This window comes from Podarcis tiliguerta (genome assembly GCF_965153285.1).
Source record: "Podarcis tiliguerta genome assembly, chromosome: 2".
Classification (NCBI taxonomy): Eukaryota; Metazoa; Chordata; class Lepidosauria; order Squamata; family Lacertidae; genus Podarcis; species Podarcis tiliguerta.
The window spans coordinates 48755318-48827406 of NC_139535.1; the positions used below are offsets into that span (position 1 = coordinate 48755318).

General features: G+C 40.4%; 1 protein-coding gene across 4 annotated transcripts; it reads left to right on the forward strand.

Annotated features, from left to right (window-relative positions):
* The first annotated feature begins 443 nt into the window (after positions 1 to 443).
* RFT1 (RFT1 glycolipid translocator homolog) lies at positions 444 to 26165 on the forward strand. 4 transcript variants are annotated; one of them, XM_083429180.1, is made up of 13 exons: positions 446 to 714; positions 3030 to 3115; positions 4026 to 4142; positions 5223 to 5412; positions 5939 to 6040; positions 7239 to 7373; positions 10397 to 10475; positions 12282 to 12332; positions 13145 to 13275; positions 15075 to 15219; positions 17425 to 17530; positions 21805 to 22054; positions 22714 to 26165. In XM_083429180.1, the coding sequence occupies exons 1-13, from the start codon at positions 652 to 654 to the stop codon at positions 22879 to 22881; spliced, it is 1623 nt and encodes a 540-aa protein (XP_083285306.1). In that variant the 5' UTR covers positions 446 to 651; the 3' UTR covers positions 22882 to 26165. The 4 variants fall into 4 exon arrangements, with proteins under 4 accessions (XP_083285307.1, XP_083285306.1, XP_083285308.1 ...); XM_083429182.1 differs by having other exon boundaries at positions 460 to 714; positions 3030 to 3110; XM_083429183.1 differs by lacking the exon at positions 3030 to 3115 and having other exon boundaries at positions 460 to 714.
* The last annotated feature ends 45924 nt before the right edge of the window (positions 26166 to 72089 follow it).

The window sequence follows — 72089 nt, forward strand, 5'->3', positions numbered from 1 at the left end:
GGGTGCAAGGCTATTCAAAGAAATCCCTGCTCCTTAACCCGGCTGCACCTGCACTTGTGTGTTTGATAAGGAAATATAAGACGAGCAGGCAACTGGCAAACAACTTGACCCCCGCCCCGAAACTGTGGTGAGGCAGAGAAAGGCTGCCCAGCCGACCTCCCGTGCCAGAAAGCACCGGCACAGCGTGGAGAGCGAGGGAGAGGCGCTACTGCAGGCGACACACGGGCTTTTTGCGCGCCAAGAGCCTTCAGAAAGATGGGGCGTGGACGGGGGGGGGGGCTCATTTCCAGCTTTGCCAGCGTGGCTCCTCGCATTCCCCAGCTATGGCAGACGAGCAGCATGCAGAGCATTCCTGCCTCACTCCATCCCGGCTCGTCGTAGCTGCAACCAAGCCGAGCGGCCGCCTCTTTCTCGTCCTCCCCTTTTGGGCTGACGCGCTCGGAGCGCGACGGGGAGGAGCCATGTTGGGCTTCGCCCTCCGACTAGGAAGCGGCGCTCACCGGGTAGCAGGACAGGGAGAGAGGAAGAGGAAGGGAGGAAAGGAGGCTGGCGGGGCCGCGGGGAGCGCCTTCCCCTTATGCACGCGCCAGCTGAGGCGGCGGCGGAGGGCTTGTCTGTGGCAGGGAGGAGACGGAGGCGGCAAAGTCAAAGATGGGCTCTGAGGACGTGCTTCGGCAGACCAGCCGGCTGGCCTCTTCCAGCGCCCTCTTGCAGGTATCCGTCGGCGGCAGAGGACGGAGGCGAGGCGGTGCTCGCTCAGCCCTAGCCTCGTCCCTTTCCCCGGCTTCTCTTCGGTGACTCGTTTTCAGAAACGCCCTCTCCACCCAGTCATGGATGCCTCTTCCCGCAGTTTGAATTGCTTGCCTCCTCTCTGCAAGAGGTTTGCGCAACGGACTCGCTGGCCACCCCTGTGGCTTGGTTGCGTTTGGTTTGCTTGCTTGCTTTTGCGCCCTGTCACCTGTTTCCAGCTCCAAACTATTAGATGTGCGTGTGTGAGAGAGACATCCACATATCTTTATTCCCTCGCAGAAATGACCCTTCGCTGGCGATGACACATTACCTTGCTCAGTGGGTAGACTCAGCTGTTGTTGGACCTCAGCTCCCATCATCCCGGACCGCTGGCGCAGCTAGCTAGGGATGATGGGAGTTGTAGTGCAACAACAGCTGGGTCCTTCAGTTTGAGAAACACTCTGGTAGAGCCTGAGACTCTTAATCTCATGGTCGTGGGTTTGAGTCCCACATTGGGAAGAGGGCTCCTGTCTGGGGGTTGGACTAGAAGTCCCTTGTATGATCCTGCATAGGATCCACACATTTGCTTTCCATTTTGCATTTGTGGTCGTGGAAGAAATGAGGCATGAATTTTTTGGAGCCGCACCCAATGGGCGTATCTCCTCAGACAGTATTGTCTCTGTACGGCATTGCCATACTGATCACACAAGGGTGTTTTTCACCATATGTGAACAGGACTATTGGCTTCCCAATAGTCTATTGGACTGTTGGTGTCCCTGTACAAGTACACACATGTATAGTATGGACATGCTCTATACATGGGGTTTGTGCAGCCTCCTTCACATGTATTTTGGAGCATCTTTCACAAAAGTGCCTTCTCTAGGGATAAGTAGTATTTGTAAAATGTTCTTGGGCATCAATTTCCCAGCAATGCCCACTATTTGTTGTTAGAATAAATTCAGAAAGCTGTGAGTTCATGCGATTCAGTTAACTGCTTCAAATAATTTGTGACTTGTGGCAGAATATGTGCATAGGAGAGAGCTGTTAATCAACAACACAAAATTGTGTAATTTTATGGCTTTTCCTTATACAGTGGTACCTTGGGTTAAGTAATTAATTCGTTCTGGAGGTCTGTACTTAACCTGAAACTGTTCTTAACCTGAAGCACCACTTTAGCTAATGGGGCCTCCTGCTGCTGCCGCCGTGCCACTGGAGCACAATTTCTGTTCTCATCCTGAAGCAAAGTTCTTAACCCAAGGTACTATTTCTGGGTTTGCAGAGTCTGCAACCTGAAGCGTATGTAATCCGAGGTACCACTGTATTCATGTTTGCGTTGTTTGCTTTCTGTATGTCTCAGCATCAATAAACAGATTATTTATTTAGTGTTTGGTTCCTTGTGTCTGAGTAAGACCTAGGTTAAAATTCCCACTAGGCCAATAACGCTCACAGAGTGACCTTGACCTCTCAGCCAGACCTACCTTAGAGGGTTGTTATGATGTTAATAATGAGAGCCACGTACATCACTTTGAACTCCTTGAATGAAAGTTGGGTTATGAGTGCAATAATAAAGTGACTTCCATTTCAGGAATGCGGGTTTTAGAAGCCTCAAGTCACAACCATATATATGCACACGGTGGAGACCATTACCCCCAGGACTAATGGCATCAGGTAGATTTTCACTGGGATTGCTGCTGGACAGGGAAGGAACAAATTTCTCCCTATACTCTTCAGTCCTGAGGAAAATCTGTTCTTTCCTCACCTGCTCTAAATTAAAATCAAACCAACCCTGATGTGCTTTCAAGGGATGTTCTAAGTGTCCTGCCTAGCTTGGTACTGAGAGGAACATGCATAGAATTTTTGTAGTTGTGTAGTCTACATGGCTGTCCTCCCATGCTCAAAATTATTATACAAGAGAAAAGGTGCCTATGTTTTCCTAAGTTTGAGTTATGCTGCTGGTTATACTCTAGGTTGGAATGTGGGAAGACAGGGCCAAGTTCACACAAAATGCTAAATCATGATTTAAAGTTGCAGATCATGTGGCTGGGAGGACGAATTTTGATTTTAGTTTGGTTTTGAAGAATCTTCGCTTAGTGTTACCTATGAACCAGAGCTTCAGTGGGCCTAGTATAAATCTATCATATTGCAGCCTTAGTGTGAATGGCTGAGGTAAAATTTGTATTCAAGACTTCCAGTTTACATAATTAGTAAGTTGCTCCTTGAATCTGATTTTGTTTACATGAGTTGAAAGCTGGTGTAAATTTATTTCCTGTTTCACTCTATTTTTATTATTTTTTTTACAGATACTGTTCCGCCTCATTACATTTGGGTTAAATGCTTTTACCCTACGATATGTTTCAAAGGAAATCATTGGCATTGTGAATGTAAGGTAATAAATAGTAATCTGTTTCTTTTAAGGTATGAGTGATTCATGATTCCAAATTACGGCAGTTTGTCTCACTATATTCTGTTCTATTTGATTTCTTTTTAAACCTGGGCAGTGACAAAGTAAATTACTCCACTTAACTTTTTGCTTGGCAGGGATGCTGCAAAGAGACATTTTGAATGGTTTAGTTGAATTAATGTCTGCTGTGTTGTCTAAATGCAAATTTGAATTTGTGATTTGGTTTCTTGGACAAATGAATTTCCATCCTCTAGTATGCAAATCTATAGTACTATTGAGAGTGCTGTGTTTATGCAGTAGTTTATGACTTGGGTGGAGATTCAGTAATTTCTAGTCTTTCTTGAAATATGATGTGTGGTGTGTACCTCTCTGATTTTTATTATATTCTCATGGTGTTCTTCTGGGGCGGGCATTCCAATTCCACCAAATGTTAGTTTTGAAACGTACAGTATATCTATTTTTATTGAAAATCTCATCTGTCTTCTGGACTGCAAAGTTCTCTGGTTTTTCTTTTCTTTTCGCTAGCAGTGAATTGAAATATTGAAGTTGCTTGCATGCTGTACTATTCTTATGTTGTTGCTGCTGTTTTATCTTGATGGTACTGTTATAACAAAGCCAATAACAATTTGAACATATAAAAAATAATTGATACAAAATATACTGCTGAAACATTTGTCTGTCTGAGGCAGCAGTATAGTTTTGCATTTGGTGATATGTTACTGTAACTGTTGGCATTCTCTGCCCCCAACCACTTATAAGGGGCAAACAAAATTTGGATTGGTTGGTTAACCCAATCTTCTGTGCTGTTTATTATTGGAATTATTGGAAGTTTTTGTCTCGTTGACAGTTAACCTTGTACTGAAATTACTCATTTTCCTTTTTAAAAAACATTTAGGCTGATGCTGCTTTATTCTACAGTTGTTTTCTTAGCCAGAGAGGCATTCCGAAGAGCTTGTCTGAGTGGAAGTACAAGGAGAAACTGGACCAAAACATTTAATCTTTTGTGGACAATGTATGTTTAAGTAAGACATTGGAATCCTCAAATTAATTACTCTCATTAGCTCACTCAGTTAACCCTTCCCCCATTTCTCCTCTTATGTCTAAGGACATAGTAAAAACAAAAAACTACCATCCTAATTTATTCTGGCAAGGGTTTCACCTGTCATCCTGGAGTTCATACTTGCATTTTCAAAGATTCAAAGCAGATGTTCCACTTGCTGTAGCAAGCTTTATTCTACAGCAGGCAGTGGATATAGGATACATTGGCTCATTTGGCTTCCTACATTTTAAGGGAACAGGTAGGATGCCTGGAATGACAGGTGACCATCCTCGTTTCAGTTTGTAGCACTTCTGATAATCTCAGAAAGGTTAAATCCTTTCGAAGTGCCTGTTTAATTTATTTGAGTTTTACATGTACTTTTGAAAAGGTAGGGCAGCCTCTTGCTTTCATACCATGAATGAATCAAAGAGTGAGCACTTTAGTTTTTTGGTTTAGTTAAGGTAGAAAATGGAATACTTACCAGTAAATAACTCAGTGCCTATCTAAACTGCAAATGAAATATTTGAGCTTATCTGCTGTGCTGCATTTCTGGGGATTTAACTCTTGTTTCATGAGAATCCAATGCATATATTAACTACCATGTCTACATGAAGCAGAGCTGGGGCTTGATGTAGCTTCTAAGTCTGTGTGCAAAAAGCTGCCCTAGATCAATGGAGTGGTTGGGGGTTTGTCAAATGGAAAAGTGTAGATTTCTTGAGGAATTGGGCATTTGTATCGGAAAGTTTTTAATGTTTTATGGTGTTTTTATGTTTGTTGGAAGCCGCCCAGAGTGGCTGGGGCAACCCAGCCAGATGGGCGGCGTATAAATAATAAGATGGCTGATGAATTTCCCATGCATTCTAAGGGGTAGTATAAGTAACTTAGAAGTAGCCTATAAATACAGATGTACAGAAAACAGATGAACATATTTTTGATGTTGATTTTATTTGGACTGCTGGCTTTCAAAACATAGAACAGCTCATTTATAAAAACTGCAGAGAAAAGGACAACATGTGATACTGTCTAAAGGACTCATCTTTTCAACTTTCATAGAGTCCCCTTGGGCGTGTGTTGGTCTATATTCCTGGGCTGGGTCTGGCTAGATATACTTGAAGTTCCTGATGAAAATGCTGTTCCTTACTACAACTTTGGAGTGGTTGCCTTTGGTCTTTCCGCTGTGATTGAACTTCTAGGTGAACCTTTTTGGGTTTTAGCCCAAGTACACTTATTTGTAAGGCTAAAGGTTAGTAAAATGTATGCAGCATTGTTCTTGTTTGGGTTTTTATTAATGTGACACACACACACACACACATATGGACTGATGAATGAAGCAGTGAATCGTTTTTTTAAAAAAAGCTGTTTAGTGTTTGTTTTTAAAAAAGAGCTAGTTTCACTCTAAATTTGGAGAGCATGATGTACAACAATAAAACATTTTTTTCATTGTCTTATATTAGGTATTGATTTAGGAGCTGATATAAATAATTTGTCTGACTTGCACACAATGCTAAACCATGGTTTATTTAACCATGGTTTAGTGTTGTATTCAAACCTTGCTCAGCAGCTTAAGTATGGCTTGTACATGTCATACTAAACTTCACCTCTTATGAACATAGGCTTAATTGCAGAGACTATTTGTCACTATTCACAATTAAACATTCTTAAAGATGTTTGAAATCCTGATCACAAGATTTTTGAAGCCAACACATGTAAGAATTACCATTAGGAACATGGTATCTATGTCTAACATGCTTTTTGTATATTCTTTGTAGGTAATTGCTGAAAGTCTCTCAATCATTTGCAAATGCTTTTTGACAGTTATTTTAGTAGTTACGTATCCTCACTGGGGGCTTTACATCTTTTCTTTGGCCCAGGTACGATTTCTGCCATTTTTACTATTGTCTCTTTGATCTGATATAATAATTTTAGTTGAAGAAATTAACATTATTTTTGCTATAGCTTCCATGCTTTGGTTCCTTCAGTTTTTCATGGAATGGATAAAAGCAATGTTGCAGTTCACACTACTAGTACCTCTATCCCAATATTAGGCTAGCTTAAGATAACGTCAGATCAGGGGCATAGTCATACACAAATGAACTTTTATTCAACAAATGTTTACTTAAAATCGACCCATTATACATGGTTCGTAAGGCTGTAGCATAGATCAGTTTAAAGTCAGTTGTATTTCAGTTAAGCATATAAAGAAAATATTATTTTGGACTGTTAGGCTGCAACGCTTTACTTGCATACTTTGGCGTAAGCCCCAGTGAACTGAGTAGACATATATAGAATTGTGTTGTTAATTTAGGAGGGAAAAAACTATAAGAAGCTGACCTTTTTCTGGTCAATATAAGTCCCCCACAAAAACTGGTGTGGAAAGGATCAGGAATGAACTTGTAATAGAACTCATGAAAACCCTGGCTCTAATTTTTGAGAATTTTCTTAATTGTATTAATTTGGATTAATGGTAAGGATAAAAATGCAAGAAGTAACTACAGAGCCTGGATAGCTCAGCTGGTTAGAGCATGGTGCTGATTATGCCAAGGTCGCAGGTTCGATCTCCGTATGGGACAGCTGCATATTCTTGCAATGCAGGGATTTGAACTAGCTGATACTCAGGGTCCTGTCCAACTCTACAATTCTTTGATTCTATGAATTGCAATACATAAACTGAGCATCAAAATACCAGATTGTTCATTGAGCATCTTTGTGATAACAGTCAACAGCATGTTAAGCTCCTCTACAACTGCTTGTATCTCAGTGCTTTGATTTAGGACTGCATGTCCTTAAAGGCCTTGTGAGAACTGCACAATCACCTGTGTTCTGTTGATGAGGTTTCTGCAGTCTGAAAAAGGCCCACTGCAGTTGCAGTTTAGGCAGTCCCCACATGGAGGCGCTGGTTCATGCAAACAGTGCCAGTGCTGTGAGGCCTTAAGCCTGGGAGCTGCCATCATGTCTGAACTGGAGCTGAGTACTTGGCAATTGAATTTTACTGGTATTTATTTTGTTGCTGAAGTGGAAATGCTGCAATAAATGGTATGCTGTGTAGCTAATGAGATTTTGTTCTTGCAGCTTCTATATACCAGCGTTCTGGTTTTGTGCTATATAATGTATTTCATGATGTTTCTGGGTTCTCCTGAAGCAACCAAAAAATCATTTCCAGTTACTCGTATGATATCTATTTTACCTAATTTTGGACAAGATGAGGTACGTAAAACAGCTTTATGTTAAAAACCAACTATTCATAATTTTGACACAAGAAAAAATGATGATCATGTACAGCCATTGTCCCAAGTTAATTCTTATAGTGAATCTCATTATAGGTGGCTTGCTTAGTGGCCATCAAATCAGTGCCATGCTGCCATTTTCAAAGTCTCTTTAACAGCATTTCCCCTGTTAAATTTTATTGCCTAGAAAAAATAATCCATGCTTTCATTCATACAACAAATACTTTTCTAAAATTTCATACCTCAAATGGTCTATATACAGACTTTGCTGACTGACTTTCATTTAGAAGCTATTATTCCGGTATTGCTTGCTGGTTGCCATCAATTTGTTTTTGATTGATTTTATGGTGAAAAGTTTTTAGAATGTTGGATTGTTTTGATTGTTGTTAGCCGCCCTGATCCCAGCTTTGGCTGGGGAGGGCGGGGTATAAATAAAATTTATTATTATTATTATTATTATTATTATTATTATTATTATTATTATTATTATTATATTTCTATTTCCAATAGAGTAGCCTCTCTTCACCAGCTACTCACAATTTCCCATATATAATTTAACAAAACCATGTGTGGATTTTTATGAACAGCATATCCCAATATTCTTGCATTACATTTATAAGTCTCTACATAATTTATATTAGTGTGTGGTCCTCTTTTTAGCATAGCATAGCTTTTAAATATATGTATTTATATTTCCAAATTTCCAAATTTCTCTAGATATTAAAGTTCCATGTAATTGTCGTTTTTAAAACGTTTTCTTAGAATGTTAGATATAGTGGCTATTTTGATTTTCCTACATCTTTTGCTATATCTTGCTGCCATTTTACCACAGGTAGTGTAATTTCTTCTGACAAATTCCATAATAATACATTATTTCTGTGAGTCAAAGCAGAAATGTTTAAAAGAAGCCAACACTCTGGATGAAATAAGGTTTTTCTATATACACATTTTTACTCCATTACGTTAAGCCAAAATATTATCTCAAAAGGAGCTTTACAAACCTTTATGCTTAAATTAATATTTCAGCTATAAAAATACAGTATCATCCACAGTATTTTGATTATATGTGCCAGATACATTTATAAAAGGCGACCTGCATGAATTGAAGATGCTGACTCGTCTGGTGCACAATACATTCAATAAATTGTGGAGCAGAGATTAAATTCAATATAGTTAAGAAATCCATGCATGAAAAGAAATAAAGGTCCCGTTTTTCAGCCTCTGTATCATTGAATATATTAAGGTGAAAACAGACCTTCTAACTTTAATGGAACTTGACATTGCTCGGTTTGCATAAAGTTTGTAAAACTACTCTGAAATATTTCAGAGAGGAAAGGGCTGAGGTGGAATGAACTACTGTAAACTAGCCTTATTAAGTAAGAATACAGTTTCAGCTACTCTAATATTAGATTTAAAATTTTCCTCCATAGAATTCCTATTTACATAACCAAAGTATTACATTTAAATCTCCAGAGACTATTCTTGTCTCATAGCGCAGTAGACATATTCGACCCTCTTTTGTCTATAGCTGATCCTAGCTAAATCTTCCTTAGTGGGGATGGTATTGCAGGGAAGTGAAAGAAAATATTAACAGTGTATTGTGATAAAAAGCAGCACACTTGACTTTTATGAAAAAGCATAAATTATATTAAATGGCAGTGAAGTATAGCTGCTTTGGTTGCTTTGTTAGGAGTTTTGAAAAACAGCTTACATACTTGTGAAGGAAACTAACAGAGCAGTAGCCATAACATTAGAAGGAATTTCCATATTCTGTACGGAATTATTTATAATGAGTATTTATAAGAATACATTTCTGAGACCAAGCTGCCTGGATTACTTTACTAGCAAAATATTAATTGCAGTTCAGAATAAGAGAAGGAGAGTACAGGATTACATAGCATATTAGATTGTATTCTTGAATTATATATTTGATTAGTTATAAGATTAATTGTACCTAACCAGATCTATAATATAATGCAGCAGAAAGTTTACCAGTCAAAACTCTAAATAGCAACAATTTGCCTTTTTTCTTTCTGCAAAGAATATTTCTAATAATTGCATGCTTCTCTCTTTCATGTACTTACTCAATTACAGTTGATATAATAAAATGCAAGCTTCATCAAAACTGTTTTTCAGAGTAAAGCTTAATGGTCACAAAAATATTGAGAGTGATCAAATACCAACAAGCAATTATCATTTCGAAAAGCATACTTGGCTAGAAACCACTTCGAGCAGACTTTAATATCAATATTTTTTTGCTTCCTGCCATGGCATCAAGGTATAATTAGGCAACTGAAATAATTTAAATACCTTTCACTTCAAAAGGCCTTGTCTTACAAATGTCTGTCTGCTTTGCTTATCAGAAAGCTGAAGCTTGCTGTTCTGAGATATGTGTGTGAGGAGTATGTAACTGTTCCTATCTACAAAGTCAAGTGATTTTTTAGTTTGAATTCTTGGTGCAAAAATGTATGCTGTGTCTGATTTGGATGATGGAGCGCTGGTATTGGAGCTGAACCAACCATGGCTTTGAGGCGGTTAGCTATCGCCTGCCCTAATTGTGCAGGGAATTTTGTGGCAGCCTGGAGGGCCACAGTGTAACAACTTGTGGGCTACAGGAAACTTGTACAGCCCTGAGCAGAGAACCAAAAGGTTATTGGGTTTGTAATTCTGAGTAGCCACCTCCAGTCAGAGTTCTCACGGATGATAGTATTGTATGAACTGATGCTCCATGGATGCAGTTCTGCTGCAGTTGCCGTGATGTAGCATCTCCCAAAGTGCTGTGATTGTAGAAATCATGATGGGAGTTTATACGTGAAGCCATTTCAACATAATCCTTGCACCTAGAATATGTCTCAGGGTGCCATGTCAAGGTTGTTCACCTGTGCAAACCAGCAATAGATAGTATTACGTGCATGTTGTACACAGTCAACGGTCATATTGATGTCGTAGGAGTATTAATTCCTTCAATACTTCACAGTTATTTTATATCTATTTAACTTTCAGGAATTTGTTAACTGGGAAGAGGCTAAATTGACATGGAGTTTCTTTAAGCAATCATTCTTGAAGCAAGTTTTAACAGAGGGTAAGTATGATAGCCTCTTCCGCATCCATTTAGCCCCTTTCTGCAAACACCTACCCCCAATATTTTGCGGTTTCCAGAATTGTTTGTTTTATAGCTTGGGCTTAGACAGCTAGGAGAAATGTGTTTGTTGTTGAAAGATACCAATTTGGTTTTGCATATTCATTGGAATGTGAAAGTTGTAGATAAAATATTTAGGAAGGCATATACTTACTTCGGGTTTTCTCCTTAGTCCTTCATGCTGTGGTTTCATTGTTAAATATTCCAATGTGCACTGAATGCTTAGTGGAATTGTGTCACTATGGTGAAATGATGACATAGTATGTATATAATATTGCTTTATTCATCTGGACCAACAATTGTACAATTGGCACTTGTAACCTTCAGTAAAAGTTTATTAGCACCTCATAATCATTATTGGACTTGGCTCCGAGCTGATGTTGAAACAATAATTGATCAGATGTCTCTAACAAAAACTGTCTCCCCCTCCCTTTCCCCTCTCAAGTATCTATCACCTGAGATACTTCTCAGATCATTCCTAGGGTTCTAGTTCCACAGCTTCAGAAGTTTTGTCATAGTAAAGTCGTTACATTATTCACTTTGCTTAGATCTTATTTTTCAACTTCTTTTATTTTCTTACCTTGTTACATTTACAAATATCTACTGCTCCAAAATGCAGGGCTGTAACAAATGCAGGTGGGGATGGAACTGCTGAGAAGCAGATTTTGGCAAAGCATTAGAAAAAGTCTTCTAATGGGAAGAGCTCTTTGACAGGGGAACCCACTGCCTTAGGAGGTGGTGAACTCTCCTATACTGGAGATAATTAAGCAGAAACTAGATAGTTATCTTTCAAGGATGCTGCAGTTGCATCCTCCTGAAAAATCCTTTTAAAACAATTCTCCACCAATTAATAAGAGAAGGAACCACATTTGAAAATTATATTTAAAAGGTTTAGTAAAGTAGATTTGAAAAAGAAAAAAACACCAAAGAAAAGGGAGATAAATCCTTATGGATAGAACACAGGCTTTTTGCTGCAGGTATTTATCTTCTGAGATGGTCAAGGTGTGTTTTATTAGCATCCGTCCTTTCATTCTATATTTTGCAGCCTTCTCAAGTGCCTGTACTTCCTAAAGTTCATTTGATTTCCACAGCTGGGCTTCCTTTTAAGAGCAAGCAGGTGGGCAGACTGCCTACTGTGTGCCTGAAAACTGTTTATTTGTTTTTAAAGTGATGCCTTTTTTACTTCTAAAGAAATAATCAGATATATATATATATATATATATATATATATATATATATATTAAGATTAGAGGAAGCTCTTCCATTTAAGACAAAATCGGGAAGTGTACTGATGTCTGCAGCCAACTTCCCCAGCTTCACAAGTGTCAGTTAAAAGCTATGGGGAAGATATCATGTGGTAACGTCTCCTATGAGATATTTTGGAGTCAGGAAATGGAGGCTGCAGAATCCTGGAGAAATCTGCAGAAATCCTAAAGAAATTCTGAAGTACCTTGAGAACGATGCAGAAAAAAATGGAAGCCTCTTTCGCAGGAGAAAGGAAACTTTTGAGAAATTGGAATACAAGATTCAGCATAGTGCTATCCTGCGCTGCGGATTCTGCATTGAGCAGGCTGGGAGTAAATGACCTCCAAGATGGCTGCCGGCTCTTTGATTTTGTGATATTGAAAGGCAGTCACTGGGTCCGACATCTCTTGTACTCAGGATAAGTTTGAAATTTCTTGTTGTGCAACCGCTTGTAAGTATAATAGAAGGATAAATAAATACTAATATTAAGTATTACTTTCGTAGGTGAACGGTATGTCATGACGTTCCTGAATGTGCTAAATTTTGGAGACCAGGGTAAGCAAGACATTTTTTTACATCGCCTTGGTTCTTGAAATTGGGAGAAGCGTTCTTGGCTTACTTACTGTGGCTTGTTTGCAGCAACCAGCATGCTTTCATGCTCTCCTTTAAACCACAGTTTATTCATGTGAATAAGGCCAGCAAATGGTAATCTGATTCCACATTCATTTAGAAATGTGGTACGTCTGCAGATGAATGGCTATAAAATAAGTGCAAAGGCGGCAGCTTTCTTTTTAATTTGAATATGGAAATGCATTTAATTATGTTTGGAACTTTAAAAGTGATTTACCTCTTCTGCTAGTGCAGGGCTGTCCAACTTCCAAGAAACTGGCAGTGATCTACCCATTGTTGAGCTTTTTTTTTGGAAAAGCTTCATCAAAGTTGTTGAGCTATTTGAGGGGAGGATGAGCCAAAGTGGTTGGATCGACCAAGGGCATCCCGCGATCGACCGGTAGATTGACCTCTTGGACACCCCTGTGCTAGTGGAAGCCAGCACAAGGACTCTTGCTAGTGCAATAGGACCTTCCATCATTCTACCCCATGTACCCTTCACACCACCCTTTCTACCCCCATGTACCCTTCACACCACCAACTCCACTCTGGAGGGCCAGGAGAACCCTCAGAACAATGCATGGGGGGGGGGGCGCGGAAAGAGTGGGGAAATTGTTTTGTTCTACATTTGTAGAAATGTTTCCACTGGAACGGTTGCCTTAGTGCTGCATCCATTTAATTTTCCCCCCTCCTTCTTTTAAACCAAGCAATAATTTTACTATTAAACACTTAATTAGATGTTTCTGTTTGTTTATAAGGAGTGTATGACATAGTGAACAACCTTGGTTCTCTGACGGCTCGATTTATATTTTTGCCAATAGAGGAGAGTTTTTATGTTTACTTTGCTAAGGTTCTGGAACGCGGAAAAGATACCAGGTTTCAAAAACAGGTAAATTAATCTCATTGTTTAGTAGTCTGAAAATGTACATTTAAAGCGAAGGATAAATAACGTTTACTGATTTAAAATAAGTATATGCCAACTTTCACTGGGCATTTTACACAAATAGAATAATTCCTGGGGTTGGAGCCAATGTTGTTGATGGGGAGGAGGCTATTTTCCCCTGCTTGCCCCTTTTCTTCACTTCCAAAACATCCCACACTGTTTTGATGGGTCCTCTCTACCCGATTTGGGGATGTGATGGGGGCTGCAGAGGGAAGCGTGAATATATGGGGGTGACCTTTTGTTTTCTGCTGACAGAAGCCTCCTCTAAACTAAGAAGTTTTCTGTTATCAGGGTACCATTGGATAAAATCCTTTCAAAATACTAGGTTTGACAGATAATTATGGGGGATAAAGTGAGAATAAAAGTTAATTGTGCAGCCATTATCAGAGATAAGTAGATGGTAAGGTTATGGCTGTTGTCTTATTTGTTTCATTTTTTAAGAATGGTTTTTAATATTTTTTTTTTCATAAGTAGCCTTGAGTAAGATGTATCATAGAACGAGTATGCATGTTGAAATAAAGAACTAAATAAAAATAATGGGTTGTATTCAGCGAATATCTACTCACAGTAGAACTGTTGAAATTAAATGTTGGTTGAGTACAAACCAGTAAATTTAAATAATGCCGTGGTCCTGGTGTGTGTATTTGTCAATCTACTGAAATTATATGGTTGGAGGGGTCTATGGTTTAAAAGAAGGACTTCGGGAAACTGAAGAATGTGTATTTGAATGGGGCTTACTGTGGTTAAAGGTAAAAGTAAAGGTACCCCTGCCCGTACGGGCCAATCTTGACAGACTCTAGGGTTGTGCGCCCATCTCACTCAAGAGGCCGGGGGCCAGCGCTGTCCGGAGACACTTCCGGGTCACGTGGCCAGCGTGACATCGCTGCTCTGGTGAGCCAGAGCCGCACACGGAACGCCATTTACCTTCCCGCTAGTAAGCGGTCCCTATTTATCTACTTGCCCCCGGGGGTGCTTTCGAACTGCTAGGTTGGCAGGCGCTGGGACCGAGCAACGGGAGCGCCCCCCGCCGCGGGGATTCGAACTGCCGACCTTTCGATCAGCAAGCCCTAGGCGCTGAGGCTTTTACCCACAGCGCCACCCGCGTCCCCACTTACTGTGGTTAGGAGTGAGCTATTAGTGTCTAAAGAGACGCTGTGCCTATTTTTAGTAGAGAAGCTAAGGTATGCTCATATATCTCACAGGAGGGTATTGTAAATAAAGTATTAGATGAGTTTAGGATCAAATGTTCTCGTTAAGCATAGTTTTAGTTCAGGAACTATATTCTGTATCTATATCATACAGTATGATCCCTTTTTTTATATTGTTATTATTTTCTGCAGAGGTAGAAGTTGCATACTGTTGTGTAATTTACCAGAAGTGTTTAGTGTTCTTGGTTTTCTCTGATGCATTAGAAGCTAGTTTTTGTCAACCTGTTTCCTTTGTCACAGCAGATTCTCAGGCATTTCCTGATCTTCTATTTAATGAAGGGTTTTCTGCAGATTAATTAAGTTTTGTCTGGAACTTGCAGCACATTTGATATATAAATATGGCTACTATTGAATATGTTCATACTTCTAGACACAAATAGTCTACAATTATTATTGAAAATTATTATAATTTGCCTTTAACTAGCCAAGTAAAAATAGTGAATTGTAAAATCTAATTATTCCACATATAAGTTTAACACAGTAATCTGGCATATGTTGTTTTGTTTTGCCTATTAAATGAATGCAATTCTTTTTTAGGATGATATCTCCATGGCAGCAGCTGTATTAGAATCACTGTTGAAACTAGTGCTTCTGATTGGCCTAACTATTACAGTTTTTGGTTATGCATATTCCCAGTTGGCACTGGATCTTTATGGAGGTTCAATGCTCAGTTTGGGATCAGGTAATGTCACATCGCAGCTGCCTTTCTGAAAAGTAGCTTCATAAGCATCAAACATTTTGTGGAAGCCTCCTCAGTTTGCTTTTCATACATGAAAGTACTATATCCACATGGAAGAACTAACACAGAGAATCCGATCCATTCACATTGCATGCCCTATGATGTCTGTTTCAGAAACGGGGCTTCTCCTTGTGTTCGGAAATTTCATTATGTATAGAGCAATATAGGATGGTTGCAGTATGACATTTTGCATGTCACTTTTAGTGCTGAGAGAAACAGGACATCTCTTTTCAGCAGTGTTAATCATTGTATTCTTGAGTACTTAGCCCTCTTGAAGATAGTAATCACTACAATATTGGGATATAAATGTTTAAAAGCTCTAAAAAGAAGATAAGATGGATTCCTCAAAAAATTGATCCAATACTGATTAATAGAGGAACGTTCATTTTATATATTATATTATATGCTGCTTCTCAGCAGAACCGGTCTTAGGTCAGGCTTCCTGGCATGCAGTTTGAGCTTTGTAGTTTTAAAAATTATCAGTAGAACAGTTAACTGGAAATAATCAGCAGCTACATTCATTTATTTATCCAGATAAACATGCATAAGATCAATCTGTATTAGCAAAGCTGCTATATTGTCTTCAAAAAGGCCTTTGAAACTGTGTGGCAGGGTTCCTAGTAAGAATTGTTGTCCTGTTCCAGTTAGGGGCGTGAACTCGCTTCAGAGAAATCGTGAACCCAGACTGAATCAGGCTGCTTTGGAGAGATTTGGTAGCTGTTTGAAGCAAAGCAGAAGCCCTTCAGATTGGTTTTAAGCTAATCAGACTGTTCCTGAACATCCAGGCCTAATTCAGAGGCACACTGGGTCTTTTAAAATTCACACTTTCCCCCCAGCTCCCCATATAAGCAAAATGCCAGGGAGGGAAGGAGGAGGAGCTTTGAGATTGATAGCACTATCAAAAAATAGAGAAGTAAATAAAATTTCTATCTCACCCTTCTTCCCAAAGGAGCAGATCCCATCTTCACTCTTCCAATATCAATTTTAAATGCGACTACTCATCCCCTGTGCATTTCACCAATTTCCCCGTGACATCTCTCCTCTCTCTCTCTCTCTCACACACACGCACACACTCACTCTCTGTTAAGCAAACTCAAAACTTAAAGTTTACTTGCACAAACATCCCTGCACCTATTTTTTCTGATATTTTGTAGGCTTCATCCACTCACAAACTGCTACTGTTTCTGTCAGTTTCATCCTATTCTGTGAATAAAGCAAATAAGCTGTCAGTGCTTATTGATTCTCCCGTTATAGTCAATGGGATGGCATGAAGCTTCACGTTTTCTAAAGTGAAGTTCTGATTCAGCTACAAAGTGAAGAGTGTCCTCCAAAGCAGTCTGAACTGAATTGACTCACTTCTTGAAGTGGCATTGAGATTGAATTTTGTATTTGGTGCATGCCCCTAGTTTCAGTCAGAATTGGGTACAGTGGTATCAGATGGAATATACTTTTTGTGCTTCCATTATTTATTTCAATAAAGTACCCATCTAGAAGTGATAATTCATCATGGTTGAAGTGAAAAGGGAGGAGGCCATGTGCCCATTTGAATTGTGAAACCAGGTGACTGAGTGGAAGGTAACAAAGCAGAAGAAAGGAAGGTCTTCTTCCTCTCTTGAACATATATCAAATTTTGCAGATTCCAAGAGTGATATGGGGATGGGGAAAGACATGAAGGAGCTCTCCAAAGTATTGGGGTAATAAATTACTCCAGTCTCCCTCATATTGGTTGGATAAATGCAACAAAAAAGGGCAACATTTTCTAGACTGGGTCTTAGAACTGCTTGTCATAACCCACCAGAAGAGTGGCAACAACCCTGGACAAAATTCTAAATGTTGTCCGTGACTTAGTACAAAATGTTTTACTGTAGGTGATTTCCGACTAAGTCATGCTCAGAGTATGAAAACAAATGGACCTTCTCAGAGTATTACTAACATTGGATATTGGCCATTGTGCCTTGCTGCTCAAGTAACAGTAGGGATATAGTTTGTTCTGAGCATGATTTTTTTTAAAAAAAAATTACATCAATTGCAAGTTGACAGTCTGATGCTGTTATAATTCATTAATGACATGTTAAATTGCATTAATGCACAGATCTCAGCAATGAGGGGTTTCCTTTTACTAATCTTCTTGTCATAATATTTTCTCAGGGCCAAGTCTCCTGCGTTGCTATAGTTTATATGTCTTGCTGCTTGCTGTTAATGGGGTAACAGAATGTTTTACATTTGCTTCAATGTGTAAAGAAGAAGTGGACAGGTGAGTTTAAAAAGGCCATAGTTCCATACTATTATTTAGCTTTTCTTTGATTTCATGTAACTTTGTATGAGGATATTTTATATAATATACACCTCAGAATAATGTGCCTGATAACTGCTTGCTGTGTCCCATTGCTAGAAAATGTAATGATATGAGGAATAAGCGCTTACATTTGAATATCTTATGTAGTTGGGAATCCTGGGTACCTTCTGAAGGGTGTGGGTTATGATTCTTGAATAGGTATTTCTCTGAAATCGAAATCTGACTAGACTCTCCCATTCTTGCTTAACTGATAGTTCAGACTTGTCCACTGTCATAGGAAATGGGATTTAAAGTGGTGCATTCTATAAAAAGCATTGAAAGAATTCAGTAGGTACTAAAAAAATTCCTATGTTCAAATAATAATATACATTCAAGTATATGTACTTACAGATCTAGAAGTGTGCTTATTATTACAAGAGAGAATGTTGTTGCATTCAGGTCCTGTTTGTAGGTTTGCCATAGTTGGCCACTGTGAGAAACAGAGTGTTGGATTAAATGGGCCTCATCTCTGATCCAGCGGATTCTCCTTACGTACTTAGATTATTATTATTATTTATTGAATTTATATACCGCCCTATACCCAGAGGTCTCGGGGCGGTTCACATAATAAAATCAAAATATAAAACCACAAACCACATAATAAAAATAAAAACAACCAACCCAATTGTAATGATCTCTGGCAGGCAAGCAAGCCCAATAAGAAGTAATGACTCTCTGGCAGTTTTATGTACGTTTATTAACAAAAAGACACATCCAGAACATGGTTTCTTGCCTGCTTGCACTGATGATAGTTGGTCAGTCTGAATCATTGCCCCTCCCACAGCAGGAAGGATGCCAAACTCCCACCTTTCCCCTCTTGCCCTTCTGTTGCCCTCTTATCCAGTCTCCTCTTATCCAGAAAAGGGACTGAGAGGCTGCCCTCTGCACTTTCACTTGACACAGTCTCAGACCTCTGCTTATCTGCTGATTGCCTAGCAGTTCTCTGGCTGCCTTCCAACTCTTCCTCTTCTTGAGAGCTAACAGTGTCTTCCTCTGGAAGGGTAGTCGAACTGCCCTTTCTCGACTGTCAGCCAGTTCTCATCGGCAGTCTGTCCCTCTTAGCTCAATTTCTGAGTCTGACTCTTCTTCTGTGCACTGGTGAGCCACGTTCCTGACACTAATAAAGCCCCACCCCCAAACCCACCACATTTTAAAAGGACATAGGATGTCAATCAAATCAACCAAAGGCCTGGTTAAAAAGGAACATTTTTGCCAGGCACTTAAAGGTGTATAATGAAGGCACCAGGCGAACTTCTCTGGGGAGAGCATTCCACAGATGGAGCCACTGCAGAGTAGGCCCATTCTTGTGTTGCCATCTTCTGGACCTCTTAAGGAGGAGGCACACAAATAAGAGCTTCAGAAGATGATCTCAGGGTCTGGGTAGGTTCATATGGAAAAAGGTGGTCCTTGAGTTAGCTTCTATCTGACACAGCTGCATATTACTGGAGGGCACAGGTAGCTAAGAGCACCTATAAAGCTTGTGACATAGTTTCCTGGAGAGCCAGTGTGGTGTAGTGGTTAAAAGCGGTGGACTCATAATCTGGTGAACTGGGTTCACTTCCCCGCTCCTCCACGTGCAGCTGCTGGGTGACCTTGGGCTAGTCACACTTCTTAAAGTCTCTCAGCCTCACTCACCTCACAGGGTGTTGGTTGTGGGGGAGGAAGGGAAAGGGAGATTGTTAGCCGCTTTGAGACTCACTACCCTGATAAAGCGGGATATCAAATCCAACCTCCTCTTCTTCTTGTGGTTGGCCTCATTGTGAGCCATCTCTTCAGTGCAGCTCTTCAGTGTGTGGATTCTAATGCCATGCTCTACAGATGTCTGTTTGCTTGGGGTACCTTCTGTGTTGCAGTAGCTGAAGGATCTTTTAAGTCCCACCTATCTTTATAGAAATCTCACCTTGCTGAAAACAAATGTTGAGCACCATGCTGTTTTGAGATTTTGAGTTACATATTTAGGGTAATGCAATGTACTTTGCTGGCCACTGTCACTGCAACTGAGAGAGTGAGAGAGAGGTTTTTTTGTTATTTCATTTTAAATTTGCTTTCCCCCCAAGTACAATGCACTTTTAAGGCTGTGGATTTGTAAGATGTGATTAATTGGAAACTACAGCACCAGCAAATGTATCCTCTAGTGAAAGAGAGCATCCTTGAAGATGCTCATTACAGCATTCTAGACGAAGATCAGTACAATGTTGACTTATCCTCATTTATCATTTTCATGAATTAGTTATTAGCTCACATTTCCTTTACATGTGTGTCTTTGTGAACTAATGAAGCCGTCTGACGTAGTACAACTGTGTGTCAAGTAGAGATATGAACTCATTTGGAATAAAGTTTGGGATAATATGCAGGGATCTTGTGTCTTGGGGAAATATTTCTGCAAGTTAAATGTAAATGGAGAAGGGGAAGACGATGTTCTGAACTATCATAGAATTGTAGAATTGACAGGGACCCTGAGGGGCATCTAGTTCCATCCCCTTGCAATGCAGGAATCTGAACTAAAGCATCCCTGACAGATGGTCACCCAACCTCTGCTTACTTTTGTTTTGGGACATCCCAAGATACCATTATAAGCCTGCAACCACAGAGCAGAAAAATAAATATTGAGAGACAGTAATTTTAAGACCCTTGTCCTGCTCTTCAACATAATCAGTGTTACTTTGATACTAGCTGCTCTAGTTATCACATGTGTAATCTCACTGATAAACAATGTTCTCAAGAATTTATGAGCACCTCCTTTTAGAAATAAAACTTTGTAGCTATTTAACTGAAGAAATCTTTAATGCTGAAATGAGAAGAGATACCAAATAACCATTTAAATATACACTTGAGGTGTACATTTTTAGGCTCCAACATATGTATTTATGTGATTAGGAGTTGTTTTAAACTGTTTTTAATATTGGGTTTTTAATGATGTTTGTGGTGAGTGCTGTGGCCTGGACAGATTCCCAGGAACCTGACAGAGTTCCATGGAGGGCCACAGTCAGACTCCTGGCTTAGGGTTCCACAACCTTGTTTTAGAATTAGAAACCCCAGGTTTATGTGCCTATCTTTCCCCTCCCCCTTTCTCTGAGGTAGGCAGGAGGAGATCAGAACTTACTGTTTTTTTTCAGTTAAAAGTAGTTTAATCATGTTTAATCTTAACAATGGTATGTTTACCTGCCATTCACCTGATGTCACATAACGTCAAGTGATTCAGCTTGAAAGGAGTGCACAAGCATGTATTCCCAGTTCTTCCCTTCCAGATATAATGCAGCACTTTTAAAGTTGGCAAGTCTTTCTGTGGCAGCAGGTGCCCAAATTTACCCCTTCTCTGAAAGAACAACTACCAAGTTGGGGAGTGCAGTATTAAAAATATATATATATCAGTGTAAAAACATAATTATATTTAAAAACAGCTTATTGTGTCACTAAAATAAACAAACATGAAGTCCTTTGTAACAATATTAGATTTTTTTTGACTTAGATGTGTTTTGACCATTACTTGTTAATCTACATCTTCAGTGTCACAATAATCACAATTTCATATATAAAAATATTGAAAGTAATATCCTGCCTCTTTGCCCAATATAGTATAATAACATCAATGGTATAACAGTGGTTATATTTGTAAAGTAGACAGAAATGGAATGTTCAAGGTATTATGATTATGAAGAGCAGGCGGAAGAGATTGAATCTCTCTCTTTCTCTCTTACTATGTCTGGGCACTGCTGCTTTTGCTCAGATGGATACGTTGTCTGGTTAAAGAGGCTAGGGGGAAAGTGGACAACTTTTGAATGTCATATTAGTTCAGAAAATAAGCCAATCTATTTCTAATTTGGGGGTGGGGCCGGTGGCAGGTAGCTCAGCTTACTTTCTGAGCCAATGGCTGGGAGTTGATACATCTCTATTGTTATTTTCATATTGCAGATAGGAAGCTGGTATATAGTAGATCATCTATGGCTATCCATTGAGTTAATAGATACGGGAAGATTTTTATTGGTGACTTGCTGATGAGTCATAAACAAATCTCTTTAACTACTAACAATTGAGATTTAACATATATGCTACTAGATATAGGTCTGCTGCTCTTTACCATTGATAATGAATTTTCCTCCTCCATCCCATTCATCTTAGAAAGCAAATTGTCAGGCTTGTAGAAGATGAATACTGAAACCATACTAACTGTTCCTTTTTTGTTTTGTTTTTAGGTACAATTTTGTCATGCTCGCTTTGTCTTTGGTTTTTCTGTGCATGTCCTATTTCTTGACCTATTGGCAAGGCAGCATAGGATTCATCTTTGCAAACTGCTTCAACATGGGGATCCGAATCGCACACAGCATTCGCTACATCCACAACTATTTTGCACAGAGCCCTTACAAGCCTTTAAAGGGCCTCCTTATATCACCGTTGCTGTTGGTTGTTTATGTCATCTGCGGAGTGGCCACGGGCTTTTCAGAGGTGAGTAGTACTTTTTCTTTGTGCTCTTGTTCTGCCAGAACAAGTGAATAAAGTAGTCCTTTTTTTGCTATTAAGTAACCCGCAAGTTAGTTCCGGTTTATGATGTACACAGAGCATATCCACAGATATGCATAAGATATTGAAACATACCCACATGTAGAGAATTAATTTTTTAACGCTTTGAAATGTTATTTCTTTCTTTGTGTTATTTATTTATTTAAAAAGTTTCTCCAGCGCTTCTCACTCAGTTTATCATAGCAGTGCACAACTTATTTTTATGCACACACAAAAAGATAAAACTCATAAAGGTGCAGCAATCAGTAGACATGAATGAGTGAGCTGATGATTCAAATGCTTGGGTGAATAAAATTGCTGGTGGAAACACGAATGAAGGTGCTAATGAACAGTCTCTGAGGGAACACCATTCCGTAAAACAGAGTGACAGAAGTTTGCAGAACCTAAACTAGCTTTTATGTGATTGTTTGGCCTACCTAAACTATCTTATAAACACAGGGAGGCTTTATTGGGTTTTAGTTTTCACATTACTGTGAAGAGAATTACCGGGTCTGTCTTATCTCTGAATCGGAGCATGAACCGTAACTTAAAATAATATATTTCTTAAAACAGTAAGTTAACATTCTGTCTTTCTTTCTTCGTAGGTGTTCCTCTGCTGTGATAAAGGGTGGCTGGCCAGGTTAATTCACGTTGCTGTGGGAGCACTGTGTTTTATAGCAACTCTTGCCACTATATTCTTCACAGAGACCAAGCTGATCCATTTTGTTAGGAAACACATTTTGTCAAGATATACCAAAGAAGTGCTAGAATAATAGTGTACAAGCTAATATCTGTACAGTGGTACCTCTAGATGTGAATGGGATCCGTTCCGGAGCCCCGTTCACATCTAGAAGCAAACGTAACCCGTGTCCGCGGGTCATGTTTCGGCGCTCCGGTTGCCGCGGAGCACAACTTGAACGCGCTCGTCCCGAAGCACATTCAGCCCGAGGTATGACTGTATATGAAATGTATATATTTGCTATGGAGGAGATATGCAGAGAATTAAATACGTAACTACTATAATATACAGGTGATACTGTCCATGAAATGTACACAACTGGTAACAAGGTAATTCACAGCAATTTAAGCTGATACATTTGTTCAGAACTCCAAAATTATACCCGTGGCAAGCAACTTGGTAAGTTTACAGTGGAAGGTTACTGCTGCCCGGTATATGAATGCAAATATTACGCATAATCCTCACTTGCAGAAGCTAGTAGCTGGAAAGTACTGGGCATTACAATTGTGATGCTACACTAATGTCACATTGAACTGTAATATACTTTGGAGACTGGAGGTGCACATCACCTGACTGCTTCTTAACTCTTGACAGTTAGTTTACTCCCAAATTTTATTCTAATCCCAAGACACAAAAATAGTTAAGTACACTGGAGTCCAGCTATTTGCACTGGCCAGGGCAGAAGGTTTTTTTTTTTTGGGGGGGGGTGGATTTTGCTGTAGCAGCATGAGGCTGGTGCAGCAGAGAGATTGGATTAGGCCTATTTCTGGTAACAAACCAGAATGCCCCATTTGAGAGGTATATGCTGCTGGTATCTTTTGCTTACCTGCAGTTTAGGTGCGCCCAGCCAGGAGTTTGAGAGAGGTGGCGGCCCCCATGCCAGGACAACCATGCAGAACGTGGTGAATGGGACAGCTCTGCCTCATCAAAACACCCTTCAGTTTGCTGGATTGCTGTGTTTAATAGGTAGTTTGTCTGAAATGTCATGTAGCCATGCAAAATTGTTGTTGCACTATGGCGCATTTTAGGATTGAATTGCTTTACTTTATTGTGCCTGAGCCTGGAAGGCACTATAAAAGAATTTAAATTAATTTTTTTGCTGCCCTTATAAGATTATTGTAATCAAGACAAGCATCTCTGGCCCCTGTAAAAAGTGCTATTTGTAGCACATAGCAGCAAACCCCTTAACTACATTGGGACCTCTGAAGAAAATGAGATTTTTTTTCCATGTATTCTATATATCATGATTTACCAGTAATTCTTAAAGCAGTTGTTAGTAAAAATGGATAGAAGAGGCATAAAATAAGCATAGGAGAGTTTTCCTCGTTTAAAATCAGGATTTTCATATATTGATGCCTTAACTATTTTAAAAATAGTTTTGAGGGCTGCTGTAAGGTAATGTTTTGAAAGCCTTATAGGGGAACAGGAAGATTATCTGGAGAATTGGTAAAAACAAAAGCCAGGATACAGTATTACAAGTATATATATGGACAAATAAGGTTTGTTGTCAGTAAAACTGAAACTTGAAAAGTATTAAGAACATAGCTGTTTACTATAAACATCTCTTACTTTGTTTAACGCAAACAAATCAAGCCTAAAAGCGACTGTTCCTATTTCCTTCAGCTTGAGGTATTGCAATGTATAGGATTGCACTATAAAGGCCTCATCACACCTAAATTTTGAACAAGACTATAACAAGTGTGTGTGTGATATGGTAAGAATGTCAGCTGAATCATATTCTGCAGTATAATGAGACTATGGTTGAGGAAGTATGTTCTATGATTTACAATTAGAAAATGGTTCAGCTGTCTGTTTTGAAAACTAGACATGTAGGAGACATAATTTGAGGGTGGTCCATACAAAATTTGGGGGAAATTATTATTATTATGAATGAGTTAAACATTTGCTAAGAGAGTAGCATGTTGACAGATGCTGTGCATTTTTCTTTTATGGACTATGCTAGGGTATTTTTTTTAAATAGCCATTTTTACTGCATCTTGTACTGGGGAAATGGTTTGTTGTGTTAGTTTAAGGGGCACATCTAGTATGTGCTGTTTTGACAAATAGTACTTTTGGTATGTAGTTGTTTTTCTTATTGAAGAGACATTTTTCTGGCCAATGTTAGTCAATAGACTTGATTATTCTGCTGTTGCCAGGTAACAGTTTTTGGCCAATCTTAGCCTCAGGAAGTACAGAAGCTTGCTGTTGCTAGGTGAGATTCACACAGATCAGGCCTCAGCCTTGAAGAGTTGTCCAAAATGTTAACAGTTAAACCAAAAGGTTGTTGAATTGAATGTATTTTTTATAATATACGTTTTCCAGCATGTTCATGAAATGTTCCGTGGAATCAGGATTGACTTCTGTTCTCTGCTCATAAGTATGCATACATTGCCAATTCACTGTTTCAAAAAATGTCAGAAACAAATTAAAAGGTTTCTATAGAGTCAATGCCTTTTTTTAGTTAAATGTATAATTTGTCTCCAGAGTTTGCAACTGTTTGTTATCTGTATGGCAGGGATATGCATTTAATAATGCAGTAAAGTTGTAGGGGGCCAAAACATACCCGTGATTGTAAGCTGTGATTAATGAAAGCAAATGGGTCTGTTCCTTTTTTGTTGTTGGTTAAAATTGTCTGTCTATTGGGTTGCTGGATTTTAGAAAATCTGCATTCTTTTCACTGTAATGCTAAACACACTACTGAGCAGGCTTTGTTGAATGCCATGGGATATACCTCTGGAGAAACGTGCTTAAGACTGTGATGCAGGACCCAAAATGAGTAAAAAAAAATTAATGTTAAAATTAAATAAGCCCTTAAATTTGTACTTCTGAAAGAAAAACATCTTTGGTTGCTAACTTGGGTGTGTGTGAATGTAAAAGTGCTAGTGGAAAGCACACTCGGTAGCAAATGTCAATCAACTTGTGAGGCAGTTGCTAAATGTATGGTGTTGAAAGATGCTTTCTTCATTGCTATCTTTGACCCATTGACTCATTTGCAGGCACACTCTTGATTCTGCCTTGTAGGGTCATGTGTAGGCACTGCATGAGTTGTAATTTTGATTAATTTTCACATGTAATCTTACCTACAAAAATTCATACCACAGCAAATACATATCCTACAAGATAGACTAAACAACACAAACTGCCTCTCTGGAATTAGTTTTAACATTTCTCCAAAGTTTGATATAATCTGAAAATGTATTATCGAAGCTCTGCCTTATAAAACAAAAAGTTGGAATATTTTATATTCCGAAAGTGAAGGCAAGTCTGGTTCTATTTTCTTTCCTGTCTTAATTTTATTATAATAAAAAAGCAAATCTTGCTCTGTTTTGATAACTCTTTGTAGTTCATATAGATCTCCTTCTCCAAAGATTGCAACTGTGGTCTATAAAGGAACTATGGTCTCTTAATTCCTTAAAATGGGAATCAGGCCAGATGTTGTTGAACTACAACTTACATCACCCCTGGCTATAGTTACTGGGGCTGGTGGGATTGTAGTTCAGCAGCATCTGGAGGGTCACGTTTGTGGCGTTCGTACGGGGCCCCCAGTTGTCTCACGGACTATTGACCTGTACACCACTAATCTGCTGCCACCAACCAGGTCCTGCCTGGTAAAATCACTTCAGTCTCAGTCAGCTTTTCAATTAATAAAGAATAGTGTCTTTTATTTCAGACACAAACAAAACTTTTACAGCATTCCAAACATTTGATAGACCCACTGACTCCACCCCCCTGGTTCCTGTCTGTGCAACCTATTTAACTATTTCCCCTCCAGCACACTCTCATATATGTTAATGTCACAACATTTTCCCCACTCTTGCTGTAAACTATGGGAGGCATTCACCTACCACATCCTATTAGCATTAAGGTTTCCAGTTGTGTAGTAGGACTTCCCCCCCCCTCCTCCCCATGCATGTGACTTGCACCCACTGAAAATCTGCCCCAGAGGGTTGGGGGTCCCCAGAAAAGATTTAGGGAGAGGAGATGTGAGAAGAACATGCAATTGCACAAGGAGAAATACTTGCACAGATGGCAGAGCAAGAGACTGTATTGGATCCCCCCCTTTGGAGTGTTGAAAGAAGAAGAAGAGTTTGGATTTGATATCCTGCTTTATCACTACCCGAAGGAGCGGAGATGTGAACCCGGTTCCCCAGATTACGAGTTCACCGCTCTTAACCACTACACCACGCTGGCTCTCCAGTGTGAAACTGGCTCTTCAGTTTAAAATGAAAAACAGTTTAAACAGTTTGGGGGAGGGCTGTGAAGTATTTATCCTGTGGGCAGCTATGGAACTGAGGCTAAAGTTCTAAATGGAAAGAACATGAAATAACACAGAGCAGATACTGGGTTGAAAGGCAAAGAGCTTAGATAAACAAGAGTGAAAGGAAACTGAGGAAAGAGGAAAAGACTCTCTGCAGTCAGGACAATGGAAGTGAGTTGGTAAAGGAGTTTGAAGGCTGTAGACCAAGGAGGGGATGAGGAACGAGCATTGAATTTCATGTATTTTGTTTCCAGACCTGTAAAACATGATTATCAGACTTTTCTCTGTGCCATATGTCTGAAAAGAAATTTGGGCTTAATAATAATAATTAATATTATTATAAAAATTGAATGTTGGACAGAAGGAAATGTGTTTTATGAAACTGAGAGGTGAGAAGGTTCCTATTATTAATTTGCTTCATCTGTCACTGTTCAGTTATTTCATGGCCATCAGTTCCATCATTTTATTTAATTTTTCAATCCAAAAGCCGTGGAATATGAAGAGGAATGCAGCAATACAGTAATTGAGCAAATGGATTAATTAACAAAATGCTGTTCTGATAGCTACATTAAGAAGTTTGCATTAAAGCCCTTCAAAATGACGGAAATTGGCTCAAATACTGTCCATTGTTTATATGTCTCTGTTTTTACATGGTCAATTCATGAAGATGTTTACATTCTACTGACTTTGCCCTTGGCAAATGTTGTTCTTGGAGCAGTGAGCTGATTTGCAAATAGAAACCATCTGGCTATGCTTTGTGGATGAATGGGTGTTAAGGAACAACCCCTACCGTTAATTTTAAAAGGCCTTTTGATTTTAAAAGAACTTTCAAGGTAACAATGCCTTTTTGAAAGGCTGATTCTGGACCTGAACTAAAGTTGGTGGAGCAAAAATTGCACCACCTGGATAGACTGGTGCTAAGAGATTAGAGATGGGGTTGGGAGAAAGTTATTGATCGGTGTTGGTTTTGTGATCACTCCTGGATTTTCAAGGTTGAGTAGACCTACCACCTAACTGCACTTGTAAAGGCAGGAGGGTACTGGATAGACAGGATCCTACTTGCAAATGGTTTGTATGAGTCCAGGAGCCACTGTTACAGCTAACAACAACGAGATCTTAAATAATTTGAGTTTATGGCAACAAATGGATTAAAATATTAGAGGCCAGAGGCTCAGGTCAAGTCTAAAAACAACAACAAGATTTGAAAGGGCCAGAGGTAGACACCAAGACAGGCCACTGGTTGGGCTCTAAGGTAGGGGGCCAGACTTTGGTATAAATTATCCTCATGATTATTCTTTCTTGGGCAGTTTTGATGACTAGAAAAGAAAGCAACCAGGCTTTTATTATTGGTGTACAGCTCAGGCACTCAGTTTCCAAGACATCATGGACCTTATATTATGGCCATACTTATTTTCCAGTCCTCTTTATGTCAGGCCTAAACGTCAAAACATTGGGATTAGACAACAAAATATGTAACAGCAATGGGGTTGCTATAAGTTATAAATGCCCTTAGAAAGGACATCAAGCCCACTGGAGGTATTCTTTACAAATGTCCCCTGAATATTTTCATGTGCAAATTCTGGTGGATTGTGGAAAGTAGAAATAAAAAATGAATGCTTTTCAAAATTTTAATAAACTTTGCACGGATGGCTTACGTGCTTTCAGTTTTGATGCCAAGTTGAAACCTCTACATTCCAAATTCTGTTTAATTACTCTCTTGTATGTGACGGACTCACTAATCCTTCTGTGTTTTGAAACTGTTCACTAGGAGAAAATGCGTTACAAATGCAGCCCTTTGTTCTGTCGAACTGTCAGCTGAAGTGAGGCTGAGTACAGCTAGAAGCAGAACATGTGCTAGTTGAGAGCTAATTACTAATGAGAACGAGAAGTGTTTTTTTTAAATAAAGAAATAACAATGAACCTTGCTGCCTGGAAGTGTTAACAAGAGAAAACAAATAATTTCTTACAAGGTGAAAGGAATTGGCCTAATTTGTGGGAAGCAAGGGCCTCTTTTGCTACCCTTATGCAGCAGCCTCAGGGTATGTGTGGTCAACATGCAATGTGTTCTTCTACCTGGAGGAAAGAAAAGCCCTGCTGAATCAGATGAAAGGCCCATCCCATCTAGCATCCTATTCCCAGTTTTCCACACTGGCCAACCAGGTGACTATGGGAAGCCCCCAAAAGGACATGAGCACAACATCACTCTCTTTGTTCATGTTCCCCAGCAACTGGCATTTTGAAGCATACCACTTACATTACTAGCAGTAGTACATAGCTATCATGACTTAATAGCTACTAAAAGACAGATTCTTGGAGCATACGGCTAACCTTTGAAAACGAACCATGTTGGTGGCTGTCACTCCACCTTGTGGTAGGGAATTCCATATAGTTCAGGCATAAGCAAACTTGGCCCTCCAGATGTTTTGGGACTACAACTCCCATCATCCCTGACCCAGTGGTCAGGGATGATGGGAGTTGTAGTCCCAAAACATCTGGATGGCCAAGTTTGCCTATGCCTGATATAGTTTATCCACTGTATGAAATACTAACTGCTTTTGTCAACTCTTGAGTCTTACAACATTTGGTGTCCTTGGCTGGCCCTGAGCTCTATCATCATGAGAGAGGGAGAAAAAACTTGCCCTCCCCCTACTTTTTTGAAAATTTTCTAGACTTCTATCACATCCCTCCTTGTTTTTTTTCTGAACTAAAAAGTTCCAAATGTTGCTCGTTTTGGTTACCTTTTTCTGAATCTTTTCCTCTTCTTTGGCATATTAGGCCCTACACCTATTTCTGTTTCCTGTGTTCATAGAGAACACAGGAAACAGAAATAGGTGTAGGGCCTACTATGCCAAAGAAGAGAGTGTGTGAGTTAGGCCCTCACAAACATCCATTATATATATATATAATTCACTGCCCTTCCATCCTCATCTGATTCAAACACAGACTGCTGTCTCTACAAAGTACCGTATCTTGTCTTCTAGCTTGCTCACAGAGGTGAAGAATCATGTCTCTCACACAGTATGATGGAAATGGCACCTGAGCAACAACAGCAGCATTATGCAGCATACAGATCCGTGATAATGTTTATCTATCTGAGTCACGATTCAGGAGTAGGAGGGAAAGTTCAGAACTGGATGGAAATGGAAGATATCCCAACAGTTTCCTCACCACCACCCCGCCCCCCGCTGCCTAGTGGCATGCTCGCTTATGAGACTTGCCTTGTGGGAATGCTGAGATAGCAAGTGCCTGCTTTTGTCAGGACCAGCGAGTTTGCTTCCATCTGAGGAAGCAGTACCTGCTTTTAGGCACCTGGGGACACCCTGCAGTTCTGGCTCTGGTTCAGACATTGCTTTCTGTTCAGCTTCTCTCTCACTTGCTCAAAGGCCTTCCCAAAATCCACTGAGGCTCTGTGCTCTGCAGGAAGGTTTGAGGGGCAGCCAGCATCCCTGCTCTCCCCCAAAGCGACTGAAGTCAAGGTGGAAAGGAGAGATCCTTCTTCCTCCCACTTGGGTTTCCACACTTCCATCCCAGTCTGTTTCCTTCTCCTGTAAACCCAGTCCCAGTCCCTACAGGCTTCTACAGAATTCTGCTTCCAGCGGCCATTTCTAAGGTTGATTGATTTTCAGATTTAGGTCCTGTGTTGCTGCTGTTGTAAGCAGTCAACCAATTTGGCTCTTGCTTTTTTAATTTCTTGCAAGCTGGCGTTGGTCTTGAGGTGCTATCTTTCAACATGAGTGAGCCTGCTTGTTCAGAAAATAGAAGAGAAAATTGAACGAGGCACGTCAATGTCTCACAAGCATTTATCTAATGCTAGTGTGAATTCCAGTGTGTGATTTTTACTTGACATGGTAAAGTTTATATAACGATTGAAACACAGGACATGAAAATGATGTGCTGTGAAATCACAGGGCACTAAGCAAAAACACTGTTCCGGAAACAAATTGCTTCAGCCACCAGAATTGGGGCTGGGATGCTTAAGAATGTTTGCCTAATCATTTTCATCAGTTTCGTAAATTGCTTCGGCGGGTTTGTTTAGGTTTTCCTGCAGCTGTGAATTAGGCTTTAGAGGGCTGGGGAGAGAAATGCAGCAACCAAATATAATGTTGCTTTGTCACTAAAGCACTCATAGCTGCCCATGAATGCGGCTTGGAAAAAGAAGAAGAAAGAAGGCAATGACACCATATCTGGTTTGAGGAGAATATAGATAGCTATATTAGCGCCATGTAATTTGGGAAAACTGGAGTGCAACAATGACTCCCAGACTGATAATGGTACCTTTTAGAGCACTGATCATATTGCAGGGTTTTGTTAGCCAACTCAAGTCATGGGAGTGGAGGAAGACCACAGTGCTTCAGGCAATGGATGAAGGGCTGGCAGGACTATTAGGTAGAGTGAGGCAGCCACATCAAGTGTGGATGCTGAGGGGTTGGGAGTAATGGCAAGGTGTTGGAGAATGGAGCTGTGGGGCCAGGCAGTCACCAGGCCTGCTGCCCTCCAGCTATGGAGGATGTCCCCTCTCCAGGATCAAAGTTAGAGTCAGCTGCTGGTCCAGTTAGCCTTAAATGGGGAGCAGGTTGCTGCCTTGACTTTTGTATCAGGCAGCGAAATGTCTTAGGCTGGCTCTGGTTCACACACATTGGTTCATTACTTGATGGGGTGGGGCTGAGCCAAGGGTGAGGGGGCCTGACTGATTCATTTGCAGGGTTGGTTCATGCAAGGTGTGCCTGTGTGAAACAAAATGCAGAGTGTGTTGGGACCATTCCAGTCAAACACACCCAACTATCCAGGGTTAGATACTGAAGTAAAATATGTCAATGCTCTCAAATATTCAGGCAATATTTTCAGTTGAGGTCAGACAGGCCCGTCCTGACTGAACTTCTGGTGCCTACCAAAGGCAGCTGCTTCTATTTCAATTACAGCAGTTGAAGTTTAATTTTTACTTTTAGAATCTTTGTAAATGGCTTAGAGACTATTGCAGTTAAGTGGTATATAAACGGTTTAAATTAAAAACAACAACAATATTCACACATTCACACATTCAGAGAATGTTGTTGTTGTTTTAGTCGTTTAGTCGTTTCCACAGGTTTCCAAACTAACCTGTGCCTTATACTGAGCAGTCTATTAGTGCATGTAGATCAAGGGTAGCCTCCTAGTGTCCTCCAGGGATGGATCTACACTGACTTTTTAAACGTTATTAGAATGCTATTAGATTTGTTGTTGTTTAGTCGTTTAGTCGTGTCCGACTCTTTGTGACCCCATGGACCAGAGCACGCCAGGCCCTCCTGTTTTCCACTGCCTCCCGCAGTTTGGTCAAACTCATGTTTGTAGCTTCGAGAACACTGTCGAACAATCTCATTCTCTGTCGTCCCCTTCTCCTTGTGCCCTCCATCTTTCCCAACATCAGGGTCTTTTCCAGGGAGTCTTCTCTTCTCATGAGGTGGTCAAAGTATTGGACCCTCAGCTTCAGGATCTGTCCTTCCAGTGAGCACTCAGGGCTAATTTCCTTAAGAATGGATGTGTTTGATCTTCTTGCAGTCCATGGGACTCTCAAGAGTCTCCTCCAGCACCATAATTCAAAAGCATCAATTCTTCGGCGATCAGCCTTCTTTATGGTCCAGCTCTCAATTCCATACATCACTACTGGGAAAACCATAGCTTTAACTATACGGACCTTTGTTGGCAAGGTGATGTCTCTGCTTTTTAAGATGCTGTCTAGGTTTGCCATCGCCTTTCTCCCAAGAAGCAGGCGTCTTTTAATTTCGTGACTGCTGTCACCATCTGCAGTGATCATGGAGCCCAAGAAAGTAAAATCTCTTGCTGCCTCCATTTCGTCCCCTTCTATTTGGCAGGAGGTGATGGAACCAGTGGCCATGATCTTCGTTTTTTTGATGTTGAGCTTCAGACCATATTTTGCGCTCTCCTCTTTCACCCTCAATAAAAGGTTCTTTAATTCCTCCTCACTTTCTGCCATCAAGGTTGTGTCATCTGCATATCTGAGGTTGTTGATATTTCTTCCGGCAATCTTAATTCCGGCTTGGGATTCATCCAGCCCAGCCTTTTGCATGATGAATTCTGCATATAAGTTAAATAAGCAGTGAGATAATATACAGCCTTGTCGTACTCCTTTCCCAATTTTGAACCAATCAGTTGTTTCATATCAAGTTCTAACTGTAGCATCTTGTCCCACATAGAGATTTCTCAGGAGACAGATGAGGTGATCAGGCACTCCCATTTCTTTAAGAACTTGCTATAGTTTGCTGTGGTTGACACAGTCAAAGGCTTTTGCATAGTCAATGAAGCAAAAGTAGATGTTTTTCTGGAACTTTCTGGCTTTCTTCATAATCCAACACATGTTTGCAATTTGGTCTCTGGTTCCTCTGCTGCTTCGAGATCCAGCTTGCACTTCTGGGAGTTCTTGGTCCACATACTGCTTAAGCCTGCCTTGTAGAATTTTAAGCATTGCAAAAATAAAAATATCAGAAGTGACTTTTGAAAGAACCCTTTAGAACAAATTCATTTTAATCGATTATTCTTCAACCCACTTTGTGTGTTTTCTGGGCAATGAGAATTCATTCCCTTGGTTAGCCCAATCATGGCAGAAAAATGTTTGCTGTTTTAAGGGATTGGACTATTTCATTGTTTTAATGGTAAAGGTCTCTCCTTTAATTTAACCTGTCATCTATAGTTGCTTTGCATCTTGTTTCCAACTGTGTTTCACTGACATAAGATGAACAGTTCTTCTTCATCTCCAATTCTGTTTTTGGCAGCAGTGTAAATACGTATTGATTAAAGTCATGGCTTTCTCTTTAAAGTCAATAACCTTTGAATAACATTAGCTGGAAACTGTAACAAATGTGTCTGATGATGATGGATTGTATTTTGAGGTGAAGCGTTTTCTGTGCTGGAAGAGGAACCTTTTGCAGAAATCTTCATAAGTAAATTTGGGACAGTTGTATATCAGGCAGCAGCAGCCTTCATGTCTAACTAGCTCCATGCAGCATGAAGGGATCCTGTGGAGGTGTGGGTAGCCTAGTGGCAGCGCAGCAGAACACAAAACAATACCCATGTAACTGAATTTGCTGATGCAGCAGCCATTAAGTCTCTCACAACGCAAGTCACACTATGCATACAGTGAAATGGCTGCCACACCCAGGAAGTCCAGTTGTACTGGATTGGCTTTCCTTTCAGTGTTGCTGTTAGGGAGACAGCCTAGTGGGCAATAGGGCAGCAGCAATGGTCTGGACAAAAAGGCCTGGATTGCCATTTTAAATTCCCCACAGTGCAGTCTCTGTGACAGGAGACATTGCATTGTGGGGGAAATAAAATGCCGGTTGTGCCAGAAAATCTAACTATGCTATAATTCAAATGATGTTCTCAGGCTTTGTGTCAGCAGTAGACCCTTCATGGGCTGCAGCATTTGCCAGGGTATGTCATGTATTGATGTTGACCCTACTAAACTCAATGCACTGGAGATCAAAAAGGGAATCAAATTCAATCTCCAGCTTGTGTAGCTTCCACTCATTTGGGTGGAAGGACCGTAGCTCAGTGGTAGAACATCTGCTTGGTACACAGAAGTTGTCAGTTGTGATAGGGTTGGGGGAGGCCCCAGTTTGAGCTCCTGGGGAGCTACTGCCAGTCAGTGTACACATACCATAGTGATGAAGAGATAGTTTCTTATGTTTCATTTCAGTAGTGCTCATCATGCAGGACAAAGTTTACCACTACATTTTGGCCACTTTCTTGAAAGCCCCCCCCCCCCCTAAATTTTAGAATCTGAAATGATGGTGGCTGATACACAGGACTGTATGCAATAGACCAGGCACCCCCAACCTTCGGCCCTCCAGATGTTTTGGACTACAATTCCCATCACCCCTGACCACTGGTCCTGTTAGCTAGGGATCATGGGAGTTGTAGGCCAAAACATCTGGAGGGCCGCATTTTGGGGATGCCTGCAATAGACCGCTGAGCATTTCTGCAATTCTATGAGCCTCAGATTTCAAATCCCCCTGAAGCTCATGTGTGTGGGGGATAGTACAGATTTGTGAAGCCTCCTGAGAAATATGACTGTAATCATGTTGAAACCTCTTTTGCATCCCTCAGAACTGGCAAACCCATTCTAAATTTTGTTTTAGGAAGATATTGGCATCTTCCTTAGAGCAGCCAAGGAAAATGCATCTGGACCTGGACTAAGAAGATCTGGATTCAAATCCCTGCTCAGCCACAGACCTTAGCCTATCAGGGCCAGCCATGGGCGGAATCTGGAAAGAGTCAGGACTGAAGGGAAAAGGCAGGACTGGGAAACAAGTAGAGATCACAACAAAGCACCACCAGCGTCAGACAGCAAATGCTAAGACTCACATACACCTCCTTGTTCAACCTCAGCTGGAAAAGGAAGCCATGTAGATCCTTTCCAGCCCAGCAGGAGCCAATGTTCAGCTTAGGTGCAGCCAGGAAGATCTGGGAGGTTCTTCCCTGATAGGTTGCAGTTATGCAGTTAACCACACGGGGCAGTGACCAGCAGTTCCCGACACTAACCTAACTCTAAAGCAGGGGTGGCCAGCTCCCAAGAGACTGCGATCTACCCACAGAGTTAAAAACTGGCAGTGATCTACCCCTTGGGGGGGGGGAGGTTCAGGTCAAAGTTGTTGAGCTTTATTTCGAGATGAGGAAAGCCCCATTTTTAAGGGGTGCAGGGTGATATTATTGAGCCAAAGTTGTTGAGCTTCTTTGGGGGGAGCCAGTGATGTACCACAGGCGTCCAGTGATCTACCTGTTGGACTTGCCTGCTCTAAAGCAGTTGTGAGGATGAAGGGAAACTGCAGCGAGGAGCTCTTTAGAGAAAGGTCAGGATAAAAAAGCATGTGAGAGAATTTTTAATATACATTTCCCCTTCCTTGGTTCACCTCTGGCTGAGCGACAGTGCACCCCTCCCCACTGGCCATTTCTGCATATAGTCTTCTAGTCAAAACTTCTCTCCTATTGACTGCACTGTGAGTGGGTGCACATGAATGATCTAGATGCTTTCTTGTTCCTCTTGACAAAGGATATAGAATTTGCATCTTGGAACCATTTTAAACACTCCCTTTACATTCATTTCTGTACTTTTATGTTTAATTGTTTTTCCAGTTCTGTTGGTTCACATATGCAGAGTTGAAAGTTAACTCTGAGAAAGAAATGGAGCATGGTGTCTGTTCCTTCCCTTCCCCATCCTTTAATTCGCCAAAGATCATTTGTTTCATTAGTTTACTCCATAAAGCAACTACATAAGTTACCACAATAGAAGTGGAATAAATTATATTTACTGAAAATAACTATGCAATTAATTTTCAAATGATTTGCCTGCAGTGTTCTCCCACATATAATAGAATTATTCAAACGCCTGCAAACATTTTACATGCAGTACTGGAGTGAATTAGATCAATCAAAAATTAATTGCTTCCAAGGCATCAGCATAGTCTTCTGGGATTTGCTGAACTCCAATAAGTCACAATAAAGTCATAATAATTGATGTAGCATGGAATGTTACAAGTGCCACTTCCTCATAATGGAGGTTTTATTAGCTAAGCACACTGGGTAGAAAAAATGAAATAAAAAGATAAACAAAAAAAATAAGTTAAATATCAGGAAGAGGCCATTAATATTAATTTTATTGTGTGGTAACATATTCAATCATATAGGCACTTTGCTTTAGCTAACCTGTTGCTTTTTGGCTGATTCACACGGGAGAGCAAGAATGAATCTTTACATGGTCAGAAATCTCTGGGTGACTGTAGCACATATTTGAACAACTGGCAGAGCTTTATAGCCTTGGCTGGGTAGTCTGAAGGAAACCTCTTTCCCCTGAATGTGGCATCTGGCCAATGAAAGGACTGGTGACATTTCCTGCAGCTAGTTGCTTTTTCTAGGCAGTGGGGACTGCTTTGGGAAGAATCTTCTCAGTGTTTACAGACCCTACAGAGAAGTCTGTGCTCCAGAAGACATCAGAGTCAACTAACAGATGTGTTCAGGGGGTGTAGAAGATGTACATGTGAAGGATTGGGAATGGCCCCATCTCCTTAGGTCTCCTTAGGGGTCAGCAAACTTTTTCAGAGGGGGCCGGTCCACTCTCCCTCAGACCTTGTGGGGGGCCGGACTATATTTTGGGGGGAAAAATGAACGAATTCCTATGCTCCACAAATAACCCAGAGACGCATTTTAAATAAAAGCACACATTCCACACATGTAAAAACATGCTGATTCCCGGACCATCCGTGGGCCGGATTTTGAAGGTGATTGGGCTGCATCCGGCCCCTGGGCCTTAGTTTGCCTACCCATGCCTTAGGTCTTCTGTTGTTGGAGGCCTCTGCACCTGTGGATCTCTGGCCCAGCACCATGAGTTTCATCCACCTACTTCATCTCCACTGTGAAGGGATTTTAAAAGAGCAGCTTTTGTCTGCCAAATGCATGGAAGTGGTGCCTCACATCATTCCAAAGAAAAAATACAGCAAACATGGTAAGAATAGGCTGTCAGAAATGCTTCCTTCATGACATGGGCTGCCTTATCACATGCCAGCTTATTCATCTGTTACACATTGTGCTATTTTCCGGTTCTTCTGTGGACTCAAAGACTGAGGAGCCATAGCCATGCTCATCAGCATATGGTTAGGTCATAGGAGAAAACTCCTAGGTCCTTAGGTCCTTTTGCCCTCCCTAAAATATTTGAGGGGGTGGGTCCCCCCAAAGTTGATGGGCATTGCTGATAAAATGGTGTGTGTGTGCGCGCACGTACCCTGCGTCTTGGGATCGATTATACAGGGCGGGGCTTCCCTGCCCCCCTCCAATATTTTATTCAGGGTGGCACCCTGGGATGGGATAGCCGGGTGGAGCTGCCACTGCATGGGGATGAGATAGTTATTCAGCCCTAAAGGAGCTTTCTTTTCCAAACCAGGAAACCAAATGCCAGGTTCCTTTCCTAGATCTCAGGAACAGCTTATTCCTTCTCATCAATGCGTCACACCTTTTCTGGCCCTCGACATGCTCCACCTAATCATAGCCCACAGCTAACAGAATCATTGAGCTAAAGTGACATTTTGAGCCAAATATAAAAGAGCAGGGAGCAGATAGCTGATCGCTTTGTCACCTGTATGCTCCAATGGAGTTAGGTGGCTTGTCTGTCACTGCAGGCTAACTGCATATGCATATTTGTGTGTGAGTATCTATATCATCTATAGCTACAGCTATGTGTGAACATACACACACATATGCAGTTCCTTTATCTTTTAAAATAGTTTTTTCCTGCTATCTGCTTGGAGCTGCTCTTTGAAAAGATAGAATAGTTTTAGTTTTAAAGTTATCCAATGCTAATAATAATAATAATAATAATAATGATAATAATAACAACTCAGAAGCCATGACTTGTCATAAATGTGTTAACACCACATGTTCATTAATTAATTGGCTTATGACTTTGTATCCATTTGTACTTGTTCTGTTAATTAGTCTTGCAATGATTTTGGTTGCAGTAGTAAAAAATAAAATGAAATAAAAATAAAACCCAGCTATCTTATTGCTGGAAATTGATCTAAAAATATCTTGCAGGGACATCTCTTGTTTTCCTTCTAAATTATTGCAGATCATGCTTCCCATTTCCCTCCATTCATTTCTTTCAGACATGAATATCCTTCCTCATCCTGCACTGGAGACGGCTTTAAATCATATTTAAAATCACAACAGCTACAGTAATGAAACCAGTCATGGCAAAATTATAAACAATTGCATATTGCTTCTGCCCATTAAAACCTGTGCTTCAACTCCGAGGGATAGTAAAGGGAATGTTAGCAGGAAAGCTCCCCACCAAACTTTCCAATACTACTCACTCATCCCCTGAGTTCAGCACTGGACAGCTGCTCATCAAGTCTTCTAGGAAGAGGGTGGTCTTGGATCGGCTGGTGTGATGGTTGTTGTTCACACCAAAAGGTGCTTGTGGAACTAAAACAAATTCCACATAGCAATGGTAACTCTAACAGCAGTAGCTGCACAATTTATTTATTTGCAGGAGGACGGGAGTAGAGGATTAATATGTCTTACATATAACATGTAGTGCTGGCAGTGCTTGAAAATACAAATGAAGGCCTTCTGTATCAAATACCCGGATCTCCTGTGTCAAAACCACACACCCAGAGCAACAACAACAACAAGAAAGTTACATGGAATTCCCCCCTATCCGAATTGTATCTACAATATGGGCATGGATTTTTAAGAACAATGGTATAAAAGAATTGCAAGGATTTCTCACTGAGCGTCAAGAATTTTACATTAAAGGGACCTTCAAGTTTACTCTTATACATATTGTCAGTAGGTCAGCCATGTTTATGAAGCCTGTTCAAAATTAAGTGGGAGGAATTTTTTGAAAGCAGAGACACCGTATGTACTTTTGTTGCCCAAGAAAATCTTCAATTAAAATAATTTGAAAGAAAGAGATTATATATAGAGAAAAACAGATAGGGTTAGATATAGTTTTAATTTTATCAATATGAGCATATTGTTCTCATTTGCATTATAATACAGAATGACTTAAGTAATAAAAATAAAAAACATTAATATTATATACATATTTTCTATTTAATGGGCTTCTATGTTGTTATTCAAGAAGTATTTCCAGGGGGCTTACAAAAGAATAGAATACAATGGTGATATTATCATAAAAACATTGAAACCAACCAACCAGGAAAGCAAAATAGGAGCATTAAAAACTCAGAACGTGTTAAAAGCTCAACAAATGTTTAAATGCCTGGTAAACAAAAAGTTATCAACTTAGGTGAGTATCCCTGAAGAACAAATTCCATAGGGAGATCATCACTAAGAAGGCCCCTTTTCTAGTTCAGATGGCAGCAATGCCTGGAGGAGATCTCTAAAGGTCTCAGTCCGCAGACAGATGTGAACATAGCGTTGGAAGAAGACATTCCTTTCTCAGCTCCTTGGGCCCAAAGGCATACAGGATCTTAAAGGTAAGCATGAACTGTTTTGAGTTGTGTTCAGAAACATCAGGAGCCACTGAAGCTCTTGAAGCACCAGGATGACGTGTTCTCAAAGACTGGTCCCAGCTGGTAATCTGGCAGCTGTATTTATCCTAACCAAAGTTTCCAAAAGTCTTCAAAGGCAGTCCCACTTACGAAGCATTGTGGAATGTGGAAGTTTGCTAGAGCAGGGATAACGTGGGCCAGGTTGGAGAATGGTAGCAACTGCTGAATGTTCCTGGTGCTTGACCAGAGAAGAAAAAGTGTCGCAGAAGTATCCCAAGTGGTCAACCTGTTGTCAGTCCTTCATACTTGTTAAAGTGAATGCACCAGGGCCTCAAGATACATCACACGTCAATATACTTTGGCAAGGAACAGTATTATGTGGGGCTCAAAACTCACCTTGCAGGTGCTTGACTTTTTACTAGCCTGGTGCAGGCTCTGCCTGCTTTGGGTGGTTTCAAGGAGGGAACTCTCCTTTCTGAGCCTTCCCTGCTGCTGTCTTCTCCATCTGATCATCGTCCCACATATCCCAGCAGAGAAAGATCATTGTGTATTTGCATAGCAGGAAGTCCCACATCCAGACCTAATTCCAGGGACTGAGGTTTGCCTACATGCATTGAGGCTTTGGTTCATCGCTGTGAGTACTGGATCATGGAACTGTTGGGTAGGAATGGTGTTTCCTCTAGGAGTCAGTGTGCAGGCTGGCTAGCAGCTGGCTTCAATATGTATAATAGAATAGATCTCCTGTTAATAAGTTCAAAGAATGATCTGAAGTACATGAAACAGGTTAATTGTTGAGGCTAAGCACCTGGCCCCATGAAACTGCTCAGATGGGAGATCACCCAGGAATCATTTGTCAATCTCCTTCTGTCCCTTGAGGTAGCTATATAATAAATAAATAAATGCAGTTAAAATCCTCCTACATAATTGTAAAAAACCCCACAAAAAACCTCTTCACTCATTATATTCTTACAATAAATAAAAAATCAGACATGTCTTTTGGTGTTTAAATATTTCATTACTTACCTAGAGGTACATTTACCAGGGGAAAGATAGCATAAAGGTGCTTGACTTATATTAAATTTTAATGGAAAGTAGTCCCTCTCTAGTTGTGTTTGAAAACCCCTCCCCATAGTCATGTAGGTTTTTTTAAATTATTATTTACACTTCCAAATGATCTGTATGTCCACAAACAGTACAGGATGTCTGTAAGGAGTTCGTGTGTTTGGAATAATTTGCAGCCCAATTTTGAGACTTGCTGTGTTAGCAGATAAGTGCTTAGGCTGAGGCATACTAACTGCTGTGCCTTTGCAATGCAAGTAACAAGCTATGATGCTATGATGATATTGCAGAGACGTTGCACTGACATTGCAGGCAAATAATTATCATGCAAATGCTTAGGATTAGGATGGCAGTCTGTTTCTTTGAAGCATGAATAACAGTTTTTCTTTTTTTACCAGTGAAACCGGTTAAGAGTTTTGAGACTGACTTCTTTTATCATGGGGTTTGAAGTGTGAGATTTGCAAGATTTTATGGTAAGGCACACATTTTTTATTATTAATTTGCTCATTCTTGCCTCCATAGCAACAGTCAGCGCATTTTAGCTGGCAGTATCACTGATGCATCATTTTGTACCTAAAGGAAGTTCCTGGTTGTACAAACAGATCAAACTGCATTTCAGCCCCTATAGGAGACTGTTCATCAACATATATAACATGACATAAAACAAGGCCCCCAGTGCAACTAAAATAATATACCTTTTTCCACTGATTTTAGTGCAGTTTCCCATGAGAATTAAGTGTTTGTTTCTGTGGATTTGGGGCTTACAGATGAAACCTGCAAATAGAATAAAAATGAGCTATGAAAACACTCTGTTTGATGCATTTCTCCATATGAAATGTTTTTCTAGTTCCTTATTGTTGCTTTTTAAAATTTTTATTCAGTTTAACAGAAGCGTACTTGTTTGAATCTTGATAAACTCCTCTTTTTTTTAATTGTGTGAATGATTCTTCAAGCTGTCAGTGCAGATGCCTTTCTAATGGGCATGCAAGACCTTTGTACAAAAAATTATCTTCAGCCATTAAAATGCTAAAAATAGTTTGGCATCTTTGCTTTTACAAGGATTTTTTTTTTTACAATATGGGCTTTAACATTTTTCACTGCTGTTCTTTTACAGCTAATGAATTAATTGCAAACACAAAATGAAAGCTTGTAAAAGGCTAATGGCAAATCATTTACAACATGGTTCCCTTTAGTTTCTTCCAGTACAGTTTGCTCTTCCTTAATGTGTGCCTTGCTTAGCTGTTTTCCATTAGTGGGGCAACCCTGAGCAAGAAGAAGCTAGAACAGGTAGCCACTGCTGTTCTCAAGCAGCTTCATTAATTATGAACCCCAAAATTTGGGATGCCCTCCAAACTGGTGCCAAAGTTTTGCAATAGTTTTGCAGTGAAAACTTTATGTTAATAATAATAATAATAATAATAATAATAATAATAATAATAATATATTTATACTCCACCCATCTGGCTGGATTTCCCCAGCCACACTGGGTGGCTCCCAGCAAATATTAGTAATAATAAAAAAGCGATACAACATCAAACATAAAAAACTGCCTTCAGATGCCGTCTAAAAGTCAGATAGTTGTTTATTTCCTTGACATCTGGTGGGAGGGCATTCCACAGGGCAGGCACCACTACCAAGAAGGCCCTCTGCCTAGTTATATAATAATGTAATAATAATAATTTATTATTTATACCCCGCCCATCTGGCTGGGTTTCCCTGTAACCTCACTTCTCGCAGTGAGGGAACCACCAGAAGGCCCTTGGAGCTGGACCTCAGTGTCTGGGCTGAACGATGGGGGTGTTTTGCAGTGCCCCCCTCCAAACTGTGTAATTGGCAATGGTTTGGAAGGAATCCCAAATTTGGAGGTTCGTAGTTAATGAAGCTATCCCAAGCCCTGCCCCAATGGGTACCATGCTCAAGTTTCTTTACTGGAAATGAATACAGTGGTACTTCGGGTTACAAACACTTCGGGTTACAGACTCCACTAACACGAAAGTAGTACCTCAGGTTAAGAATTTTACCTCAGGATGAGAACAGAAACCTTGCGATGGTGGCAGCGGGAGGCCCAGTTAGCTAAAGTGGTACCTCAGGTTAAGAATGGTTTCAGGTTAAGAACGGACCTCCAGAACGAATTAAGTTCAGAACCAGAGGTACCACTGTATATGCTAATTTTTCCACAATATGACTCTTGCAGTGTTTGGACAAACACTTGAAAGGTTCTTCATCTTTAAAGGCAGGCTGCAGATTGGGATTCTTAGAGCATCGACCCTTCAGTAAACCTATTCTAGAGAAAGTACGGCAATCCTTTTTTTTATGGCATTTATATCCCACCTTTGTCTCCAAGGAGCTCAAGGTTCCCCTGCTCTTCATTTAATCCCCACAACAAGCCTGTGAAGTAGATAAGGCTTGGAGGCCGTGACCAGCCCAAGGTTACCCAGTAAGCTTAATGGCAAAGTAATGCAGCACAAAAGCAACATTAGAAAACCAGGACAGAAGCACTAGCATTATTGTTAGGAAAACACAATAAATACCATGTATGAATGCACACTTAGACTAGAACCACACCTTCCCGATACACAGAATGGATATTGTTTGCCATGTCCTATGTAGAGCAGGCAAATAAAAATCTATATAAAGAACAATAGTTGGACTGTGGCATCATTTGAGATCCCCAAGTGAAGAGGTGGGGTGTCAACATAGAAACTCCAAAATAACCTCCACAAATAAATACAACTGGAAGAGGAAGAGGAGAAAACTGTTCCAGTTATTCTGAGGGGCTGGAGAAAGGAAAAGGGTTGCCAGGTTTGTATTATAATTCTTAACTCCATCAAACCTCTTAAACCTGGGCTTGTGATGGCTTGGGGGGCTCCTTCCACTTCCATAGGATCTGTTGCACCACATTTTTACAGTCCATCAGAACATCTGCTTCTCTATGTGGGCTGACAATGTATGTGAGAAGAAAGAAAATAAAAATACACAATTTGTAATCTAGTTTAATCTAGATTGCAACCCATATTATTGTTATGGTTCTAAAATGGCTGAGGGCTCAGTGGAACATGGATACAAGTCGGGTGGAGATTACCTCACAGAACTCTCAACATTCTTTACAATATCTGAATTTATTTCAGTGAATTCTGTGTGTACTTTCTGATTTGGCTAAGATGAATATCTGTTGTATCTAAGACCCAAAATGATTCAGTCAGAATATTTTGTCATTTACAAAACCAGCAGTGGAAACATGGTTCCTTACAGGTCATGTGGACAAGACCTTGAGTTTATGGAGTGTACTTTTATTGCAAGTTGAGAGAAGTAAGAAATAACAATAAACATAATGGGACTGCACTTCTCTCATGACAGTAGGGGGAGCAAGTGATCTGCAAAAGATGCTATGTAGTTCACTGGTTCCATAAAGGAAGCCTTTTGTTGTGACACAGAAATTGTGTTTTTTCTGTTTCCTTACGCTGTACCTAATATAATGAGACAAGTCTTCTTAATGAAGTGGCCAAATTGATTGCTGACAAATGGGATCAGGAGAAGGAGCATGTAATCTATAGCTTCGTTTTAAATTATTTTGGATGCATTTGTGGAAAAAGCACCTTCAAGAATAGATCTCTTTCAGGAGGGAAACACACTTGTTGCTGAAGAGAATAAAATGGCTTTTCTGTATGCCTGGGGATTTAGTTTGTTTTCTCTATTTCTAAAAAGCAGTTTGCCATGAGAGGGTCAAATCAGTTCACTGTAAGACAGTAGCATGTGGTTTTATTTTTGGATTATGGGATTTGTCTTTAATAGCAAACAGTTATAATCCCCCAGGCAAACAAACCCAAGGGGAAACAAAATATAATTTTACATGTTTTAAAACCACAATTTTTATATGTTTAAAAGCATTTTAGACAAGTTATGCTGAATGCTGTGTTTTCACTGACTTGAAAATTGGTTTGTGTGCAGCAGGTATATTGGAAATTAGATAACATGTTTTCCACTGAAACCTACCCTCCTTCCTTCCTTCCTCTCTTTCTCCCTCTCCCCATTTTGGATTTTTTCAGAGCTGCGCATAGGACTTCAGCAAGCAAGGGTTTGTGGGGCAGGATTGAATGAAAGTCATAAGCTGCCTCCTCTCATCACCTGTTGACATCAGGTACATGACACTCCCTTTTGCTGACGAGGATGATCTAATTACACCAGCCAGCTGTGTCAAAAGCTGCGACATAATTGTGGAGTCCTCTAGAATGGTAGACATGTGTCACACTGAGAACTCAAAGCACAAGGAAAACAAATGGTCCTGTAACCTGTAGGATTTTATCACCAAAATAAAATACAACAAAAGCAAGAGGAAAATCAGAAGCAAACACTCTTTTTCATAGTGAAAAAGAAGCTTTCTCACTTCTATTTTAAATATGGGTACGTCACTTGAAATGTCCATATACTAGCAGAGATTAGCTGGGGCTATCCAGGAATTTGAAGAAACTGAAAAATGTTTGTGATTTTTAAATAGATTGGGGGCTGTGTGTGCACGCACATATACACACCAAACCCAGGGCTCTGATCTGATCCAGGGAGCAACTGACTCAGTCCTGAATCAATTCTTTTTCTGTAGGGGAGGGAACTAAGGTTTAAGTAATTTAATTTCACCCTCCATCTTGATTCAGAATGGCGCCTAGCATCCAAATGTAGCAAAGAACTTGGGAACACTCAAGCGAGTTTTTGTGACAAAATCTTGAGAGATATTCAAATTAGTGCAGGTTAGAACCATCCTGCCAAACTGGGCTGGATGCCCAGAGCTGCCCAAATTGGTGTAGTTTAAACCTGTTGTGCCTCCAAAAGGGTGAAATCACACCAAAGTCACATTTTGGTCCACCATCTTGATTCAAAATGGAGCCTGTTGTTTAAATGTTGACAAGCACCACCGCCCACACCTCGGGAATCCTCATGTTGAGTTTGGTGATGATATCTTGAGAGGTGACTGAACCTATACAGAACAAATTGACTTTCCAAAATATTTAGTAGGTATGCATTTGAAGGCACCTATTCAGGATCAGAACCCAAAGGAGAAACACTTCCATTTGTGCTCAATACCAGAGAAATGTAGAGCTGTAAAAATATGAATTAATTCCATCCTACTTTTTCAGTGCAAATCTACACCAGCCTAATCATAAGGTTAGGCCTTCAGAATGGTGTTTGCACATGAAGCCATGAGCTTTCTGAACCTAAGCAGGTCTGGACCTGGATGGATGGCCACCTGGGAACCCAGGATTCCATGACAGAAGAGAGGTGCTCCAATTAATTCAAAGACAGAACCACTACATTGTTTGAATTGCTGCTGCAGTTCAGTTGAGAAGGTCCATGGAACACTGGTCTTCACTGTAAACATATACTGTTTTCAAGAATACTGTACTTTTCCGTCTATAAGACACCCCCATGGATAAAACGCCCCCTAATTTTCGGGACTCAATATTAAGAAAATGGGGGGAGATAGTCCAGAATGGGAGGAATGCCAAAAAAACCTCATCCAAATTCCAAATGCTTGCGATTGAATGCAACGCAGAAGCCTCCTATCGGATTCCGATCGACACCAGTAGTCGCCAATCACACACCCAATTGCCGCAGCAGAGCCCAATCACCAGCAGCCATTGTTGTAGCAGCGACTAATCACCAGCGGACATTCTCGCAGCAGCAACCAATCGTAAGCAGACATTGCCACAGCAACGCCCAATCACAAGCGAACATTGTCGCAGCAGCAGCCCAACACCACAATAACACCAGTGACAATCTACTACTCAAGACAGAAATCATTTCCACCGTCCCCCTCTGCACTACCCATATATAAAACTACCCCAATTTTTAAGCATTGTTTTAAGGTAAAAAAAATCGTCTTATAGACGGAAAAGTACGGTAATATCAAATTGTTGATCTACCAACAAACAATATGCAAATTCTTATCAAGATTTGCCTTCCTTTACTGGATGATTAAAATATTTGAATTGTAAATATTTGGATTGAAACCAAATACTGATTTATAATAATAAGGACATTTCAGACTAGAGAGTGTAACAGATATCCCAAGTAAATTGGTGGAAATAATGACTAAAGTTGAAACTAGTCAACTTATAGAAGAACAAGTCTTGTTAAGAATCAGCATGGCTTCTCAAAAGGAAAGATCCGCCTTATCAGCCTTTGGATTTTTTTGGAGAGTGTGAACAAGCATCCGTATGATTCTTACTTGCATTTTGACAGACACTCTGAAGGAAGCTAGTGAAACACTGGTGGCATATGAACCAGTTGGGGAACCCCTGCAGTACACTTATAGCTTCTGACAAAGTCTGTCACAGAGGACTTCTTACATAGCTAAGTAGCCATGGAAGAAAAGGACAGGATCCCTTCTTGACTGCTAATTCATTAAAGAGAAGGTGAAAGTAAATACATATTCTCACAATGGAAGGAAGCATGCACTGGGATCCCTCATGGATCTGTATTGGTATGCTGTATTCCTAAGCAACCTGAGGTCAGGAGTAAGCAGCGACACGGCCAAGTTTCTCAATGGCATAAAAATTGTTCAGGATTGTGAAAACTGAAGCAGACTGCAGACAATCATAAGTGGGAAAGGGAAAAATTGGGAGAGCAGAAACGGGGATTTGATGTATGTGTATGTATTCGTGTGTTTGTGGGGGGCGGGACTGGCAAGCAGGAATTATTATTATTATTAATTAATTAAATTTTGATATTGTCCTTCATCAAAAGGTCACGGGGTGTTTCACAATATAGAAATACAAAAATGTATACAGTATCATTATAACCCTGCCCCCACCGAAACAGTTATTATTATTTAATAGTAATAGTGATGTAGGGCTGTCTTAAGCATATGCAGTGCCGGGGTGCAAAGATCCACCCGGTGCCCCCCCCCAGGTTGCCCAGTCCCAGGCACACAGGAAGGCAGAGTCAGCCGCTGCCTCAGCGTCTTGCACCTGAACTCGCGGCGCAGAGCCACCTGCAGCAGAAGAGCCTGCCGCGGCGCTCCAACCAACCAATGGGCGGGCTCTTCCCCGGACTCAACTCTTGGGCCCTGGACTCTTGGCCTGGCACCCCTGAGAGCCTGCGCCTGGGTGCCCTGCTTGCTGCACCCCTAGCACCTATGGGTAAGACGGCCCTGTAGTAATGTAATAGTAATAGTAATAAGAGCTCTCGGGACCTAGTGATAGCCTCTCCACAGCAGTCCTTCTTTGTAGCCCTGGGTGTTGACTGTGTGGGAAGTAATCTCTGCTTGCTTCTTGTGTAGCCTACTAAATTTCTCAGTCTCCCTGAAGGACCTGGAGCTGACACTGGTGTGCTGCCCCCTACTGCAGGAAAAACGTGTTTTCTGGACAATTTGGATGTCTAGTGTCTAATGGTTCTCCAACTATAAGGCAGAGATTTCGGCTGAACCAGACCAGCCATTAAATAGCCTCTTTCATTAATTATGGCATTTTGGTTTCTTTAAACTGGCAGAGTAGTTGTTACAACTAATAGTTGTTTAAATAGCACCTATTTAGTGCCGTAGACAGTAATAAACAACAACAGCCAAAGAAGCTCACATCCTTAAAATAGACCGGAGACAAAGGGATGAGCAAAGGGAAATGAAGTAACAGGAATAAATATAATTTTAATGTGTGGTTTCAACTGGTAGAGCATGAAAACATTAAAAATATTTATACTAGTATTTCAAATTAGCACTTATTTGTGGAAAGCATGGAACTGATCTCCCAAATCTGCCTTTTAAACTTAAAATATTGACAGTGGTGTAATCAAAGTCTTCACATTTTACAACCAGTTTCCTGAGGCTGTCCCTTAGAAACCTATTAAATGTGAACAAGAAACTAAATCCCAGTGTCCCTGGGTGGAATTAAAGGGCTGAGCACAACTCTGTTCTCTACCGAGAATCTTCTTCATCTTAGACATAAAGCTGTCATATTATCCTATTGGCACCTTCTGGGTCCTAACATTTGTGGCTATCATTTACTTTGGATAAAGCATCTCATTTTAGCACCGTGGGGGGAAATGCCGGCTAACATTATTAAATGTATATAGCTATGGCTTTAAAGTGTAACCATTATTTGTGTGTCATGTGTTTTTGACTATCAAGACAATCTGTCCAAATATGACTTATTTATTGCATAACTCCATGCCACCTTTCTACCATGGCACCCAAGGCAGTTTACCGTTTTAAAATACTAAAACAAAAAATGGTACAAAATATAGTCCTCTGAAGTAGACTGAATGCACAAAGTCTTCGGCTTCCTCACTTTTGCCATAGCACAGGAAACAGACACAGGTCTTAAATACAGGCTTCTCCTCCATTTACCTGGGGGTTACGCTTTGTGTGTGTAAGTTACATCATATAGAGTAGGGAGCACCCTCAAAAAAAGCTTCCAAATGCCTATTTTCTCTGGCTCTCCAGCTCTCTCTCCACTTTTTCTCCACACAACTCTTCTTCAACTAGAGTTGAAGCTCTGGGGGTGGCTGGAGACTGCGTGGAAAAGCAGCAGGAAGGCTGCTGAGCAGGGAGGTTGAGTGGTCTAAACAAAGCCCCGCAGGTGCATCAGGTCTTTCAGAGGCTTTGTCCGTCCACACCAACATCCTCTTGGGGCTCTGGGGAATGTCTCCCCGTGAGTCACAAGGATTCTCTAGCTGTCTCCCACCATTTCCTGGTATGATTCTATTAATTTAATTATTTCCCGGCACTGCATGTACACACAGTCATGCGCGGCGAACACTCATAAGTGGGGAGATATGACACTGGCTACCAATTAGTTTCCAGGCCCAATTCAAAGTGCTGGATTTGACCTATAAAGCCTTAAATGGACCACAATACCTCAAGGATGGCCTCTTTCCATATGAACCTACCTGGACCCTGAGATCATCTTCTGAGGCCCTTCTTCATTTGACTCCTCCTCGAGAGGTCCAGAGGGTGGCAACACAAGAACAGGCCTTCTCTGTGGTGGCTCCCCATCTGTGGAATGCTCTCCCCAGGGAAGTTCGCTTGGCGCCTTCATTAGACACCTTTACATGCCAGGCAAAAACGTTCCTTTTTAACCAAGCCTTTGGTTGATCTAATTGACAGCCTATGCCCTTTTAAAATGTGGTGGTTTTTTTGTTGGGGGAGTATTGGGTTGTTGTTTTAATTTTTATTATGTATTTTTTGGTTTTCTATCTTGATTTTATTCTGTGAACCACCCTGAGACCCCCGGGTATAGGGCAGTATATAAATTCAATGCAACAACAACAACAATTTTCATAAACATCTGTACTGGCTGCTCCTCTGCTGCTGTCCTAGGCTTAAGGTACTTGTGTTGGTTTCTGCTTTTGGTTAACTAGTCACTTTAATGATTATGTGTATTTTTATTTATTAAATGGTGCTTTGTGTTTTGACGTTGTATACCACCCTGCAGTGTAGAAATACTTTGTAGAAATACTTTTATAAATAAACAATGTGCTGGAGGAGTTTCTCAAGGCAGTAGTTCATGGGTTAATTCTGTATTCCAAATCAGCGTGCTGTTGTTGTTACTTCATGCAAACTGTACATCATCTTGATATTGGGTACACGATTCATTAGGCTTTAAAATAATATAAAATATCTAAGCATAAAGACATGCCCAGCATCTATTGCCATAAAAGGGTATTTCCATTATTCGTATCTGTAAAATAACTTGATATAGAACTTAATGAATATTTAAACAATAACTAGCAAGAAAAATAAATATTGCAAAACCTTAATAACAGAAAGAAAATACAGGATCAGATTACAGTAAATTGAAGAGAGGGGGTTAGGGTCTAGAATTTGTCATACAAAACAGAAATATGAGCCATCTCTGTATAATGACTATGTCAATAATAAATGTAACAACAACAACAACATTATTGTTGGAAATATTGCATTATATAAAACCACTATGATAAAAGAACAAACTTTTCCTAGTAACAGGAAGTAGCAACTGTTCCTACCAGAGGTTACTTGGATGTCCATTTATTGCAACTGAAGGAAGTAAACAATTTTAAAAATGCATTCAGGTGATATGTAGGCCTTCTATATAACAAGTCTGAACCCTAAAGTCTTTAAAATTAATGACATTTTAAAAAGGGAAGTGATCTTCAAAATGCTGGCAATGGCCATGAATTAAATTAGGAATTAATTTCACTTTGCATGGTGTGAGGTACATTGGTCACGTATTTTGAAAATGTTTTATTTCAACTTCATTAATTTTACAGGCATTTTCAGACCTTTCTGGTATGACTACCTCTTTTTGTTTTATTTAAAAGAAACAGCTGGTCTTTCAGTCCAGAGATTTGACACCGAATAAATTTTCCCTATTAGTCCTCCATTAGTGACAGTGTTTTTCTTATTTAAAGCAGGACTTACCTCATTTAAAAAAAGAGAGAGTTTTGTTCCAACAAACTGACTCTTGAGAACAACTGTTACTCTATTTTAAAAGCATTCGTCAAACCTAGTTGATTTCAAAAATTCCACCTTTGGGATTTGCTCCAAAATGAAGTCTTGCTCAAACTGTTAACAGCCCCAAGCGGGTGATGAGCTACAGAATCAGAGGGCCACAAAGCAGCACTATGAACAACTGGTTTTCACCTCCATCTCAGAACATCAGAGAATCACGAGCACAGGCATCAGCCATTTCCAAAATGGCCATCAGGGCTCAATGCAGTGGGGAAAAAACAACTCTGAGAGACTAGAAGCTCCATTTGACACTTCTCCCTATTACCACTCATCATTGTTTCACCACGCAGAATGTGGCTCTGAGACTTCTTCCCTTGGGGGTTCCCCACTCTTCTCCATCCATCTAGGCACTCATTTTTTCATTAGTTTAAAATGTTGTATTGCTTTTCTTTGACAATAGGGAGTTGCCCTGAGCGACATTTTACTTTAAAGGAGTGAAGCCAAAAGGAAGGAGTGTGGTTTGAGGGGGAAAGCCAGGGGACCACTGATATCCTGTGGCCAAGGGCCCTCAGAATCTGCCTAACATTTTCTGTCTTATGACTCTGCATGGCACAACAGTGGATATATCCTGTTGCAGGAAAAAGAAATGGTTAAGGCCAGGGGTGGGGGTGGGAGGAGGAAGTCAAGACGTGCAAATGCTCCAGTGATGTGGTTTCAGTAAATTCTGTTCGGCATTGTGGCTGCAGTCAATTCCGCTAGCAGCATTTCATCATCAATCTGCACCTTTACTTTGGTACCAATAGGGAGATTGGACGCTGTAGGTGTATTGAGTAAAGAATTGATTCTGTGTGCTTTCCTGAGTCAAGGTGAAACTATTAGGCTCCACTGATGGTCCACTAAAGGCAGTGTATATTGAATCAGTCTATTGATCTATCCAAAATTGTCTACTTGTGTGAAGTGGAAAGCTGGTTATTCCCACGCCATCCATTTCATACCGAGACTTATTAAGGAGTATGAGAATTTTGTTGGATGGCGTTGATAATGTAGGCCTATAAAGTCCATAATAACAAAAAAAGGTTACACAATGGTGCAATATTATTGTAAGTCAATGGTATCTTCTTGCAGCTAGAACAGTATTTTACCATGGGCCTCTCTGGGAAGATTCAAAACAAATCACTAATGCTGTCATAGACTAAAGCAGCCTTCTTCAACCTGGTGCTCCGCAGATGTTTGGGACAATATCTCCCATCAGCCGCAGTCCGCATGGCCAATTCACATTTACGCTGTTTTATCACAGAGTGTATGTAACACAGTGTAATGGAACGTAGGTCAGTAAAACTGAAGCCCTAACTTACCTGGGAGTAAGTCCCAATGAATTCAATGGAACTTACTTCTTAGTAGACATGGTGAGGATTGAAGCCTTAGTCATTCTATAATTGGAGTATGAGATACGTAAGCTAAATTTTGAATTGTTTAAAATGACAGGCAAGAATGGGAGTACCTGTTGAGCAGCATGCATTTGCTTCATTAATGAATGTGGCCAGATGTTTTATGGTTCCCAGATAGTGAAAGGTAAACATTCATTTGTTAGTGTTATTTCACTTCTTGATGTAGATTCATAATTATGCTATTTATTAATTTGAAATATTTATTACCTGCTCCATTGCAGCAGCAATCCCAGAGTGGGTGACATAAAAACTTAAACTTGCAACATAAATAATAAAGCAGCAAGAATAAATAGATCACTCTCAGCAACTGAAAAAACTAAAATAACAACAAAAAACAGGCCCTGAGCATAATATTTCAGCAGATGCCTGAGGAAAAAGATTCATCTTCTGCTGGTGCATAAAAATCCTAAGAGTCCTGTCTCAGAGGGCAGTAAATCCCATAACTGAGGTGCCACTACTGAGGAGGCCCTCTTATGGGTTGCTGTATAGTGTATCTCAAATGACTGACGTACCAACAAGTGGGCCTCCCACATAGATTTTATTTATTACAAGTATTTATAAACTACCCTTCACCTAGCGATAGATGTTAGTTAAGAACATTCCTCAGACTACAGCCCTGCTGTTTCAGAGGGAGGGCGATCCCATACAGAACAAGTCATCTACCTGATTCCTGGATCTAGAATCCACCCACTCACTAGGCCTCTGTCTTGCTGGGATTTAGCCTCCTGCCTATTGACCCTCAGTTATTTGAACAACCTGTAGCTCAGTGGCAGAGCACATGCTTGGCATGCAAAAGATCCCTGGCTTCTCCAGGAGGAGCTTTTTTTAATCCCTAGAAAATCTGAGTCTACAACTCTATATATGGGCCAAAGGCAAGTATTTGGTGTAGACAATACTGAGCTAGATGAACCATTTTCATACTGGAAACTCAAGTATATATCGTATTTTTCGCTCTATAAGATGCACCAGACCATAAGACGCACCTAGTTTTTGGAGGAGGAAAACAAGAAAAAAAATATTCTGAATCTCAGAAGCCAGAACAGCAAGAGGGATCGCTGCTTTCGCTCTTGCTGTTCTGGCTTCTGGGATAGCTGTGCAGCCAGCATTCGCTCCATTAGACGCACACACATTTCCCCTTACTTTTTAGGAGGGAAAAAGTGAATCTTACAGAGCAAAAAATACGGTAATTTGTCCATATATAACTCAAGAAATACTGGAAAAGGTTTTTTCACCCCCCTCCCCCATTTCCCAGCACATAACAATTCCAAGCTCTCTCCCTCTCTCTCTCTCTATATATATATATATTAGGGGTGGGGTGGGGGAGTTAAAAAAGGAATGGTGAGTTTCTTGCAAGATTTAATCTGGAAAACACATCCCAATTTCTTGCTTCGCTTTGACCTCAATGAAATTTTCTTAAAAACTCCTGTCAAGACCAGCTGAGTGGCTGACTTTAAATGGTATTCTATTTCTGCAGTAACTGAATAATAAACATAAAGCAAATGTAATCTTCACAGGGTAGCATGCTCAGTATAATACAAGGTGATGGCATGCATTTTCCTGGAGCTTCACAAATCCTCACTGAAGTAAGCTTAGAATGCTGGATGTGTATCTGATTAGAGCAAGAACCATCATCTCTTTATAATAGTTGCTCCATAAGATGGAGATTCATTTTATGCTACATAATAGTTGGAGGAGACCAAATGGCTATACTGTACAATTCACTGATTAATCTAAGATGTGGTTATCCAATCACAAGCTACTCACAACAGAAGAGATGGTTATTCTAATGGTTTTATTTATTAAATTTATTTACTACCCTTTATCCCAAGATCACAGGGCATAAAAATACAAATGAAAACACAAATTATCTATCATAACAACAACAACCAAAACCCCAATAACAACTCCTCCAACAAATACATTTAGAAGACCATACATTTAAAAAACCATTGCCTACCCAGACCGATTCTGTTTTTTTGTTTTTGTTTTAAAAGAAAGGCTAGAAAAACCATGGAATGTACATACAGATGAGCTTAAGCAACTGCTTTTCAAAGGAAGTGGTGGACTTCGCTGTTTAGTCTAATTCAGGGATAGCCAATGGGGTTGGACTTCAAGATGGCCAATGGGAGTCATTATAGTCCAATTACACCTGGAGGGCCATGTTGGCTGCTCCAGGTCTAGTTTCTCTGTTCACTTGGATCCATTCCAAGGAAGTGTTCATAGGGGTACCAATTTGTTCACTGAGTTTTCTTGCTCTCTTATGGTTGTTCATAGGCTACACCATAGCAAAGTTCTCAGGGTGGCTCACAAAGAGAAATAAAGACAATTTAAAATTCAGTCTCAATAAAAATGAAGTGCAAATACAGCGTAAAAACAGTCAGAGAGAGTAAAATGCAGTGTACAACTAAAAAAAAAGGCTTTGGAAGAGGCCTTTGCTTGCTGTCAGCACCTCACCTAAGGTAGATGTCTGGTGAACCCAGCTGGAGAGGGCAAGCATAGACAGACATTTAAAATGGGATATGCCTTCAGGGAAGAAATAGGTAAACGAGGTTGGATGTTTCCATTATATCAGCAGAATGAAACACCAGCTCATAAATACTTAAAGCTCCCGAGGTCCATATAAAAACATTCAAAAGTAATGAGATTCTATCTAAATAACGTGTAAATAACAGTGTGAAGCTAATCTTGATGTAAAACACTAGTTAGGGCTCTGCAAACATTGGTGATGGTAATTAATAACAAAGAGGTCTTTAATTAAATACATAAAGCATTAACTTTGGTCTTTATTAACAAATCATTATGAACCTAATGGAAAAGATAAAAGGTGAGCAAACGTTGCTATAAAGGTCTTTCTGCCAAGGTTGAGATATTAGCAAGGAAAATTTCACTGAATAATATTATGATTTTACTGAGCTCCATAGAACTTTAGTTATCAAATTATATTTATCATCACGTCTTTAGCCCTTGAAAGTGACCATGAAATGAAAGTTCAAGCTCTGTTATTGTCCTTCTAGTATTTATAGTGCAGATATTCTAGACCTCTATTCTTTGAGCTACTGAACTTAAATGTTCTTGCAGAGGAATGACTGTTGTTCCCTACACTGCAATTTAACTTCTACTGTATATTAGAAAAAGATAATGTAAAGACTCTATTTGCAATCAAACAGACAGTGAATTTCAAGCCATTTTAAAGCCGTAAAGTTTCCCAATCTCTAACATGTATTAATTTACTGCATATTTTATTTGATATTCAAAGTTATTAATACATTTTAAAAGCAAACTTCGAATAAAAATCCTGATGCTATCTGTTTTAATGAAGCACAAGAGGAAAATAATATCTACTCTGTCACTTTTAATACCAATTCATCTTGAAGTTTTAGTTAATTATTTTTCACAGTAGTACACCCTTGGACAATTGAAGTGTTTTTCTCCATTACATTTTCCTATGGAGAAGTCTTACTGGATTTGACAGAATAAATCAGTATGTGTCTCTAACAGTTAATTAGAGTATACTCTTTAGAGATGTATACAGCTGAATAGTGGCATCTCACCTGCTGATTTATTTTAAAGAATCCAAAATGTTGTTTGGGTGATGCTAGTCATACAGTTTGAGACGGTAATAAACAAAATTCAGCAGGGAGTACTGCATTTATCAGGAACAGCACTTCAGAAGAGGCTGCATTTTAAAGATAGATTAAGCATTTTGGTGAGGCTGTGCCTATCTCTGCTCCCAACACGAGCCCTTTCGGGGGGCAAATTTAAGCAAGCTTTGATTCAAGGCCCTTCAGTGCCAAGTAGACCACGGTGGAGGGAAAAGTGATACCAGAAATAATTCATTTGAAATGGAAAACTAATTTCTATTTTCTTTGTAGCCCTGTCCTCCTCATCTTTTGGGGACACTTGAAATATTTCATTTCCAGAGCCATCCTAATGTCGCCTTACACTGGGGAAGAGAGGGATGTTGCTGTTATGCTAGCAGAATGGACACTGTGTCCAGTTCATGCCCAGCCTGGGAAGGAGGGGTGGGAGAGAAAATGCATAATTAGAAAAGGACAAGAATGGTGTATAAATGGAAGACATGTTCACAGCAACCCTGGCAGTGCCCATCAATCAGGGGCTGGCTGCCCCAGTCACCAACACACAAGAGGAAGCCAAGAAACCCACCACGATGAGGCATGCCCCCAGCACATACCACAAGCACAAAATGCAAGATGATGTGCTGGTGTCCCAAATCTATCAGCCTCAGCGGCACAGCCAGCAATGATCCCGTTGTTCCTCAAGTATCCCTAAAAGCAGACATTCACATGCCCCTCTGCTCATCACATTGCTCCACTACACACACACACACACACACACACACGGTAGGAAGGAGAAGACAAACAACACAATACCCAGAGAGTTTCCTGGGCCAAAGTACACCACACAGAGTTTTGTGCCAGAATTGGATGGAACTTGCAGGATTGCTAGCCCCTTCTGAGACTTGCTTAACCTTACCTTACCTTAGCCCTACCTTAGCTTTCCAACACATATCTACGGAACTTGGAATACAGTACTTATGTTTGACTGGACTGTGCCCCAAGTCTTTCTTTTTTGCTGTTTGTCTGCTGTGGTTAATTGAAGTCTGAAGGCTTTAAAGGTGCGAGTTTTTCGTCGTTGTTGTCGTGTGGGGTGGGGGAGAAAACCCTGACCCTGCGTTCACAAAGAATAATTTCAGATAAGAGAACCAATTAATTTGGTAGTTCATTTTTGTAGACTTATTTCCCATAAGCATACAATTGTGGCAACTACAGTTTCTCCTATAATTATTCATGAGTCTGGGCCAACACATTTCTCAGAACTGCATCTTGGGATTGTTTAATCTGACAAATGGGGAGCCTAAGATTGTAGCTGCACACAAGCTGCCAATTAAAAACAACTTCCTTCCTTCCTTTTTCTTTTTTAAAGTAGCTGCAATCCATTCCATTATAGTCATTAAAATGCTACAACCATAACTGCTCTGCTGCTTGGAAGTGAATATCTAGTCTAGAGAGATATTGGTTAATAAATGTACACATTTTGCATATGGTGGGTTTTGCTACTGATTGTCTTTTACACATGGATGGGAATTAGAGCGCCATCTTGTCCCCTTCTTCAGGTAGCAAACTGTATTGGGCCTTCCCTAAAGGCTCAGTATTTCTAGAGCACATTTCACTTCATCAAAGCAACTCACACACATTCTCTCAATGAAGAGGACTCACAGGGTGTCTCATAACTGTTGAGTTACTTGGTTCCCATGGCCACTTTGAGCTGATTTCCTGTGAATTCAGTCTTTTAAAACTAACTTCTATTCATCCACAGAGAATGGCATAAATACGGATCCAGCTATATTGCACTGAGGATTCGAACTGGAGCATGTTGACAGTGAATTATAGGTGGCAATATATAAGTGAAAGGTTCCTTCCATATATCCTTTATTTTAGGCAGCAGAGGTGTTCAAATTACCAAGAGCTGAAGCAGAAACTGTTCTACAACAAATAAATAAATAAACAGATTTGTTATTCAGTCCCCAAGGTGAATTTTTCCTTTCCCCCCGTCTTCTTTTGACAGTTTCCCTCAAGTCATTGAAAATTGGATGCCCAAGTAAGTTTGTCTGTTCTTGTTTGATAGTATTTTGATACATGGACCAAACAGCAGGAAAAAAACAGAAATCTGTGTGAGTCTTAGCATTCTAGTTTAAAATGCATGGTAGAAGCTGCATGCCCAGGAAGAAAGAAAAAACACAGTTATTTGCTAGGTATGGATGGAATTGATGAAGGCAAGGAAATACCACTGAAATTGAGGGAGGTTTACCTCCAATGAAGCATGTTTAGGATGAGGCTGTACTCAGCTGGGTTACACGGTAATGATTTGGGCTACAGAGGATATGATTATCTTTGTCATTTATTACTCTGTAGAAGGAGTATAAAGGGAATGACAATACTGGGGAATATTTCCACATGGCATCAAAATCTATAGTCTGCTAAGGCCGTAGATGTATCTGACTTTGTAATATGAATAGGTAATTCACAGTGCTGGGTGGGATTAAGTAAATCCAGAGTTTGGTGTCTATACTTTAGCAAGGTGATAGTCCTTGTGAAATTTAACAGATGGACATGTGGAGGGAGCTTTCCCAAGCACTAGCAGCATATGTTCCAGATGAAAGGCTTAGCTCTTTACTTTGATCATCTCTTTCACCCTCCCTTCTATAATTTTCATATCTGAAACAAACAGGTGCCTGGTGCTGATGTTTAGAAAGGGAAAAAGGAACTTGCGAGTTTTCCCTAGCTATACCAGAGACACAGTGCCCAAACCAGAGACCATTTGAATGTGATTCAGAACCTGAGCAAATCTGTTAGGAGGTAACTTTCCCCATGTACAGAATATAAAAAAAGGTAAAGGACCCCTGACAGTTTAGTCCAATCACAGACGACTCTGGGGTTGCGGCGCTCATCTTTCTTTACAGGCCGAGGGAGCCGGCGTTTGTCTGCAGACAGTTTTTCTGGGTCAAGTGGCCAGCATGACTAAGCTGTTTCTGGCGCAATGGAACACTGAAACCAGAGCAGCGCATGGAAATGCCGTTTACCTTCCCGCTGGAGCAGTACCTATTTATCTACTTGCACTTGCACTTTTTGGTGTGCTTTTGAACTGCTAGGTTGGCAGGAGCTGGGTCTGAGCAACGGGAGCTCACCCCATCGCGGGGATTCAAACCGCCGACCTTCTGATTGGCAAGCCCAAGAGGCTCAGTGGTTTAAACCACAGTGCCACCCGCGTCACTGTATAGAATATATTCATGTACAAATCAGTCATAGTCAAACTGGGCACCTCCACTCCAGTTCAAGGACAGAACTTGGCCTACATGATGAGTAACAAAGTCTTGGTCATCTGGATGGTCTCAGTCATGTGCCCTGACCAACAGGCAGAGCAATAGGTGCACCCATTTCTCAAAGCGGAAGAGCCAGATTCACGAAATGTCAGCTTGCATGTCGAGACTCAGTCAAAGACTATGCATACAGCCAGTCATCTGAAGGGCAATGGAAGGACTGAAATCTCTGCTGTTGCAATTATGAAAGAGGATGTCCTTCAGACTAAACAGTTACATCAGATTGAGGGTTGAAAAGGAAACCTTGGGTGGATATAGACACAGGAAAAGCCCACTACAAATAAGTCAGAAATTAGATCATTATAAGAAAAGGAAAAAATCTTTATGGAAAACCCTGTTTTAAAATTTCCTACTCTCTGGCGCCATCTGGAGTTGCTTGTTTATAGTGCATTCAAATCGTCGTGTCTTTACTAATGTAGCTGAGTCGCTTGATGCTTACATTCCGATAACTATTGAACATCCCTTGTATTGCTTTGGCAGATAGTTGAACAATGCAAGATGCTATGTTGATGACAAAGATTATATCGATCCATTCCAATCTGATTTCTAAGCTGGTTTTAAGATGGAAACAGCCTTGGTACAGCAAGGACTGTATGGGGAGGGAATGCAACCCTGTTGGTTTTCCAGGTCTCCTCTGTGGTCCTTGATACCATCAGCTACGAAATCCTTCTGCGTTGTCTCGCTGAAGAGTATCCTTTCTGAGAGGTGAACCTTGAAGGAGATCACTGGAGTCCCATCAAGGTCCCATTCTGCCCCCTATGCTTTGCAGCACCTGCATGAAATTGTTGGGAGAAGTCACCTGAATTTGCGCTGAATTGCGCTACAGTGCAATCAGTATGCTGATGATACGCAGCTCTATTTCTCGTTTCCCCAGGTGTCTGGGAAGTAGGTTTCCAGCCCTGTCTGGAGAAAACAGACCTCACCGCAGCAAAACATGCCTTAGTTACACCCAGACTGGTCTCCTGCCATGCGTTCTATATAGGCTTCCTCTGAAGATGGTTCAGGTGCTTCAGGAGGTGCAGAATGCAGTTTCTCCTTTACTTGTGGGGACTAAGCAAAATGATGCTGATTCTGTACTAGCTGCATTGGCTTCCGCTGCAGTTCTGGGCCCAATTCAAATTGCCAGTTTCTCCTTTTGAAGCCATGAATTACTTGGGGTCCGGTTACACCCATATAATCCTTCCCATAGGTTCAGCTATGGAGGGAGGCCCTGCTTGCAATAAGGTCCATCTGGCTGGTGGATACAAAATGCCGTCTTCCCAAGCCATCCTTATGGCTTCCCTCCCATGGGAAGTGAGCATGGACCCAGCACTGACTGGTGTTTTTTAAATGGGTCTAACAATCTGATTGTTTTTACATCCACTTCAAACTGATAGATATTGGCCCAGGCTTTTAAGTTGCGACTTAACTGTTGTTGCTATTTTATCATTTTACTGATGACTTTTAAATTGAATTGCTTGATACTGTTGTTATGAATGGATTTCTATTTTATCTTCCTAATTTGTTTTATGATGTCAGCTGCCCGGAGAGGTCTGTATATCATCTTGAAAGGCAGCATATAAATACATAAATACTGTAAAAGAAAATCCAACTGCCAGTTGTTGTTCTGATTTGTTTTTCTGGTGGCAGTTCTGAACACATAATCAGCTGTCATTCCTTAGGCTCTGATTGCCACATGAAGGTGCTGGAAACATCTCCATGATGCTCGCAATAACATGTTAGAGGCATAGTATATAGCTGCTGCCATACAACATCATTCTTACTGGCTTCCATAGGGCAGTCATCTTTTCTTTTTCCTTTTGGTATTAATAGTTTATTGATTTTCTGGCAGCCATAATGGGAAAAGTCAGCCCTCAGAATTTAGAACAATTCCTTATATGTTCTCTTTCAGAAGGATTGCTAGGTGGAACTGCAACAGAATGTTGCTGTATGAAGTGCTCCTGTTAAGTATTCCATCCAGGATACTCCATTCCATTCCCTCTCCACCCTTATTTCCCATTTCCCCCTACTTCCAGCAGGTAGCCAGCATTATATGCCACTGAGCATGCTCAGTTGTCATTCACCTCCCCCGTTTATGGTCTCTTCCTGCAGATACCACTGTCTTGCGTGTGGATGGTGCTGTTTTGGCTACCTAAGTATGAGGACTTGGAGAACTGTGTGCATTATTAGTATGTACTAGTGATGGGCCACCTCAAAATATTGCAGTGTATCCCTGGTATGCATGGATACTTGAGTTTGTGGCTGAGGAGGGGAAAAACTCAAGTTAGCTTGCACTGCATTGTGGGTCTAATTTCACGTACATTAAAAAAAGCAAACATTAGAAGTGCCATCAGTTTGTATTAAGTTCTGTGGGCAGTTATCATTTCTGACCTTGGGGACATTTTAAATTGCTTCTGTGTACCAGAAAATGACCTATCCTGACAATGAGAAGGTTCACTCTGAACTTTAACAAAATCTCTTGGTGTATCTTCTACCTTCCTTCCTTTCCAGTCATTCTATGCTCTCTACCATCTGGTTGTTAGCATTTTCTTTCCAAGTCTCTCAATAGCCCCCCCTTTTTTTAGTTCTTATGGGGCTGTTTTGAGGTTTCCCCTATGGTCTCCATAAATATATTTTGTACTTGTGGAAACCTTGGGGTTCCCTTAGCCTGCCTAATCCTCCCTATTGTGGCACCCTCATGAACTTTGGAAGAACGCATGTGATTATTGCCCGAGTCCCCTGCCCATTCTAGAAGCCTGATGAGGGATGTCAGAAACCTAGAACTAGGAGCAAAATAATCCTCTACATTTGAATAGTTCACCTTTGGCTATTAAGAGGTCTGTGCGGTCGCATAATACAATTTGATTGATTGCTTGACTGTTAAGTCAACCTAAGAAATGGTCTTGTTCAAAATCATGCCTAGGAACAAGATCTTGCGTACTTTATTTGCACACACTGAATATCAACTGCTTTGGTTTCTTAATTATGCACGTTCTCTGCATTTCCTAATGTTGGTTTTATCATCAGCGTTATGTACGGAGGTGTATAACTTACAGAAACATTGTAATGTCCACAAAAGCAAATGTTTCCTCCCCCCGAGCCAGCAGAGAACTATTAACATAAAATTATAAAACTGTTATCAAATCATTTTTTGTTAAATTACTAAAGGGCAACGGGTGGGGGGGGGAGCAGTTTATCAGTCATCTCAACATTTACTTGCATAAGAGTTACTAATATTTAATTAATGAACTCTTCATTCCCCTTGTTCATTTTCTGCTTTCTAAGCATTAGAGCATGATGGGTATTTCTCAGCAACCGATGCTTAAGGAAAGGGCACCTCAGTTTCCACAGTATAAATGTCACATGAAAGTAGGTGCAAGTAAAGTGATTATTCCTCACCATTTCACTTGCTGGCGTATGTGGGCCTCATACAAAATAAACAGGCTTGTTCTCTGCCACAAAGGAAAGGCACCAGAATTGCCTGCAGGCATTCATTTTGCTGCGAATTTATGGCATGACTATAACATTTGCATTAATCCCAGTATCCATAAATGTATTCACAAAGCATCCATAAATTTATTCTGAAAGTATTTCACTTTGCTCATACAATTTACATTAAGATCCATGCTAGCTTTACACATCATAATATGCTATTCTTTTCTCCCATTTTTCTCTTGCCAATACGTTGCATATTTTAAAGCTTTGCTAGACTCCAAGCCAGCAAGGAGCTGCGCGGCTCTATGGCAACTGCCACGTTTCCACTTTTTCATTTACAAATCAGTAACTAAATTCTCATTAAATATTCTTAAGCAGTCTGCTCAACATATGTTTCTCTGGGTATCAGCACTTATAAGGGGGGAGCAAATTAGATCAGTAGTTAAATTTACTTCCTAATAGCTGAAGATATCTTTGAGACAGAATAATTTTGTAAATTAAAGAATATGAAGGGCTTCCCAGAGTTATCCATCTCCTTAAACGAAAATAAAATATAAATTAGTCTTGATCAAAGATGGATGCTCATTTTCTTGTTTAAATTGGAGCAGCACTGATAAATTGTACACAAAGTCTGGTTGAGTAGAAAGAGTGATAGCTGAAACACCCCTCCCCCCCAGCTATGGCTTCTTTTTCAAATCTTAAGCATTCTCCCACTTATGAAAGTATTTATGCTTTTAAGCAGAAGGCTCTTTTTGTGTAAAATATGTTGCTCTTTTTGTGTAAAATAAATTGCAACCCTACAAATGTTTACTCAGAAGCCCAGCCGTGTTCAAGTTCCTTGTTTAGGATTGTGGTCTTGTAGCACAATTTTATAGATGTCTGCTCAGAAGTAAACCTCATTGAGTTCAGTGGAGCCAACTTCCAGAAAGGTATGGAGAGGATTGTGCTGTCAATTACTGAACCAAAGGTCTTAAATCATGCAAGTAAAATGGAAAGTAGATATTTTAGTATAAGCTAAACACCCAGCATAGGTCAAATAACCTTGGCTGGATCTAGACTCATCAAAAAAAAACATTTCAGGAAACGTAAACTTCATAATGGGAAATCACGTTGCTGAAAGATGAAACTCCACAGCGTCATCAGGTGTCACAGTGTTATAATGCATTTAAAACACTTTTTAAAAACTAATGTAGCTGAGACCCTTGTTGTATCACTCCATACTGCTTTCAATAGTGTTTCTCTCTGCAAATGTTTTGTAGGACGGGAGGAAAGTTACAATCTTGTTTGGTGTGGCTACTGTTGCTCTGTATCACAAGAGCATCCCTCCAGATGGCCATAATCCTGTAACATTGCAGAACAACCAAAAAAGCAGAATGGTGGGTGGATTGCCCAATATAAAGCCGCCACTAATGCACTACTGGGGACGTGGGTGGCGCTGTGGCCTAAAACCACAGAGCCTAGGACTAGCCGATCGGAAGGTCGGCAGTTTGAATCCCCGCAACGGGGTAAGCTCCCGTCACTTGGTTCCTGCTCCTGCCAACCTAGCAGTTCGAAAGCACATCAAAGTGCAAATAGATGAAAAGGAACCGCTCCGGTGGGAAGGTAAATGGTGTTTCCATGCGCTGCTCTGGTTTGCCAGAAGTGGCTTAGTCATGCTGGCCACATGACCCGGAAGCTGTCTGCAGACAAACTCCGGCTCTCTCAGCCTATAGAGATGAGCATGCAACCCCAGAGTCGTCTGCGACTGGACCTAACAGTCCGGGATACCTTTACCTTTAATGCACTATTATTGCATCCATGGCAATTTGCAGAATACTCTCACACAACGGCCACCTTCATACCCTACATTTGAAACACTATGATACCACTTTAAACAGACGTGGTTTCTTCTGAAGACTTCTGGGAACTGTAGTTCATTAAGAGTGTTGACTCCTATTCCACCCCCCACTAGAGCTACAATTTTCAGAGGGGAGGTACTGAGTACTGAGAGGTCAATGAATTATCAAGATCACAAGTAAATAGGGTAATGACAGAGCATTTCAAAATCACAAAGTGATCTTGAAGAATGTATCCGGCGATTTCAGTTGTTATGTGGTCTTCTTTTACAGTTATTAGTTGTCTATTTGGAGTTATTAAAAATAACAGGAAAGATGAATGATAATGGGTACAGTGTTCCATACCATGGGATACAGTGGGCTACTATAGGATCTTGCTATGCCTCTTAACCCAGAGCAGTTATATTAAATTATTAAAAAATAAATACGGACCTTGAAGCTTTTGCCTGTGTGCAGGAGATCAGTTCTGTCAACAGGCGCATTCACACCCACCTGTTGCTATTGTGAAACATAACCTTAAGCACAGAATTTTCAAAAGGCCCTTATATATGGCTGAAGAAAGCAAAGCAAAAGCAGCCTTTTGCAGGTTGTCTTCAGAAGCTGGCTTCTCTGCGCTGGTTTGACCTCGACTTGGCTTCTGTGTTCTGCATGTGCACTGTATACTGTATGAGGATGAAGAATACATTGGCAGCTGACCCGCTGGTAAAGAAGAAAGTCACGGTAAAGGAAACTTTAGATCCCTGTTTGGAGACCCGGTGACTGCTGGAATGCTTTTGTTATTAACAGAAAATGTGGAGGGCGAGAGGAAAAGCCACCAGCAGCCTCACAGTGGATAGATTCCCATTTCTGGCATCAGTAGTTTGTTTGAAGCAGATTTCAACTGGTTTGTGCTAATCTGGTGCTTGGGGCGCACCCCCCCCCCTCATTTCAGGATATATGAATATGTAATATAATTCAGGGAAGAACAAATTCAGATTTTCTCTTAAGGCAGCGTGAATAAAAGGAAGATGGTAGTTATTAAATTAAAAGAGTTGCCTTGAGTATTTTGCTGATGTCCGGTGCTAAAAAGATTTTTGAAGGGGTGCATTAGTAAGACAATCAGGAAAAATGCTATTCATGCAGTGTTTTCATGATTTGAATAAACTATTATTTTATGTAATAAACTTTTAGGGAAGTGGGTTTGCTTCACAAGGGCTCCAAATCAGCTTTAATCATGTAGACTGAGTTTACTGGGATGCGATTGAATCCTACCCCAAAGTAGGATTTGGAAGTTTGGAAGGAGCGGATGTCTAATGCCCGTCCGGCCAGCAAAGAATGCCCTGCCCCTTGGGCCTCTGACTGGCCCATTTGAAGCCATCTTACTGGGTGGGAAGCCCCGCCCTATGGTCAAGACCCCTGGGGGGAATTTCCCAATAGCCAATGAACATGTGCATTCAGCTGCCAGGGGAAGAGAGTGAGGGGTCGTGACCTCTGCCCACTAGGAAAGTGGTGAGCATCCAGTGGGTAACCTCCCTGTGAACAAGTCTAGGTGAATGCTCAGTAAACAGCAACCAAGAACTGAAATAATGATGTAATGAGTCACAGAAGAGGATGCGCAGCTTCTGTGGTGCTGGCTAAGAACTGTCCCGTTTTAGCTGTTTGTAAACAGTGTGACCTGCTAACCCCTGCTAAAATATGTGCAGCAGTAACTTGATTTGGAACTATAGCTCTGATTTGTCATGCCAGCAAGGAATATATTGGTTTTGTTGCTGCCTCAGGAAGATATAATGGCCTCCTGTATATAAATGTTTCCTATATCGAGAAACAGGACTTCCGTTTATGTGAGGTCAGGATCCTTCGCCTTTGTTCTGCTGCACCTGCAGTGATGCTGCTCAGTGTCATGTATTTATTCAACTTCATGTCAGATGTCTGCTATAGTTTCTAGGTGCAGTTTTTCCCTCCACCTCAGAAAACAGTTGCTTGACAATAAGAGCAGCAGCAGCAGCAGCAACAACAACAACAATACTAAGCATTATTCTGTCAGAAATGCTTTCAGAAAATTGTCAATCCAGATAATGTCAGAGGTGCATACAGAAAGTCCACATACCCGTTGGATGAGGGAGAATCCCCTATTGATTGATCGCCACAGTGGCTCCCGATGCCCAGCTTTTTCTTAGCTATTACCACTGCCTTCCCCTCAGGGAGTTTTAAATCATGATTGGACGCTGCTTTCAATATTAATACTGTATATATTAAATCACCATTGTACGCATTCAATATTAATTGAATAGTGCACTGTTCTTTTATTACATGCTCCTTAAGGAATTCTTATGAAAAGGCTGTTTATAGACATTTTAAAAGAAATATAAATATTAAATTCAAATATTATGGTTTAATGCTGGGAGCTGATGCAGCAAACAGAAATAAAGGAGGAGGGAAAACCTATGCCAGGATTGGAGAGATCTGGAGCCAATTTCCTAGACTTTGTGGAGGAGAAGCATTTTTTAAACATGAGATTCCCTTCTCCTTTGTGAATTTGGGAGCATACTTCTCCCCCTACCCCTCCCTCTTCTTAAACACAGCAGTTTTCTGAAATGAAAGTATAGCATCAAAGTTAATTAACCTTCACTTGCCCTTGTTAAATCCAAATTTGTCTTTAACCAGAATGCACTGCCTTGTAAGAAGATACAAGTGCTGTTTTGTATGAAAACCATGAGCTTTAAAGAAGATGCATGGTTTGGACAATGTCTCTTGCAATCAGTTTGCAACAGTTTGAAAACAGTTCCTTCACAAGGCTAATAACAAAGTGCATGGAAGAATAGTTTCACAAATGGTAGCATTTGCACATGTGCTCCATATTTGTTTTACAGCTTTCAGCTTTTTGCATTCATTTGGTAACCTGGGCCCTGTAGCAGCGGAGAGCTCTCATTCAAGACCAGACCCACTGACTGGGCAGTGACAGAGTCTGAGACCTAATTTTGAGTATTATGAAAGGCCAGGGAATTTCTAGTTATTTTATTTATTGTTGCTGTATTTTTACTTTGGGTCAGGGTGGAGTGACACTTGTGTGATTTATTTTGCCTCAGGTGCCAAAATGCACATTCCAAAGTGTGGATGCCATGACTGAGCTTGCTTTGTGGAGGCCATGGTTTTGAGAAATTATTTCCTGACCTCCCAAAAGCCTTTGTGCCCCCGCTCCCCCTAGTAAGTCACCTGCCTTTTCTCAATGAAGGTTTGAATAGCATGGTCTTCTCAAAGCTTCAGAATCATAGGGGCACTTACTTGGGAGAAAGCCTTATTTATCATTTAATTTTGAAATATGCAAATCCAAAACAAGAAAGAAATCCCTTTCCACAGGAACTGAAAGAGTGACATTACGTAATATTGACCCTATTCGAATGCATTCTTCTTTTCTGGTTATCATTCTCTGTGACAGTGTTCTGTGTGTAATTGTAGGTGAAGGTAATGAATGAAATAAAGCAAAATCAGTTTTCACTAAAACTGTCAAGTACACCCTCTTGGAGCTAGCTGGAATTTTTACTTTATTATTATATTATTATGATAAACAGATAAATATATAATGTTGCCATAGATAAAATAATCATATATAGAGCTATAAAAACCAGATACAGTCTAAGGGTTCATCTTCATTTATATAGAATACTTTGTTTGATTTACTATTTAAGGACACAAAGAGAATGAAAAAAATATATATTTATATTTCATTTCATTTCAGTGGGGGTTCTAAGTACATGTCCATGGGATTCTGCTGTTAAGAGGGCACTAAGTGAGATGCAGCATCTTAGTCACAAAAAGCACCCCATAGTACTGTTAGATACAAGGCTGGCCCAAAACATTTTGGCATCTAAGGCAAACCACAAAATGGCATCCCCCTCCCCCACAAGGAAGAAAGTGCGGAGTGAAGCTTGACAAGAGGAACAAAGGGGGAATAAAGAACTTCATTGGGATCCACTGTCCCTGTGCCTCCTGTTGCCTGAGGCAGTCACTTCACCTTGCCTCATGGGTGGGCCGGCTCTCGTTAGATATTTCAAAAACCTTATCAAAGGAAGATATAAACTCAGAAAATTGTACTGTTCATTGTCATGCCTGCTGTATCTATTCAGGTTGAAATCGCCAATACTCTGGCCATTTTCATTCAGCTTCCTTCTATCCGTAATTTGTATATGACTTCTGGGGAGAGGGAGAGAACATTCTAAGGACCATATTTTTGTGATAAAACGACCACATTTTATTACTGTTTTAGTGAGTTCATCTTACCTGAATTATCCTCGGCATAAGATGTAGTGAGGTAGTGATAGATTACCTTAATGAATGTTTGACAAGCAATGAAACAGAGGGGAATATATTTGCTGGGCCAAATCACCTTTTAAAAATCTTCTCATTTTCTTTAGTGTTGCTTATTTTAACTGGTTATTTCAGAACGTTCAGCAAAAAAAATGCTTTATCACCAAGTGCTTGCTGGGATTAGATTCAATTAGATGCAGAGGGCTCATTAGTGTTCACATAGCACTAATAAACACACAGGTGGGTGAACTCACACTATTATTATAATTGACCAACACACAATATCATTTATATATGGACGTTTATATACATGTCCAGGGAAAAGATTAGGAGAAGCCTTTTTTTATCATACCCCAATATGCAAGCTTTGACCAAACTGCTGGAGGCTGTGGAAGACAGAAGTGCCTGGCGTGCTCTGGTCCATGGGGTCACAAAGAGTCGGACACGACTAAACGACTAAACAACAACAATATGCAAGCAGTGAGAGAAGCCAGGTGTTCCAGTGTTTACCCATGGTTCAGTTTCCTTGGAATGAAAGTCAATGGAGCTTGTGATGTCTTCAGGATATATGGCTTTATTTACACATATATACAAGCTGAGCATAGGATGTGAAGGGCATGCAGCATTAATTTACCAATAGATCTTGCTTTCCCATTACGTTTCCTTCCAGCCACAAAAGGGCATAATTTTGGGATTCAGTCCACAGAGAAAGTCAAGCTTCTCTGTATTTCCAGCTTCCAGCCCAGCAAAAACTGACACACATACAGACCTCGCCTTCCAGCCTATTGTTCTCCTTCCTAGGCTTTCATGGCATCAGGCTGGTATGGTGGGGAAAAGCCTACACCCTCCTTCTGGAAGCTTCTTCAGTTGTCACTATGGCAACACATCTTACTCTTTCAGATGCTGATGATGGAAATTGGATGAGCCAGCTAATGCCATTAGAAACTTGTTTGATTGGTTCAGCAGCTTTTTCTACTAGATTCTAAGCACCAGGGTTACAGAATCACAGACCTGAAAGGTACCCACAGATATCATACAGACTGACCCCTTTAAACCTATAATATTAAATATAATCAGGATTAAAGGAACCCCTAATACTCCTAGTACTGACTGTTGTAAACGTCATAATTCATAGATGCTCTCTCTGCCCAAGGATTGGCATATAATATCATTAATCCACATAAATTAGTTAATGAAGAAAATACCTGAACCTCAGTTTAAAGCAAATTTGGAACAACAGACAACTAACAACATAAGAACATAAAGCCACTGCTGAATTAGGTATAAGGTCCACCTAGTTCAGTATCCTGATGGGACTCCACTAAGCACAACAAATATAAGAGCTAGAAATAGTCACTATATATAGGAATGTAGATTTCACTTAGCAAGATACCTGTTATTGCTGAGAGTTTCACAGAATAAAAAAGTGAACTAATTGCAATTTCTCCCATTATTGTTTTTTCTTGATTAAAATAAACCAAACTACCCATAGTGATATTTCACTCCATATAATGCAATTAGTGTATTCTGTGCCAGTTCCAGCAATGGTGTCACTTCTAACCATTGCTGTTCATTTATGGTATGTATACTATTTGGATGTGCCCAATAAATATTCATTGGCCCAGGTGAGCATTTATTGAGCGATCATGCATTCAAGTTTTCCACAGTGTCCATATGACATTCTGAGCATAAAAATGTCAACCTCTGTTTTTCCTCATTTCATTCTGATTGACTCTTCCTAAGGAAAGTCATATGAATTAAAAAAACAAGACAAAAAACAATCCAAACCCTTGATTCAATGCTGCATTTGCAATATCTGTCCACCCCCTTTTCAGTATTAAGCTCTTGTCTAGAAGCAACCATTGTTGAGCAAAATCGCAAGTTCTCACAAAGACTCCAGTACAGTCATGGCAATGGCAATGCTTTCCTTTCACACCCGTTGCTACGATTTCTGAGGAATGGTTTTCCACACACACACACCCGCCAATGTCTGCTCCTCCAGGAGCTGCCTCACACCCCTTATCGTTTGCCTTTGTTCTTTCTGGCACAGATAAGAAAAGTGGGGAAGTGGAGCACACTCCTCTTATCCCAGGGCTTTTTCTGCCAGAGCCGAGTTGAAAGACTTAACAGAGGCACATAAGAGTCATCTGCGCAAGCGAGTGCCATTCTTCTTACAAAGCTCCAAGCCCATCATAATAAATGGCTTTCATGCAGTCGTCTGCTGGCTTTTCTATAGGTTCGAGATATAGCAAGCTGTTTTTACAAATAGGAAGAATGGGTCGTGTGAAAAGCTGTCCTGGTGAAATATCAGATTAGGCATTAAGCCCCAGCAGCGTTTTGACTCTCTTCAAAATACAAGGCATTTAATATATATGTTTTTTCCATTATAAACGAAGGGGCCTGAACAAAGCAGAATAATGACTTGAAGCCTCTGGACCTTGGTTTCCTCACATTAGCACAAAAAAGGCACCGTACAAACACCTAGGTAGATAATAAGTAGAACAGTCATTCTTTATTCTTGCACCATTTCCCCAGTTGATTGAACTGATAAATAGGAATTACTGGCTCAAGCATAATAAATGTAAGGACAATAATTGAATGATAAGAGGCAAACATCTCAATTAA

What these genes read in the sequence shown, in the direction of transcription:
- RFT1 (XM_083429180.1), top strand. Translation starts at nt 652, where the DNA reads ATGGGCTCTGAGGACGTGCTTCGGCAGACCAGCCGGCTGGCCTCTTCC. An exon ending in TTTAATCTTTTGTGGACAAT is followed by an intron (nt 4,143 to 5,222) that starts GTATGTTTAAGT and finishes CAACTTTCATAG; the next exon opens with AGTCCCCTTGGGCGTGTGTT. An exon ending in TGTAAAGAAGAAGTGGACAG is followed by an intron (nt 17,531 to 21,804) that starts GTGAGTTTAAAA and finishes TTTTGTTTTTAG; the next exon opens with GTACAATTTTGTCATGCTCG.